General features: G+C 46.7%; 4 protein-coding genes across 4 annotated transcripts in view; all 4 read left to right on the top strand.

The window, feature by feature from the left end:
• The window catches only part of LOC131480042 (pepsin II-4), a 6,764-nt gene extending 2,131 nt beyond the window's left edge, over positions 1 to 4,633 (top strand). Inside the window, exons 4-9 of the mRNA XM_058662411.1 lie at positions 664 to 782; positions 1,417 to 1,616; positions 2,668 to 2,784; positions 3,295 to 3,439; positions 3,540 to 3,638; positions 4,484 to 4,633. Coding sequence (XP_058518394.1) covers positions 664 to 782; positions 1,417 to 1,616; positions 2,668 to 2,784; positions 3,295 to 3,439; positions 3,540 to 3,638; positions 4,484 to 4,633 — 830 coding nt within the window. The remainder of the gene's footprint in view (positions 1 to 663; positions 783 to 1,416; positions 1,617 to 2,667; positions 2,785 to 3,294; positions 3,440 to 3,539; positions 3,639 to 4,483) is intronic.
• A 16,344-nt stretch (positions 4,634 to 20,977) lies between these two features.
• Positions 20,978 to 28,250, top strand: LOC131480164 (pepsin-3-like). Its single transcript, XM_058662973.1, has 9 exons — positions 20,978 to 21,033; positions 21,436 to 21,595; positions 22,952 to 23,069; positions 23,666 to 23,784; positions 24,451 to 24,650; positions 26,252 to 26,368; positions 26,867 to 27,011; positions 27,116 to 27,214; positions 28,101 to 28,250. The coding sequence occupies exons 1-9, from the start codon at positions 20,978 to 20,980 to the stop codon at positions 28,248 to 28,250; spliced, it is 1,164 nt and encodes a 387-aa protein (XP_058518956.1).
• A 10,732-nt stretch (positions 28,251 to 38,982) lies between these two features.
• On the top strand, positions 38,983 to 45,945 carry LOC131480163 (pepsin II-4). The gene is made up of 9 exons (XM_058662972.1): positions 38,983 to 39,038; positions 39,452 to 39,611; positions 40,962 to 41,079; positions 41,821 to 41,939; positions 42,611 to 42,810; positions 43,967 to 44,083; positions 44,595 to 44,739; positions 44,840 to 44,938; positions 45,796 to 45,945. The coding sequence occupies exons 1-9, from the start codon at positions 38,983 to 38,985 to the stop codon at positions 45,943 to 45,945; spliced, it is 1,164 nt and encodes a 387-aa protein (XP_058518955.1).
• A 13,337-nt stretch (positions 45,946 to 59,282) lies between these two features.
• On the top strand, positions 59,283 to 66,139 carry LOC131480165 (pepsin-3-like). Its single transcript, XM_058662974.1, has 9 exons — positions 59,283 to 59,338; positions 59,740 to 59,896; positions 61,044 to 61,161; positions 62,047 to 62,165; positions 62,867 to 63,066; positions 63,957 to 64,073; positions 64,578 to 64,722; positions 64,861 to 64,959; positions 65,872 to 66,139. Exons 1-9 carry the CDS (start codon positions 59,283 to 59,285, stop codon positions 66,019 to 66,021), a joined length of 1,161 nt encoding a protein of 386 aa, XP_058518957.1. The 3' UTR covers positions 66,022 to 66,139.
• The last annotated feature ends 5,220 nt before the right edge of the window (positions 66,140 to 71,359 follow it).

The raw sequence follows: 71,359 nt of genomic DNA, 5'->3' as shown, positions 1-71,359 counted from the left end.
TCAGACACTTCTCAGAGTTCCCCTTCAGCCTGTTCGAGACACTCAGCATTCATACAACAAGGCTGATCAGGGATGTGGAGGAGTCAAACTGGGAAAACTGGCTGTGTGCCATACAAGGGTGAACAGACATGGTAACGTGCACCAGCAGCACAAAATTTGTAGGTGTCCAAAAAGAGAGCTTTTAAAGGCTAAAAATGACAGGGTGCAAGGGCCTGAATGATAATGCAGTGTTCATGAAACACACACAACAGGCACTGAATTGTTCATCAGGTAGATCTAATCATTGACAGTCACCACAATGTTTCCGGTTTCACTCCCTTAGGAGCAATGTGATCTGTGTTCTGTTTCACAGGGAGTGCCCATGTAATGTTTGCTTCCCATAATGGAGCATTACCTGCCAGAGGGGCCTATGACAGTGTTCAGTGTTTGATGGAGGTCATCTGGGGAAGTTAAGGGATATCCTGAGACTTTCCATCAGTGACATGGTGTGGGCTGACTACAAGATCCAGCGAACTAGTGTTCTAATGGTCACCTCAAGTCATGTTAGGGCAAAGGTTGTTCTTCTGGAGTGACTCACCCTGGACAAGAAACAGGACACCAGAAAGCCATTACCAGCTCATTTCTTTCTATTCATGTACTAATGAGTCACTTCTTCACTTGCAGTCCTCCACAAGCGCTTCAACCCTGATGACTCCTCCACCTACCAGGCCACCAGTGAGACTCTCTCCATCACCTATGGCACTGGCAGCATGACCGGCATCCTGGGATATGACACTGTGAAAGTGAGTACCTGGAGACCCTGCTCCATCACAACGCCCATTTTAAGAATACCTAGGGAAATTGTGGGGAGCCCAAAGATTCACAATTAGAAGTTCACATTATCAGTATTGTTCTTAATGATGACACAAGCAACAAACACGGTTGGCCAGAGAGCAATGAGACACAGGTAGCACACACATCAGGGGCTGGGCCAAGTGTGCAAAAGGAGTGGTAGCTGGCTCCCTCACACCAGCTCTGGGATGAATGTCATGGAACAAACAGGGATTGAGACCTGGAAGGCGAAAATGCCTACAGGATTCTCTTCTATTTCCTCTACCTCCCTCCAGTCACAAGACTTCCACAATCCCTACTGCTAGGACAGGGAGCAATGAACAAAACTTGCTGGGGTTGCAGTTTCATCTCTCTTACAGCAGAATCTCATACGGAATCACACACATGGTCATACAAGCAACAGCGGTCATTGACATGTCCTATGGGCAGTCAGAAACACGCCACTTATCAGCCTGATGTCCTGCAAGCTCAGTCCTTCAGCAAATCAAGCATAATGGCTATGGCTCCAGCACAGGGGTCCAACTGTGCTCTCTGGACTGTGCTCATGGATGATACCATCTCTCTCTCTCTCTCTCTCCTACACAGGTTGGAAGCATTGAGGACACCAACCAGATCTTTGGCCTGAGCAAGACAGAGCCTGGCATCACCTTCATGTTTGCTCCCTTTGATGGCATCCTGGGTCTGGGCTACCCCAGCATCGCTGCCTCTGGTGCCACACCCGTCTTTGACAACATGTGGAATGAGGGCCTCGTGTCCCAGGACCTCTTCTCTGTCTACCTGAGCTCGTACGTAGCATACCCAGGGCCCTTATCAAACTGAATACTTTCACCAGACCCACAAATGAAATTCTTCAGGCTCACCAAGACAGGGATGATTTCAAAAGCATACAATGTTAAGTGTCACCATCAAGGTGTGGAGGAGGATGTTTTTGAGCAATCATGCAGCCAAAACTCTGTCTCTTTCTCTCTCTCTCTCTGTCCTCCTCCTTTCCCTTGACAGTGGTCTGCATTTAGTGTTTCTGACCAGCTGAAATATTTGTCCCCAAACTTCCAAAGCTTAGATGTTAGTAGCCAGTGGATTTTTCGAGGACAGACTAAACATTCATGCCAAATGAGATTAAAAACTACAGTGAGGCAGTGGGTGTGAGTTCAGATATTGCTTCAGGTACCCACTTGCCATATCCACCTCCTGATTGGAGTCCCCACTCCACTCTTTGCACTTCAGCCTCCCCATATTTGCCCACTCTGGCAGGAAATTGCTGATGGCTCAAATACTTGGGTTCCCAGAGGAGAACAACTGAGCTCAAGTTCATAGCTTCAACATAGGCCCAGTACAGCTTTGGGGACATTTGGGAAACAGACAAGTGGACTTTGCTAGATTGCCCACACATGTGAAAAAAGGGCTAATGTTTCCAGACATTGGCATCACCAGCCCTGGCTGAGAACCACCAACCATGCCCCTGATTGCTGAGGGGCCAACGTTGGCCCACATTCACATCTCTTGTGCCCTCAGGGCAGCTGTCATGAGGATCTTAACACAGCAAAAGCATATTTGGGAACCATAATATCTTTGCTGTCCTTATGCCTAACACTTCCAGTTGTGCAATCTTGAGCAAGTTGCTTTCTTCTCTGGGCCTCAGATTTCTTTGAAATAGGTAAATATGCAAATAATAATAATGACCACTACCTGAAAATGGTTAAACAAGAAATGTACCATGATGTCACATTAACACAGCTCTTGGCATGCATGGGTGATCTAGCTAGGGAGGTGCCTAGGCTTTACAGAACAGAAATGTAGCAAATGAATGAGTTCATGTCTTCTCTCCCTCTCCCACAGTGATGATGAGAAGGGCAGCTTGGTGATGTTTGGTGGCATCGATTCTTCTTACTACACGGGAAGTCTGAACTGGGTACCTGTCACTTATGAGGGCTACTGGCAGTTCACCTTGGACAGGTGAGACCACACTGATGTCGAATGATCAGGACCTGGACCCTGATCTCATTTCTTGCTGTAGTCACAGGTGACTCACTGTCTTGATAGCCAACAAAGAAGGAACTTGAAACATGGGCACACCAGAGAGAGCCCAGAAAGGAGATTGGGGGACAGAGAGGACACTACACGAGGGAACCCAGGTCCAACACAAGGTCCAAGACAGTCACTTGCTGATGATCAATCATGCAGCTTCTCCTGCCAGCATTTCAGACCAGGTGGCTGAAGCCAACTCTACACAACTCTCAACATTTAGGCAACATGGGAAGTATCACACAGCCTTCCTCTCTACAAAGAATGTCAGCGAAGATATAGGATAAGGAGCAAATGACTAAGAAATCGGCTCAGGTCAATCCTGGACAAGCCATGTTGTACTCTGACTTCCCAAGTGTTGAATGCTCCGTGGTACATCCAAATAGATCACACACATAATTGTGTACACTCATGAAACAATTCCTTGCATCTCACCCTCAGCGTCACCATCAACGGAGAGACCATTGCTTGCGCAGACAGCTGCCAGGCCATCATTGACACGGGCACCTCTCTGCTGGCTGGACCCACCAGTGCCATTTCCAGCATCCAGAGCTACATCGGAGCTTCTGAGAACTTGTTGGGAGAGGCAAGTCCATCCCCAGATGCTCTCTTCTAGACTCAAGTGCTGGGAGTCCCATGCACGAGGAATGAGCCCCTGCTAATACTTCTATCCTCACGCCTGCCAGGGTACCATCAGCTGCTCAGCCATTGACTCCCTGCCCGATGTTGTCTTCACCATCAACGGAATTCAGTACCCTCTGCCCGCCAGTGCCTATATCCTGAAGGTAAGGGCCACAGGACCAGGCTGGAATGAGCCACTTCACCAGGTGATCACGCACTGTGCCCTGTCACGCAGTAATGCATATTTCTCCAGCACAATCACAAGAGGTTGATGCCACCTGCTCTGTGGGACATTTAGTGAGACAGCGTATCTATAAGCAACACACAAATGAGAATCTGGAAGAAAACCCTGAAGGAAAAGTGAGGCAGACGATGACAACCTGAGAAAATGACTGTGTCCAGGCAGATCTGTGCCTCAGTCCTGAGTCTCAATGACCTGCCCTTTAATACTCAGCAAAGTACAACCATTCTCAGGTTTCAATTCTTTATCTCAAAACCACACATGTGGGATCAACCCACTCGCAGATTGTACTTAGTGTCATTCCCTGAAAGTGACCACATCTGAGTCTAGTGAGCCACAAGAATATGCCCTAGAGTGTCAAGTGAAAATTCCATTTATCCTAGTGACTGTTGCTGCTAGTGAGAAGCATTCACACCTGAGCCTCTCCTCAGCGAGTCTTACCTACAGGCACAGCTACATCTAGGAACTCAAGGAGGGGAAAAGGCTGACTCATCCGGATGTCAGACATCCTTTATGGAAGCTGGCGTTACACAGGTCAGGATTGTAGCTCTGCCAAAGACACCGCACAATGTCCAGCAATGTATGAACACCAAGAATGCACTGAGAAACTAGTACCAGTACTTTCAGGTCAGCAGCAACCAAAGCCCTGGACACTGAGCTAGGAATCCCTTCTGGGCATAGAACTTGCAGACACACCAAGGAACCCAGGGTGATTATGACTAGCTCTCACTGTCCACTCTCCCATGCTCTTCCTTCTCTGCTCTGCAGGAAGATGACGACTGCATCAGTGGCTTCGAGGGCATGAACCTTGACACCTCCACCGGCGAACTCTGGATCCTGGGTGATGTCTTCATCCGCCAGTACTTCACTGTCTTTGACCGGGCCAACAATCAGCTTGGTCTGGCCGCCGCAGTTTAACTCTGCAGCTTTGAGTCCTCTTCCAGACACATCTGCTCTCCATACTGCACTCCCTTAGCTTGAATTCTCCCCATAGTTCTTCCTGAAACACAGTCTCTTGCCAAATGTAGTAGCTGCTTGACTGTGTTCCAAAAGACACCCATCATGCAGAATAAAAACAGCTAATCAAAATGTGTGTGTTTTGTTTTTCTCCTCACTGCTTTGTCTCTTCCACATTACAAGGATGGGAATTCCAGTTAGGCAAGGAGGGGTTTCTGCTATCTGTTCAATCTGAAGTGGAAAGAGACAGAAGCAGATACTCAAGACTCTGTGGGTCTAGATTGTGATGATATCTCAACCAAGAATTTCTGACTCTTATCTAAGAATACAAGCGATTCTTCTCCTCTCTTTAATGGAACCAGAATAGGTTTTGGGTGTCCATTTCACGCAGTGTTCAAGAGAGCTGTTGGGACATGTGTATCCCATTTCAGAATGTGCAACCATAAATGAAAATTCCTCTTGCGGGCTTTAGGGGCAAGTGCTGCTCCTCACAGTTTGGCAGCTGTGGGGGGTGCCCCTGCCGAGTTGGACCCAATGCTGGGGGCTCCTGCCAAAGACACTGCTGCAAGGCAGTGAATGAGTCCTCGGCCTCCCCCAGGGAGGCCAGTGCACCATGTGTTGCCAGGCTCTGCCTGCTGGCCGCCTGATAGGGAGCTCTGGGGTATTGGTTGTCTGAATCGCTGCTTAGGTAGCTACTTGAGTCAAAGACAGTAAGTAATACTATCTAAGGCAGAGGCCAGGACAAGTGAGGGACTGAGACAAGCTGAGTCAGAGCAACCACTGGCAGGTGCATGATCTACGGCTAGGAACAGGCCCAGTTGGGGAAGTAAGGGGACACCTTAACTGCGTTGAGGTTCCCACCAAGGGGCGTGTGTGCTGGAATGGGGGCTGCATTCTATCTAGGAAACAATTGCAATCTCCCAAGGCACTAGTGTGGGCTGGGATTGGATGCACCAGGCCAGGCCAGACCCCAACATCATCTGGTGTCCTGGAGAACCAGGGTGGATGTGGGACTGACTAGGCTGGGTCTCAACCCCATACTGAGCCATGTGTGAGCTGTACGTGGGTATGGACGAGCCATGGCTGGGCTGAAACATCCAACAACAAGAACCAGAATGGGGTGAAAGCAAGCCAGGAAAAGCCACTGTTCCTGCTAGGGCATGAGGTGAACTGAATAGGGTTGGCTCAAGGACCCCATGGTATGCGTAAAATCTGGCATTGGGAGAGGTTCTGATGGAGGAGCCTGGGCAACTCCTCTGGCAGGACACAGTCCCTGCAGGTAAGTGCAAGAAGCATGATAAGAAACAGCCCAGAATAGGCCATAGAAAGTTTCCCACTGGCATACATTTGGCATGGATCAGGGGCAGACCAGGCTGAATCAGTTCATGTCATACACTGGTAAATCTGAACACCAGAACAGAGTGTGGATCAGGCCGGGACTGGTCACGACAAAACCAGTGCACACTATGGAACGCTAGGGTGAGGTTGCCTGTACTGGATTTGACTGCAGCACCCAAACAGCACACGTGAGATCCAGGAAGGGAGGGGCAGAGCCAGCAGGGGGATTAAGGGGCTGGTCCCCTCGCCAGACAGCTACTCCCACTGGATAGCGTGGGCTGGGATGGGGACAGACCAGACTAAGCAAGGCTGCAACACCTGTGCGCTGCACGTGGACTAGATCAGGGAAAAGTCAGGCTAGGCGGATGATTCCTGCTGGTGCAAGCATAAATTAGAGTGGGTGAGGGATGTTTGGGCTTAACCGCAGCATCAGCTGGCAGAGGCTGGCACTGTCAAGTCAAATCACAGAACCACCCGAAGAGTGCATAAACCGGGACTGAGAGAGACCTGGGAGGGAAATAGTGGGTTCCCCCCTCTTGGGTCACTACTCCCGAGGGAGGGCATGAAAACTAGGACGGGGGACTGGGGTGGCTAGACAGAGAGGCACTCAACAACATCTGTGACGGCTGGAGAGTTGAGTTGGTTGGATGGAACTAAGCTTTAATACCCACTGACAAGTACAAGAGCCAAATAGGATGTGGGACAGACTGGACTAGTCTGCTATGCATACTGGCAAATCAGGGTAGGGGGCGGGCCTGGTGGGGGTTATTGTGGGTCACCCCGACTAGGCTGCAGCTCTCACTGGTTGATGCAAGGGCCGAGTATGTGCTGGGCAGAACCAGGCTGGACTGCAACACCCATTGGTTCCAGTGGAAATCAGGACTGAAAACAGAACCAACCCAGCAATTGAAACCACCAGCTGATCGTGGTGACGGACTGTGCCGGGCCCTGTGCTTGCTAGAGCATACAAGAATCTGGTCTGGGAGTACCTCAGAGTTTCTTTGGAGATCTCCCCAATCGAACTGCTGGACTCAGAACCCTAGCCAAGAAAAGACAGAGGACAGAGCAAGTCAATCAACCACCTCAGCTATATGTTGGCAGTGAAATACTGGGCAAATGAAGACTCTATCATGGACTGTGTCAATCAGTGGACGAACTCATCGAGTGAAACTGGCAGCGATTCATAACTGGAGAACTATTAAAACCATTTGAGCAAGGATCTCAGAGCATGCCTCACATCCAGAACTTGGGGTGGGTGGGAAACCAGGTGGGGCTTCTCCGTCAATATTCCCCTATACTTCAGATACATGATGGAAACAATATGGACATAATACTATTACCCACTTACCTATACCCCCTGAACCTTTTGTTTTTTTTACCGTAATTAACTATGTAAAGATTGTCAAAAAAATACAATAAAAAAATAACAAAAAAAAAAAAAGAGATTCCTGTTGCGGTTCCAGTTTCTATAATGCCCAACTGGGGAATCATCAAATGATTGGTCTAGTGCTATGTCCCTGCCAACTAGAGGAGACCCAGGTTGAAGTCCAGCCTCTAGGCTTCTGCCTGGTACACTCTAGCTATCTTTTGCATGGGGGGAGAGAAGTAGTCGTTCTAAAGTCTCAGTGTCTCTCTCTGTGTCCCTGCCTCTTTCTCCTTTCATTACCAAGCCTTTCAACAAAGCAGAGACGAAGCTAGAAGAAAAGGCACAAGCAAAGCATATGGTTTTCCACTGCAATGAGCAGGTCATTTCCCCCTTGTTGCACATTCAATGTATCTTTAAATCCAGCTGCTCATTCTGCTCCTTCTGCAACTCCCACAGGCCTTATATTTGCCATTTCCATAATGTCCTTTACTTTTGAACACTATACTTAGCTTGACTGAGTTCCTCTTCCACCCTCTTGATTGCTTCCCTTTCTTGCAAGAAATACCACCAAGTCTGACAGTCTTTCTTCTGCTTCATCCATTCTACTCTTGAGGCTCTCCAGTGATTTTTCATTTGCTCCATTTTTGCTCATAATTTCTAATATGTCAGCATTCTTCTCATTTCTTGTAGCTCTTTCCTGTGTGACTCACTCCTAGAACTCCTGTATGTACTCCTCATTCTTGGCTAAGAAGCTCTAAAATAAGAATTAAAACTTGTTTCTGCCCCATTTCCTTCATGTCTTCCTCAGTTCCTCCTGACATTGACAAAGGCTTGTGTTCCTTTGTTGGGAGGCATCAGTCATATTCACTGTGCCTCTGTCTCTTCTTTTGCTCTTGGTCATTGCAATTCTGACTAGCAGAATCCTCTCTTTAGGACTTACTTCTAAGCTGCAGTGACCACAGGGCTACAGGTCAATTTTACTTTTCCATAAGGCACCTGGTTCTTTGTTGGGAGTCACTTGTATCACTCCCTACAGCAAGTTTCTGTCTCAGGCTCTTGTGCTAGCATCCACCACAAACTCCAAGCCCCAGCTTCAGCCTCACTGCTGTGCACCTACAAGGATCCTCACTACACTTCACCAGCCCCTGTGTCTCTGTGCTAGAGCCAGAGCTTAAAGACACAGTCTTTCTCCCACTCACAATGCGAACAGTGCCTGGGTATCGGAAAGGCATCAATTGTCCTAAATCAGAGTTCTCGGTGATGTTGGTCTTGTAGGTTGTTTGGGCTGAGATCCATCTGAAACTCTTTCAGTAGGACAGAACCAGTAGGATATAATGTTGAGTAAGTAGTATTTTTCCTGTGGAATTATTTCAATGTGTTGAGCCATAAGTGAGTTCAATCCAGGTTTAGTACCATTGCAGCTCACCTCACAGTCTGTCCCTCAGTACACAAAATGGCATTTAATGTGCTGCTGATATGGGTCTGGACCTGCTTGTCATAAGATCTGGGGATCAACTGATCCTACCTTTGGTGGCAGCAACAAAATGCAATACTGGTACTGTTTTCCCTGTGGGACAAGGGCACTGCATTCAAGCAGAAGAAAGCTTGCTCGCAGCTCAGCGCATGGGCAGCTCACTTTGAGTTTCCAGCCCGCAACAGCCTTTTCCATTTGACCACAAAATGGCACCTGTAGCAGTGCTGAAGGGTCTGAGTCAAGAAATCCCTGTATTCCTGCGCCTGCTTGATAATGCTCTGCCATTCCGCCACTCTGCTTATGCCCGTGGGCAGATTTAGCACATCTGAATGGCTGTTCTGTGCCTGTTTGCACCTCCTGAGCTGACACTGAATTCCCCATCCCACCTGGCCCCTGCTGAGGCTCTCATCAATGAGCTCCAATTGTAGCAGGGTTGACTGGTTGGTATGACACTGCTCTGCTGTCTCTATTCTTCCCAATGTTTTGTGTCTCAAGATGTTCATCTGCCATTGGCTTGTCCTCTCCTCTGTCTCAAAATTGCATTCTCTTCATGTCACCTGACTCATAATTCTCCATCTGTTTAATCCTGCCCTCAGAATATTCTACCCCTATTCACAACCAACAGACAAAACCCACTTTAAAAAATATTTCTAAAATGAATCAGAAGGAAACAGTTCAAATTCCAATTTTTTTAAAGCTGATTTTCCTTAAAGGTAGCTCAGTGGAAAGCAGCATGTGTCTGCATGCCAGCAAATGTGGATCAACTCTGTAAATCCCAGTTTAGCCTCCGTTTGACCACTTGGAGACACATGAGCAGAGCACCAACCAGCACAGGGTCACAAACAGAAAACAGACTTGGGCTTCAGCACAATACTCTGCACTGCAAAGTTATCTTATCAGAGCTCTGTTTGCGCACCTGCAAAACATATAGATCAGCTATAGTACACACAGCCTGCTGCCAGCTGGGGAATGACATGACACAGGTGAAATGGTCAGGACACCAGCACATTGGCAATCAGATTGCCAGGAGGGTTCTAGAACAATCACAGTGACCTGCTTGCATAGGACTGCATAGATTTTCAGAGCAAGTAAATCTAGACAGTACCCAAGCTCCAGACCTTATGCATGTAATATTAAGAAACTAAGGGCACACACTAATAGGAAATTTCAGCCATGATTTGAGTTACTTCATCATTTTCCTCAAAGTTTACAATGGGCAAAAGCAGCCACATTAAAGGATTTATATCCACAGAGAATTGGAGCAGTGAAAACCAACCCAGCAGTTCTCTCTTTCTTTGAAATCCAGTAGAACCTGTGTTGTGAGCTCAAGGAGTTGCTCCACGTGACCATGACACTCACTGCCCTTTAACCACATGGTCCAGGGGAGTTCCTGACTCTTCGCCACCTCTCCTCCCTCATTGTGCCAATCTGCAGAGGCCCTAGACACAGCACATATGAGACCCAAGTCCTAAGGAGAGCCATGCCAGGGGACTGCTAGTCTCCCTCACACTAGAACACTGGGCAGCACTCCCTGTTGCAGTGCAAAGGGTAGGGACAAATAGTTGGCCATGCTCAAGTGAAAAAGCCACCCACACCCAGCTATCAGACACACAAAATGCACAAGGCCCTTCATCATGGCAGCCAAAAGACCCTTGCGAAGGGACAGTATATCTTGGTGTCCAGTACAGCAGTCAATTTCAAGAAAATTGGCCTGCATTCTGGAAGACGCTTACTCGGTAGAGGCCATCATCCCACAGACACATGTACCCTAAAGGGCCCAGCATTCTGGCTTCTCTGAGGCCTCCTGCCAGCAGCTCTCTGTGCAACAAATACACGAATGCACCAGGAAAAGTGAGCACCAAACACCCAGGAGAAAGCAGGGCACAGAAGAAAAGCTCCCCAAAACATTCAAATGTGAACAATCAGGGCCAACATGCAGCACTTCAATCACTGCCCCCAGGTAAGCAGGTTTTGATATTCCACATCTCTCTGTGGACCTAGTCTCTTTCCATGTACTTTACACAGCTGAAGTCTAGACAACAGCAATATAAGAGGTCTGTATTGTCAGTTTCATTACAGCATGAGACAAAGATATGTGTTCATTCTTCCAATGCTATTTTACATGCTGCTTAACAAGCTGTTTCACTCTGAGAGGCAATCCGGTTTAGGGATCTAAACTGGATGACAGGCCACCCCTAAGTTCATGGAAAGGAGCACCAGTTGAAGTCTCAGTGCTCTAACGCTAACACAGCTGTATGTTCGTACACAAGGGAAAGAAGAAAATAATGGCCCAAGGCCTTGGGCACCGAGCCCTGGTGTAGCTGAGCTTGATAACACTCAAAGTCCATTCGGCCTTCCAATTTCCTAGCAAGAGGATGGCATCACTCTATAGGTTGTGGAAGCTGCAGATGGATGAAGATAGTCTGGCTCCCAAATAAACTAATGATACAAGTTAGAAATTCTCTCTTTACACTGGTAGGAATGATTAAAAGGAAAATGACTGCCACAACAAGCATGGTATATAACTGAATCTCCCTTACAAGACACATGGCAAAATTAAACACCACAATCATTTTGCAACAAGAGGTAGGGGTAGGTATACTCTGGCCGTTATGTGAATGTCAGGCCATGATGGGCTCTAAGGGAACAAAAATTTGAATGGAAAGAGATGGGGGAGGCCTGTGTATGCTTAATTGACACAGCCCATACTGTGAGTGTCATGAAATGCATGTTAGAGGCAGGACACACAGCTGGCCACTGAGGGCTTCACTGATATGTGTAGAAATGTCACAAAGGCATTCCGGAGGCCATGACACTGCACCAGCTCATGAGCACCAAGACCATGGAAGGGGCAGATCAAGAAGCAGCTGTTGGGGTCCGTGCAGTGGATGTGGGAGACAGGAAGGTGTGAAGAGTATTGTTCCATTGCAGGCAGGGCCGCAAGGAACTTCCCGCTGTATGGCAGGGCCCAGTGGATGTCTCTACAACCACCTGAATGCAGCTCCACTTCCCTTTGCATTGACACCTGACCACCCTGTGGAGGAATTCTAATCCATCCAGGCATTGTTTGCTACTGTGGAGTTGGCCTTTTACTCAATGTGAGCTTGGAGGTTAATGTCAATAATAATAACGTCTTGCAAAAGGACCTTCTATTATCCCTACTGTCTTGGCTGTCCCCACTGACCTTATGCTAATCAAGGGACCTATATTTAGGGTTTCCTTTTTTCCTTGATCTTTAGGTTCCCCTTTTCTTTGTGATACAAGATTAACTTGTAGATTAAGAATTGTAGCAGGAACTTCTATTCTTTTTAGGTGAAACAAATGGCAGAATTATCCTTAGAAACACCCACTTGACCAGGATGTAACAAGTCTGAGCCAGAGTTTGATTTTTTCTGTATAAAGAAAGCGGACAGCTTTCCCGCATTGTCCATTATGATCATGAAATCCTAGTAGTCTGTCTTTCTTTCCTCTTTACGCCTCATCCACGCACCCTTCTCGAGTTCTGAACTCAACTGGAGCTGGATCCCGGCAAGCAGCCTGGAAGATGTCATGGGGCTGGCTTCTTGCTCCCACCATTAGAGCCCCTTCTGCTCCCAAATTGTTTCTTGACTCAAAAGAATCTTTATAGTATGATGCTGAATACTTAAACACATTTATACAAAATGTGTACTATGAAAAACTACACACAGACTTCAGAAACTTTTCAACTAGAAGAAATCTGCTTTCAACTCCATTTCTCCAGGAAACAACTGATCTCTTCTCAGGTTATGAGTTTACTGGAATTAAAACAAACCATCTGTAAATGGAATGTTAACCACCTGCCTGCTTCTCTATGGGGCTGGGAAGTGAAGAACATGGTGCTCTTATGTGGAGAAGGCCTTATCCTTGGTGAGACCCAGATGGAAAACTAAGTGCACCAGGTGTCTCACTGCTAAGCAACCCAGCTCCATAGTACCTGTCATGCATAATGGCTCCATCACGACCTAGTACCCAGTGGTTTGTTCAACCTCACTCCATTGTTGAATCTGATACATTCATGGAACATTGCTGAACACCTGGGCTCCTGGCAGCATGACGACTACATTAGAGACTCTATCTTCCTCGTCCCTCAAGGAAAGGCACAGCCACACTGAGTGCCAAGCAGGGCTAATGGCTGGGTAAATACTGTTGCCCAATCTTCTCATGGGCCAGCCTGGCACAGTTAGATTAAGAGGGTTTCTGGCCCGAAGTGCTGTTTATTCTTTGCTGCTGATCAAACAATTTCCCAGTTGTCTCCAAAGAAATTGTGATTAACAAATAAATCTGGCACTTGGCTTCTCTGGGAACCCCTGCATGAGCCATCACAGAATGTCCACTGACACTCACCTGTGACAGAAACCTAATGGGACATGAACATCCCAAGGACAGAGCTCTTCTGAGAACCAGGACCAATCCTGCCAGTGCCACTATCACATTATGAGAATCTGAGGTGGACACTGAGCCACTTCTCTGTTTCAAGTGTGATAAAAAAGAAAGTGATTTAAAAGAAAAGAACATATCAAACTCTTCATAAAAGTAGCAAAAAAGAAATTCAAGTATTGTCTAACGAAGATATGTGTAGAAACCAACCAAGAGGTCACCATAATGTGTTCTAACAATGGTCTAGAGTAGAGAAAAGGTGAGTGAGGCACATGGCTGGGTCTTGGCAAACTTCTCAAGAGGGTTGCAGCGCTGGCTGCTGCTGCTCATGATAAACTCACACACATTTAACTCATAGTGCTACACACCCAGGACCTCACAGCCTCTGTGCTGATGTGGGTTCTCCAGGTTAGCACCTCCTGGGCTGTTGGTGTGGCTCAGGGAGGTCTTATGTCTCATGGAACCTCTCTAATGGACAAGGTTCTGCTGTCACACTCACAACATGTTGTCAGGATGGAGTTTCTTGATGGACTTTCGAAAACAGGCTCTCTCATTTCCTCTACTTGTTGCCTGAAATCATCCTCAAGCCTTGCCATGGGGGCTGCCTCACAGTGCAACTTGCTTCATGAGACTCGGCAGGGACACAATGCACAGAGACATGACCAGCAGGACACAAGTTCATATTCTATATGCTGCAACACCAACAGTGTTGGCTTATCTGATTTGTGAATCTTCTTGGCTAAAAGTAAATTCCAGGGAATTCAACCTTGGCGGCTCAGGTGACAGCAGCCCTCCACAGTGGTGGGGACCCACTTGTGCAGAGTACTCGGGCCAGGTCGGACCCAATCCCCAGGACTCAGCCCATCAGCACCATTGTCACACAAGTCCTAGGCTTTGGGACATCCAGGGATAAGGCTAGTGTGAGTGTAGGTGATGGACGATTTCTTTGTGATTCCTAGCAGTGGGGCCACGGAACTTGCTTACAAGCATGGGGCCTGAAATCTGAGTGTTTGCAGGGGAGAGTCCTTAAGTTCTATTTGGGCCAGACTGATTCATCAAGCCACATGGAAATCCTGAGATAGGCTGCTAGTGTAGAGCATGACTGACTGCCACACACCAATCCACATGAAAGCTATGGCTGGGGGTGTGTCTGGCAGGGCTAGGTACCAGTACCTGACTGAGAGGTGAAACAGGGGACAGGTCACACTTGGCAGGGTTAAGACACTAACCAACACACAAGAGAACCAGATTCAGGGGTAGATTCTCTGAGGGAAGTTTGAGCCCAACCCTGTGGAGATACATGTCCTGCTGGTTACATTGAGAGTTGGAATGGTGATGGGCAAAGCTAGGTGTGACCATGCAACCTGCCATCACTTACGGGTAAAGGAACCAACAACAGTCTGGGCAGGTCAAGGCAGCACCACCTGAATGTGCATCCTAAAACAGGATGTGGGGTGGGCCAAACTGCAACTGCAAGGGAGTGGACCAGGAGAGTTAAGCAAACCTTAACTCACAAGCAACAGAAATCAGGATGGAACACAGGTCATGCCAAGCTAGGCTCCTTCACTGGCTGGTCTGCTTGAGCCAGGGAGGACAAGACACAGCATCAAAGGCAAAGGATATGACAGGTGAGGAACTATCCCAAGCTGGGTCAGAACAACTACTAACATACACATGATTTAAGGCTGGGAACAGGCTCGGCTGGGGAGGTAAGAGAACACCCTGGCTGGGTTGGGGTTCCCACTGGTGAGTATGGGGGCTGGAGTCGGGAGTGCATTCCAGTCTGAATATGCCTGCCATATCCTTTGGCACAAGTGTAGATTTGGACTGTTTACACCTAAACGGACTAGACTCCAGCACCATCTGGTGCTCTGGAGGACCAGGGTAGATGTAGGAGGGACCAGGCTAGGTCTCTGCCCCTACTGAGCCAAGAGTGAGCAGTGTCCGGGTATGCACGAACCTTGGCTGGGCTGAAGCATCCAACAGTAAGAACTGGAATGGGTAGGTGAAAAGCCAGGCCATTGTCCCTGCTAGTAGCACAGGAGGTGGACTAACTAGGGCTGGCTCATGGACCCACTGGTATGCACGAGATCTGGCATTGGGAGAGGTTCTGATGGAGAAGCCTGGGCAACTCCTCTAACAAGACACAGACCCTGCTTGTGAGTGCAAGAACCACAATAGGGAGCACCCCAGACCAGGGCACTGAAAGGGACCCACCGCCATGCATTTGCCTGAAATCATCCTCAAAATATCAAAACAATCAAAACTGCTTGAGCAGAACCCTTGGAGCATGCTCCATGCCGTGAACCGGGGATGGGTGGGAGGCTAGGTGGGGTTTTTCCCTTTATCTCTTCCCTTATAATGGATACAGAAATAAAAAATATATTAATGTGGAAACAATGGTCTTACCCACTTTCCTGAAGCCCTTGACCTTTTGTGCCCTAATCAACTATGTAAAGATTACCAAAATAAAAGAATTTTAAAAAAAGTAAATTCCAGGCCCTATCCATATCAAACGAAGTGAATTAAACAGATGCATGAATATCCATGCTCAACTACAACAAGGAGCTCTATAAGAAAGCAGTTGGCTCTTAAAGAACATTCCAATCCACTTTTGAGGAAAAGATATTTACTTAGCTCACATGTGGTTCATTAAAATCTAAATGCCGTTATACAGGATTGTTTTCTGCTGAGATCAATGGAGCATAAGAGAGATAAACTGAGAATATTGACATAACCAAAAGACTCGGAGAATCAGACTCCAGACTCAAGCCTTCAGCAACAAGGACATGAGAACATCCTCCCTGAGTGTGAACCCAGCACTACAAGGACATCCCAAGAAGCTTCACCACTCTCAACTGCAGCACCCTGGGGAATGACCCTTTAACCCATGTGCCTACGGTAGGACTTCTCACATGCAAACTAATATCCTAATCACATCAGCACCATGCTAGAGATAGTCTGCCCTGCTCCCTCAAGTCTGTCCCTAAGCACATCCAACTTCCTCTAGGTCTCAAATCTCTCACGTGGGAAGAATTAGCTATCCTTCACATTCCAACAGCTGCCTTCAGTATTATCCAAAGGACCACCAAGGGGTCAAGCAAGAGACTTCCCTGCTCCTCCCATTGCATCTTCTGGAGGCAAAAGAGTGTCCAGTGAATTCTAAACAGTTCCACATTCAGCTGTAGGGAAACAAACTCCCTGCTTCTATCGCATTTTTGAACTCCTGGGAGAGACTGACCCTGGACAAAACCATTTGCAATAACTGGGACCTTCGTCTCCATTACTTTTACTGACATCTTCTCAGACACAAGAGGAATTTCAGGGTCAAAATCATTTCAAATCCCTCACACACAGGCACAGTCAATCACAATGGCAGATTCCATCAAGGACCCACCACCGGCTACAGGGAGGGGTCTTCAACATGGTGTCCTAAGCCATAGTCTAGACTGAACAAGAGATTACCATCATAACATGGTGTCCCACCAGGGGCTGTGGCATGCATTGCACCCTCTGAGGACTCCAGGAAAGTCCCAGGCTCACAGGGGACATATCCAGGTGAATTCACCTGAAGGGAAGGTTGTACTAAAGTCTGTTCTACAACATGATGTAGAGGAACATTCCAAAGTCAGATTCAATGTCTTCCCCTAACACAACTTGAGGAGAGACACAAAACTCATCCCCAGGCAGCATGACCCATTATTCAAATAAATTTTTATCTTATGCCAGCCACCATCACTTTCCAAACAGCAGCCTCCAGTAGGACGCTACCACCACGTTCTGCTCTACAACAATAAATAAAGGATGGTTTGGTTGTCCAGCCAGACGTCATGCCTGCTCCCTCAGCCTGTGGGTAAATGAAACACAGCGTCTTCACCTAAAGCCTGTCTGAACGATGCATGTTCAGTGGTATACGCACATTCATGCTCCATTTTCCACTTTCATGCACGTCTCCACCTTCATGGAGAGCCATCACAAACCTGATATTTTGGCACACCTTGGTCCTAATACATATGCCAGACACCTGTGCAATACAATGCCAGGCCATACAATTCATTGTAGTCTATCTCGTCAGATGCCCTCAAGCTACACCAACTGGGTTCATGCTGCAAACTTCCTTTAGTGGTCTATGTCAGGTCAGTTCCCCTGGATCCCTGGTTCAGTGTTGTTAAAACCACGGCCTTATGGCTGGGCTGAAACATCCAACAACAAGAACCAGACTGGGGTAAAAGCCAGCCATGAAAAGCCACTATTCCTGCTAGGACAGAAGGTGAACTGAGAAGGGCTGGCTCATGGACTCCCTGATATGCGCAAAATAAGCACAAGAAGCATGATAGGAAACAGCCCAGAATAGGCCATGGAAAGTTTCCCACTGGCATACATTTGGCATGGATCAGGGGCAGACCAGGCTGAATCAGTTCATGTCATCCAGTGACAAACCCCAACACCACAGGAGAGTGTGGGTCGGGCCAGGTTTGGTCGCGACAAAAACTAGTGCACAATATGGAATGCCAGGGTGAGATTACCTGTACTGGATTTGAATGCAGCACCCAACCAACACGCGTGAGAACCAGGAAGGGAGAGGGCAGAGCCAGCGGGGGGATTGAGAGGCTGGTCCCCTCGCCGGACAGCTACTCTCACTGGATAGCATGGGCTGGGATGGGAACAGACCAGACTAAGCAAGGCTGCAACACCTGTGCACTACACGTGGACTAGATCAGGGAGAAGCCAGGTTGGGCTGATTATTCCTGCCGGTTCTAGCATAAATTGGAGTGGGTGAAGGTTGTTTGATCTTAGCCGCAGACAGCTGGCAGAAGCTGGCACTGGGGGCTAATTCTGTCAAGTCCAATCACAGAACCACCCAAAGAGTGCATAAACCGGGACTGAGAGAGACCTGGGAGGGAAGTGGTGGGGTTCCCCCCCTCTTGGGTCACTACTCCCGCGGGAGGGCATGAAAACTAGGACGGGGGCTGGGGTGGCTAGAAGGAGAGGAACTCAGCAACATCCCTGAGGGCTGGAGAGTTGAGTTGGCTGGAGGGAACTAAGCTTCAATGCCCATTGACAGGTACAGGAGCCAAATGGGAAGCGGGACAGACTGGACTACTCTGTTATGCATACTGTCAGGCCAGGGTGGGGGGCGGGCCTAGTGGGGGTTATTGTGGGTCGCCCCAACAGGGCTGCAGCCCCCACTGGTTGATGAAAGAGTCGAGTGCATGCTGGGCAGAACCAGGCTGGACTACAACACCCTTGGTTTCAGTGCAAGTCGGGACTGAGACCAGAGCCAGCTCAGCGATTGCAACCCCCAGCTGATCATGGCGATGGACTGTGCTGGGCCCGGTGCTTGCTGGAACATGCGGGAATCTGATCTGGGAATACCTCAAAGTTTCTTTGGTGATCTCCCCAATCGAACTGCTGGACTCAGAGCCCTGGCCAGGAGGGGATGGAGGACGGAACAGGTCAATCAACCACCTCAGCTAAATGTTGGGCAATGAAATACTGGGCAAATGAAGACTCTATGATGGACTGTGACAATTAGTGGATTCTTCAATGACCTAACCGAGCTGGGAGTGGTGAGATTGGCAGCGATCCATAACTGGAGGACTATTAAGACCACTTGAGCAAGTATCTCAGAGCATGCTCCACATCCGGGACTTTGGGCGGGTGGGAGACTGGGTGGGGATTCTCCCTCAATATCACCCTTCACCTCAGATACATAAATAGTATAATAAAAATATATATTAAATAAATAAATAAATAAAAACAAAAAAACCATGGCCTTGTGGAAAGAGCATGCATTTCAATGAGCCATCTGGGTTTACTGTGGATGTTAATTGTATTGTGATATGAAAATATCCTAATTGGGAGCCAGTGGCATCTGAAGCACATTTCCTCCATTGCCTCAGGGGGATGACCTTGCCATATCAGTGTCACAGCCTGCATGATCTTAGATTTGGTGACCTTGACATCCACAGTGAAAACAAGAGCATGGTTCTTTATCTGCTTCACACTTGACTCAAGCTCAGGAGAGAAATTGCTGAGGCCATTATGCTCCTGCCTGTTTTCTGATGAGACCTTCTTCCAAGGCAAGTTCCAGGGGAGCAGTTTCTAAAGAGTTTCTAGTGTGACAGGTGGAGCCAAAAACCCAGTTCTGCTTTCTTGGAGCCAATAAGGAAGAAATATCAACGGGATGCTGAATTTGGGTTTGTTTTCTTGTCAGTTTGCACTTCCTGCTGCAAATACTCAACTAGTTCCCTAGAGTGCTGGATCCACCCCAGGATTCCAATGAGATTTGGACAGCCATGAATGGATTGAGGAAAAACTGCTGACACACCAGAGATAACCATGAGGCCAATCACAATATCAAGCTCCTTAAACCTATGTTCTGACACTTTCTCTCCCCAAGCCCATTGTCCCTTGAGTCAGGGCCATTTCCTAACCTGTGGAGACCACATCAACACAGAGCATGTGAGATCTCAGTCTTGGTTTCTTCCACAGATCCCTCCCAACACAGCTCACAACTGGTGCATGAGGTGTAGGGAAAATTCTGCACACTCCCAACTACCAATTCTGCAGAATCAACAACAACCAAGCAACAGCCCAGTTAACAAAATTCAGGTCAAAACATATCTACCCAAGGAGACCACCGATCCCGGAAGTAGGGCTCATCTCCAGCCTTGGCTCACTATAGAGCCAGATGCAAGACTAATAGGCTACACATTTGCATTCTCACAGCCCCATCCTTTAGTTCACTAAATTTACTGAGTGGATCATGAGACTCAGGGAAATACACTTTACAGCACTTTTTAAAGGACGGAAATAGATGGCAAGATGAGGAGATGCAATGGCAAGGGCTGGAAGGGTTTCAGGCCATCTTCTCCATCGTGCCCATCAGGGTGCTCTCTCCAAGCATATAAATCACTTCCAGAAGATCTGCTCTCAAGAAGCCCAGCAGACTGCACCTGTAGGGAGGTTCTCGGAACTTCATGGGTATGATTGCTGATATATGGGTGAGGTTCCAGCTTTGATTTTTCCAAGGGTCTTCTTCCTGTGGTTGCTACAGAAGCCCTCTGAGGTAAGGAGGATCTTACAATCCACTATGGGAAAATCCCAGGGCTCACAAAAGGCATGCGAATGAGTTCTATGAAACTCCAGAGAAGAAAAATTCTAAAGCTGTGCCTCATAAAAGGAATGATGAGCCAGGAACCAAGCATAGAAAATAAAAGTCTCCACATGAAGTAACTGATCCGCATAGGAAAGTATGTTTTCATCCTAAATCACACACTGCCCACATGAACTTTGGTTGAATATTCAGCAATGCTGTCTCTTTAAGTAGCACATCTGCTCTCCTAGAATGCCATTAATCCTCCAGCATCAGGTCAGTGTTGCACTCTGTGCTCCGATCACCAATTTTGGCATTTTAGCAAATTGGAAAGTTGCAACCAGCCCCATCTCATTCCATAAGACATACCCACCACTCAACGGCATCTTGTTCTTGCAACAGAATTCCAACTGTGGGATTCTGAATAGGCAATATCTCAGAACATGACTCGGGGCAGGGGTCACCTTATCAGAACATTTTCTGGTAAATGTGATAGCAGGTGGCCTTTACACACTGATAAGGGTTATTAGAGTCAGCAAGGGGCCGCTATTTAAGCAGCGGCTCTTGCCTGTTGCTATACACCTTCCACTTGTCCTGCTTTCCCCACTGACCTGGGAGTCAGCAAGAACCATGAAGTGGCTGCTGCTGCTCGGTCTCCTGGCACTCTCTGAGTGCGTCGTGCACAAGTGAGTCTGGCTTTTGCCAAAGGGAACAGTGGCTCCAAGGGGGATTTTCCAGCATCTACTGCCTTGCCCACCCCCATGTAACACCCATTTCCCTCCTTCCATTCGTTCCAGCTTTTCCCCATATGGAGTCTTCCTTCATAGTCCCTTTCTCCAATTCAATTCTGTCACCACATTATAGACACGGTTTACAGACCAAGCCATGACATCTACCAGGGTTTGGGGTCAGCCCCATCGCTAGATGACTGCACCTGTCCCTCTGTGCGCTTTGACTTACTGATGGGAACATCTCTGCAACACCTTTTTTCACTCATGAACAAGTTTTCTTGTCTTTCATCTCAGCTTGGAGTCTTCACCAACTACTCCTTCTCTCCTAATCATGCATGTGCCAACATTCTCTCCCAGGGTACCCCTGGTCAGAAAGAAGTCCTTGAGGAAGAACCTGATTGAGAAGGGATTGCTGAAGGACTACCTGAAGACTCACACTCTCAACCGGGCCTCCAAGTACTTCCCTAAAGATGTCTTTGCCTCTGGTTCCACTGAGAGCCTGGAGAACTACCTGGATGTGAGTGCCTGAGCAGCTTGAAGGGGGAATCACAAGGACTGAGCTAGCAGGAGACATGTGTTGGGGGGATGTGGCTGACAGCCAGAGATTGCAGCTTGGCTCTCAGAAGCCCATAGTTGAGGCAACCACAATCACCCTTTCCCTTCTCATGTATTGTGTTTTATCTGTTTATTATTTCAATGCTTTTTTATTCTGAGTACTCCCTTATGTATTCGGTCAGGCATTGGGTTGGATAGACTCAATAAAACCACAGTTCCCAAGAGGAAGAAAGATGATCTTGACTTAGCCTCACCAGAAAGTGAGAACAATGACAGGCTTGGGGCCATTAACTGAGAGGCCACTGTCTCAGTGAGTGGCTCCTGGAAGAGATGCAGGACGACCTGTAGCAGTGTAGGAGCAACTGGGATTCCAAAGAGAATGAAGGGAATTCCAGAGAGTATGAGGGCTCATGCTCAACCTGTGGCCAGTCCTTCTGATTGAGCATATTTGAGAAAAGAATAGAGCAGTGTGAGACAAAAACGGAGGGAAGGGAGGTTGCACTAGTGAGCCCCAGGGGCCATGGATAATATTATCCGCTGGGAGGGCAGATAATAGAAAGGCTATGAACTGAAGAGGACTAGATCCTAACTGCAATAGATGTCTCTGAGTCACTGGGCTGACATGATCAGACTTAAGTCTCAAAAGCTTATTGCCTCTTATTTGGGGGAACCAATGGCATGTTCAGCCCAACAACACACCCCTTGTATTATCTTTGTGAATAGGACAAGGCTGAGGGCACAAAGCACCTTTACCTGTGCTCAAGGGCTAGGCCTCTGAGATCCACCAGACCCACTGCACAAAATGTTCAGGGTCCAGGCCTGCTGAACCTCAAAAGCGCATTCACATTCTGTGAGCCTTACTGTTCTGTATACACAACAGATCCACTCAGAGTCACAATCCATAGGTGACTTCAAGTCAGGAACTGCATGGATCTTCAACATTGTTCAGTACAGGCAGAGCTGGCACCTGGGAGAGCCCAGAAACATAAGCCTATTTAATCAATGAGCATATATTTTTAAAGATCTATTAAGTGACAGTACATTGAGCCAACCAAAGATCAGGGGCTTATGTTCCAGAGAGAAAAACAAATTTAGAAAGCATGTGAGATGAATGCAGCTTATAACAGAAGACAAAACAAACTAAGACTTCAAGGAGCAGAGGAGACCAGGGCTGGGCTTTGAAGCAGTGTGCTAAGATGGGGAGAAGAGATGGAGGGTCTTCTACATAAGAAACAGACTAGGCTGAGAAGTGGTCACTATGTGAGTTTTGACATGGAACACTCCCAGTCTTTGAGCTGTGTTGTCCTGGTTCCTGCAGACTGAATACTTTGGCACCATCAGCATTGGAACCCCCGCTCAGGACTTCACCGTCATCTTTGACACTGGCTCTTCCAACCTCTGGGTGCCCTCTGTCTACTGCTCCAGTGCTGCCTGCAGTGAGTGTCTGCCATTTCCCCAACACATTCACTTCGGGTTACTCAGCACCAGATGGTGCTGGGATTCCTCACCACACAGACAGCTTTTACAAGTCTCATGAACACATTGGCAGTCATTAAGGGACTCAAGCAATAAGACTTGTACAGGCTGCTACCAGTAGGAAAGCATGCAAAATAGGTGCTCCTGTGGATAGTGGTGATTGAAAGTTGTCATAGGGACTCATGGATGAGAAGTCCTATGGGGGTCTAATACAAAGTTTTGCTGAGGGCTCAGAGGGGTCAGCCACACTGGAGCCTAACCTCTGAAGAAAGCCCAAGCAATGTGGATAGCAAGGCTCATGCACTCAGTGCTTGCTTGGGGCCCTTGCAAGGACTGGAGTTCAGCAATGAACCACAAACTGTGGAACAATACTGACTGTCAAGGAGAAGGGATTAGAACCTGGGGTCTCCTGGCATTCAAAGGTCATCTTACAGGTCATCCTAGGCAAAGGTCAACTTTCTCTTCCATAGTCTCAACCAACACAAGAAATCCATTCCAGAAACTCACGAGTCTTGTTGCCATTTGAGGTTACTGATGACACTCTTTGCCTTTGCAGGCGTCCATAACCAGTTCAATCCTGATGACTCCTCCACCTTCGAGGCCACTAGCGAGACAATCTCCATCACCTATGGCACTGGCAGCATGAGTGGCATCCTGGGATACGACACTGTGAATGTGAGCACCTGGGGGCTCTGCCTCCTCACACTGCCAGCCGTGGAGCCTCCAGGGACTTGGTGACCACACTCAATGGCCCCCCAAAAGAGCAGTATTGTCTTGGAGACCATGCAGGCAACAAGATGGGTGGCACAGGGAGTGATGTGGCACAGTTGTCACTTATGCTCATGAACTGAGTCTAATATGCATAGGGATGGTTCCTGGAGTGCTCAGTCAAATGCAGTGCTAAATTTCAAAGAAAAAGTAGAGAAAAGGGACACAACTGCTTAATTGTCTTGTAGCATCTCCTCCTCCTTTTCCTCCTATTCCAATCACATGAGCCATACACACTCCTTAGCCTATGGCAGCTCTCCTTGGCTCTAATGTGCAGCAGCTGGGTGACCAACCAAAATCCAAGTGCACCTTGACTAGGCATTCTATGTCAGCCTCTCACAACAAGTTGCATCCTGTGGCCTCTGAGTCATCAGTCACCAAGATCCTATCCAGTAGATGCCACAAGCATTCCAGGAGACCCTCTCCAGGTCTCACATTCTGTTACCCTGGAATGGGAGTCCTCTAAGAAATGTAGCAGCATGGCTCTCAGTCCAGGCCTGGAGTCCACTAGTATTCCAAGGAACATGTGCTCATGGGGGACATCATCTCTGTCACCCTTTCCTCCTTACACAGGTTGGAGGCATTGAAGACACCAACCAGATCTTTGGCCTGAGCGAGTCTGAGCCCGGCTCCTTCCTCTACTATGCTCCCTTTGATGGCATCCTGGGTCTGGCCTACCCCAGCATTTCTGCCTCTGATGCCACACCTGTCTTTGACAACATGTGGAATGAGGGCCTGGTGTCCCAGGACCTCTTCTCCGTCTACCTGAGCTCGTAAGTTGGCTAGACCTGGGTCTTCTTCTCCCACATGGACCATTTCCACCTAGCCAACCAAGGATTATCCAGGGCCAGAAGGGCAGCAGATGAGTTGAAAAGGTTGAAAATTTCAAAGTCAACCTTCAAGTCCAGAACAGCACAAAACGGGGAGTAATGCTGCCACATCCGCCTCATGCCTGCTCTTTCTCTCTGCCTTCTGACAAACAATCTTCATGTACTGCTATATAACATCATTAGCCATTTGCTCCCTGGGCCCAGTTACTTCATCTTTGTATCAGAAAAGGGACTACTTAAGTGAACCCACCTAAGGCAGGCTCAACATTGACAGCAGAAACAATGAAATAACAAGATTGGAACACAGGATGGGCCTTAAAAATGCGTCTGGAATGTGAAAGGAGAAACACATTTAGAGAGTAGGTGTTCAGTTCATGGGTTAGGTCATGGTGTGGGAGGTCTGCTTCCCATACCTAGTCCCTGAATGTTTCCTACTCCTCTCTACTGGATTCATCTCCATCATACTACAACACTAAGAAGGGGCAAGGAAGTGGTGAAGTTACCTTCCCCACTTGGAACATCCAGACTAAGTGCTGTGATCCTTGCCGCAGCATGAGTCACCCAGTGGATGGAAGACTCATGAATGCCTTAATCTGTCATTCATATTACGCAAAAATAAAATGTGAGCTTACATTAGTGCAGATATTTTAAATGGACAGGTAATTTGTCTAATAGTATGCATGTTCCATGAACATTCTGGAAATTGATTGCATGCACAGACTCCAAAATAGGCACCAATAGGATTTCCTTCAATTGTATTATTTCTAGGGCATTTTTGGAAGCACTCCCATACATCTTGAACTACAAAATTGCAAAAGCCAGTAACAAAGAACCCCTACATGGGGGCTTCTATCCTTGTGGCACTTGGCTAGTCAATCTTCAGGAGACTCTGAAACATAACATGCTTTCATGAGAATGAAGTATCGCCTGTGGGCCACTATATTGACACTCCTAGAGCAAAGTACTAGATATTGGCACAACACACAGTCTGGGGCAGATATTTGCATGCTGTTCAATCTATCCCAAATACCAAACCTGTATGGTAGATCCTTGACCCTGTCCCATTGGATCACAATAGTGCCATCTGACCCCCATCTGATCACGATAATCAAAATGATCCCCAGACGCAGGCAACAGTAGCTCTGGCTGACGAAGAGCATCTCCACCATCCACTACTTAGGGACATACCATCCCAAATCCACATTTCTTCTGGTCCCAAAGACTACTACAACCACAATTAGGATGCAAAGGATACACTTGGGTACACATATTTGTAGGTAATACTCCCTGCTACAACTACACAACTGTGTGAACCGAGCTGGTGGCGTTACTGCTCCGAGACAGCAGTGTAAAGTCAAAGCCTATGCACCAATGTATGTGGATGTGCTGTCACAGAAGAAGCACCCATGTGAGTCACACATTCAGTAGAGTCCTAGCTCTCAAACGCAGCTCATCGATGGGACCTCTTGGGCTGTACATAGCAGTTATGCAACGCATGAATGAAAGAATGCCTGTCTCTCTCCCTGCCCCTACACTTTCCACAGCGATGATGAGAGTGGCAGCGTGGTCATGTTTGGTGGCATCGATTCTTCTTACTACACTGGGAGCCTGAACTGGGTGCCTGTTTCCTATGAGGGCTACTGGCAGATCACCGTGGACAGGTGAGACCATGCTGCTGCAGGACACCCTGCTCTGAACCCTTATTACTTTGCTTGATGCACTTGTACTTAGTCAGCTACCATGATCTGCCTGGAGCAGCCTGCACACGATGAATCTGCAAACCAGACGAGCCAGCGAAATCCCAGGAAACTTAGTCCATGGGAAGAAAAGCAAAGAGAAGGATTTCTGGGAGCCCAGATCCTTACCAAGGACAGGACAGCCAGTTCCAAATGGTTCAGGAAGCATGGTCAGATTACAGCATACTAGGGGTGGCATAGCAATCCCACCTGTCTATACCTCTCAGGACAGGGGCAGCCTGGAAAGGATCAGAAAGCCTGCCTCAGTGGGAAGATGGCTACTGGCAGTCTAGGATTAGAAATTACTCAGAACAAGAGTTCTTTGCCAATGTTGAAGCCTGACATCCCAGATGTTCTGCCCCATAAGCGGCTTAGGGGTAAACCTGGGGCCTCATGGGAGCCAACCTTGCATCTCACCCTCAGCATCACCATGGATGGAGAGACCATCGCTTGTGCTGATGGCTGCCAAGCCATCGTGGACACCGGCACCTCTCTGTTGGCCGGCCCCACCAGTGCCATTTCCAACATCCAGAGCTACATTGGAGCTTCTGAGAACTCGGATGGAGAGGCAAGTCCAACCACGACTGCTCTGTTCTAGCCACAGGTATGGGGAGGAACATGCACAAGGAATGAACCACTCACACTCTAACCTCTCATATTCATGCCCTCCAGATGGTTGTCAGTTGCTCATACATGTACTCCCTGCCCAACATTGTCTTCACCATCAATGGAGTCCAGTACCCTGTACCTGCCAGTGCCTACATTCTGGAGGTAAGGGAAAACTCTGACAATCGTATGACATGCCGATATACACCGAGGTCACACATCAACCCTGTAATAGGAAGCACTCTTCTCTTTACTTAAGCCAAGTATTCAACTCACATCTCTCCTGTACAGCTTACAGAGGAAAACAGTTTCTTCAGAAGCAATGCATGAATGAGAACTGCCCTTAACGGAAAAATGAGGCATCACATGCTGGCACAAAAAGAGGTCATGGTCCATTTAGGCTCAGTCACCTGAACCCTGAGTCTCAGTGTCACACACATCACTTCTCACTACGGTGCACCCTGTCTCAGCTTCTAGTCCTTGGTGAACACTAGAGGCTCAGTTCATCCCACCTTTTCCATTGTTAAGGGGTCATGGTGAGTCTGACCATACCTTTATTCCAATGACCCACGGCAAACACCTTGCTTCTTACTGAAAAACCATGCACAGAATCGGTTTCTCACAGTGCACTGTCCTTGCTCAGCACAGGCCTAGTCATCTTTTCAAAGACGTTTAGCCTGCAGCCAAGGCCAAGCCCCATTGTCCAGAGAAGGAAAGCACCCCATGGCCGCCTACTGAGCCAATGGTCATGGTGAGATTAATGAGAAGGGCTGGATTTTGGAGGATTCCAAATCTCTCTTCCAAAACCTGACATGTCCTGAGACATGTTGCTCAGAGTACAGTTCCATTATCTTCCAATAATAGCATATACTGCCCACAAACTGTAAGCAGCTGAGTTGCAGGCTGACCCAGACCAGCATGTGCCACAGCCCCAAACACTGAGAAAGGAAGATCTTTGCATGCTACTTGCGGTCAGAATAAGGAACCCGTAATGGTTATCATCGAGTGCCACTAACCCTCACTCTGGTCCCCATGCCCTTCTCTTCTCCAGGAGGATGGCGCCTGCATGAGTGGCTTTGAGGGCATGAACCTCGACACCTCCACTGGCGAGCTCTGGATCCTGGGTGATGTCTTCATCCGCCAGTACTTCACCGTCTTTGACCGTGCCAACAACCAGCTTGGCTTCGCTGCCGTGGCTTAAGCCTGAAGCTTTGAAAACGATTCCTGAGATATTTGCATCCCCTTAGATGGATTGACCTTTCCTGGTTGTTGTTCCTGAAACACAGTCTCCTTGCAATAGAACTAGATACCTTGCTCTATTCGCAATCATGCCCATAACATAGAATAAAAACAGCTGATGAAAATGTGTGTGTCTGCATTTCCTCAATGGTACATCTCCTGCTACTGCTGCTGTCTGAACACCAGGGAGATAGGAAGAAACGCACACACCTGCTCACACTGCATCAAAAATACTGACATTTCCTAAAGGGGCAGAAATGATTGCAGAAGCAGTCAGAGCATTCAGTGCAAGACAGAGCACTGAAGGCTGAGTGGGAAACAGACATCATCAGGTACATTCAAGCACTGAACTGATTCTATGTGGAAAGCAATTGGAGATACATTGCAAATTCTGTCAGCAGGCTAAACACCACACAATCATATTCCAAATGAAACTGTATGACATAGGAATAATATCTCAGGAAAACTCTTCTCTTTTTTTTAAGATTTATTTACTTTATTACAAAGTCAGATATACAGAGAGGAGGAGAGACAGAGAGGAAGATATCCCGCAATGGCAGGTGTGCGCCGATCCAAAGCTGGGAACCAGGAACTTCCTCGGGGTCTCCCACGCGGGTGCAGGGTCCCAAGGCATTGGGCCGTCCTCGATTGCTTTCCCAGGCCACAAGCAGGGAGCTGGATGGGAAGTGGAGCTGCCGGGATTAGAACCGGCGCCCATATGGGATCCCGGGGCATTGAAGGTGAGGACTTTAGCCGCTAGGGCACGCCACCGGGCCCGAAAACTCTTCTCTTCACACACACAGATACCGCAGACATGTGAACAACTGAGATTCTATTTCAATTAATATGTTTTGCCTAAACGAAGCTCTTATTAGGAAGCCACATGTTTCAAACAGTCTAAGAAATGCATGCCAGCAATAATTAACTAAGTCCTCTATATTGTGTCTTAGGTGTCCTACATGAAGGCAGGAGAGAAGAAAAAAATAAAATTTTGAGTGAATGGTCAGGAATTAGAAGGAGAGAGATGGGGGTTTATTCCACAATTTCCCACACAAAACTGAACTTATAAAGCTTCTATTTTCATCCCTGCACAATTGGTTTTCACAAGGTGGCCTAATAGGCAAAAGGCTATTGCTTTTTTAATCTTTTATTTGTTATTATTATCATTATCATTTTAGGATATAGTTCCATAGAACTCTGGAATTTCCCTTTTCCCCTCTCCAATTCCCCCCATCACCAAGTTCCCCTATATCATGACTATTGTATAGTTACTAATACACAGTCATATTTCCATTACTGTGGGCATGTGCACCGGCAGGGTATCCATCATCCTATTGTCATGTAGTAAACAGTATCATTGGGAGTCCATCTTTAGTTTGGAAGTAGAGATGCATACTACATTGTATCCTCACATCTGGATATGCCAGTCTCCATTTCACAGCTACTGTACATCCCCTCAAATGAAAGGTCATAATACAAAATCAACAACAGCAAGAAAAATAGAAATTTACAATGCCATGAAGTTAAATTACATGTTACTAGCTATGACAGCCTCCATTACACAGCTATTATACATCCCCTTAAATGAAAAGCCACAAAACAAAATCGGTAACAGGAAGAAAAAAGAAATTAATAACAACACCATGAAGTTAAATAACATGCTATTGAATGACTAATGTATCGCTGAAGAAGTGTAAAGGAAAATAAAGACCACCTTGAGGAAAATGATGCTACTATATGATTTATGAGTCAGTGAAAAATTCAATCAGAACAAAGTGTTTTGAAGAGCACTGAAAGCTAGTGGAAAAGCACAGCGAGTACATTTTTATTTTTATTTCTTTTTTATTATTTTATTTTGGTAATATTTATGCAGTCGATTAGTGAACAAAGGGACAAGGGCTGCAGAAAAGTGTGTAAGACCATTGTTTCCACATTATTTTTTTTTCTAGATCTGGGGTTAGGGGAGAATAAAGGGAGAAGCCCCACTCAACCTCCCACCCATCACAGGTCCCCAACATGGGACCTGCTCTGAGGGTCCTGCTCGAGTGGTTTTGGTGGTCCAACAGTTCTGAATTGCTGCCAATATCACCATTGCAAGAACAATGAAATCTCGCCAGAATCCACTGGCTGACACAGTCTACCTTAGAGTCTCCATTAGCGCAGATCTTCAGTGCCAACTCATGGCTGGGACAGATGATCTATTTGTTCTGCCCTCTGCCTGTCGTGGTACCATGTGTCCTCTACAGGTTCCAATAGACTGCCATATCCTCCATGTGCACTTGGATTTCCTGTCTACTGTTCCATCTGAGCCTTGGAGGAGGCTCAGTTTTGTCACTTGCACTCCATGGTCAGATCATGGAACCTGCACTTCTCTTCATGGTTGGCTTCTGAGATCAGCAGTGCAGTTGGGGGGATCCCCAAAGAAACTTCATCTGAGGTGATCCTTGTGTGTGCTGGCCAATACAAGGTCCGGCACAGCGCATTGCCCCAATCAGCTTACGCATATGTTGTAGTTGCAATTGCGGCATCAGTTCAGTTTCCAGTCCTGTCTTCGACAAGAACCAATGGGTGTTGCAGTCCAGCCTGTTTCTGCCCAGCACACACTCAGCCCTCACACAAACCAGTGGGAGTTGCAGCCTAGTCGAGGAGATTCCCAATAACTCCAACAGGCCGAACCCTGCCCGGGTTCCCATGCTTGCCAGTATGTACAGCAGGCTTGTTCAGTCTGTCCCACATCCCATTTAGCTCTCGTACAAGTCAATGAGCATTGAAGCCTAGTTCAACCCAAGCAGCTCCACTATCCAGCCCACACATATGCTGCTGGTTGTCGTTCTGTCTAGCCACATCTGCCCCAGTCCTGCTTTTCATGCTCTCCTGTGGGAGTGGTCAACCAAGAGGGAGGCCCCCACTGTTTCCCTAATGGGCCCACTCCCAATCCCTGGATCACTCTCCAGGTGGTTCTGGAGTTTAAATGGACAGAATTTGCCCCCTGTGCCAGCATCTGCCAGCTGATGCTGCAGTAAAACCCAACTAACCCTTACCCACTCTGATTTATGCTTCTACCTGTAGAAACAGTCAACCCAGCCTGGCTTCACTGATCTAGCTCACATGAGGTCCACAGGTGTTATAGCTCTTCTGGTCTGGTCTCCCCCATCCCAACTCACACTCTCCAATGGGAGTGGTGTTCTAGCAGGGGAGCCCTCCACATTTCCCCTACCAGCATTTCCCTCCTCCCGCACTGGTTCTCATATGTGCTGATTGGGCACCATAGCCTGGTCTGGCATGGCCTGCCCTACCTCAGCATTTCCCAGTGGGTGCAATAGACTGGCCCACCAGGCCCAACGCCAATTCCAGCTCAGGGTGGTAGGGGCTAAAGCCTAGCTCAGCTCAGTACAAGTACATTTTTATAGTACAGTTGAGGAAATGTAGGCAGGGCCATAATGTGCATCTACCCCTTTTTCCTGCTGCTTTCCTGTCATGCATATGGACGCTGGCTCTTGTCCCAGCGGCCCTGCTTCCCATCCACCTCTCTGTTTGTGGCCTGGGAAAGCAGTCAGGATGGCCCAAAGTCTTGGGATACTGTACCTGTGTGGGAGAGCCAGAAGAGTCTCCAGGCTCCTGGCCTCAGATAGGCAAGGCTCTGGCCATTGTGGTCACTTAGGGAGTGAATCAGCAGGCAGAAGATCTTCCTCTCTGTCTCTCCTCCTCTCTGTATATCTGACTTTCCCGTAAAAATAGAATAAATATTTTTTTTACTACACTGGAAAATCTCAATGATAGGATGAATAAAGCAGAAGAAAGAATCTCAGATTTGGAAGATACTTCCTGGAAAACAGAACTGGGTCAAGCTAAAAAAACGTATCCCAGAATTAACAGACACTATTAAAGGGACCAAAATACAAGTTATGGGAGTTTCAGAAGGCACAGAAAGAGAAGCTGGGGTTAAAGGTTTATTCAACAAAATATCAAATGAACGCTCCCCTAATCTGGACAAAGAATTGGAATGCAATATTCAGGAGAGGCACAGAACTCCCAACAGGGTTGAACAAAAGTAGTCTTCACCACGACACATGACAATCAAGGTCTTTTCAATCAAACATAAGGAAAGCATCCTAAAATGTGCACATGAAACAAATCAATTAACACATAAGAAATGGCAATCCGACTCACAGCTGACCACTCACAGGAAACTCTACAGGTAGGAAGAGAATGGACTGACTTATTCCAGAGTCTAAAAGCAGAAAACTGTCGGTCCAGAATAATGTATCCAGCAAAGCTTTCCTTTGTCTTTGAAAATGAAAGATAATAGTAAAGAAAAGCTCAAAGAATCTGCCTCTCCCAGCCCTGTCTGAAAAATGATACTTAAAGATGTTTTCTTCACAGAGCAAAGTATTAGCATTCACTCAAACAAAGGCAAATATGAAGAACAGCCCAGTAAAACAACAGAAGACTAAATCAAACAATGAACAACTCTTTGCTAAAATCACTGAACAAATTACCACCCATTCATTTTAACCCTGACTGTAAAAGGCTGAAACACATGAATCAAGTGTCCTAAATTAGTAAACTGGATTTAAAAAACAGAACCCGGGCTCAGCCTGGTAGCCTACCAGCGAAAGTCCTCACCTTGCATGTGCCAGGATCCCATATGAGCACCAGTTTTAATCCCGGTGACTCTGCTTCCCATCCAACTCCCTGCTTGTGGCCTGGGAAAGCAGCTGAGGATGGCCCAAAGCCTTGACTTCCTGCACCCACATGGGAGAACCAGAAGAGGTTCAGGGCTGCTGACTTCGGACTGGCACAGCTCCAGCTGTTGTGGCTGCCTGGGGAGTGAATCAGTGGGCAGACGATCTTCCTCTCTGTCTATTCTCCTCTATGAATATCTGACTTTCCAATAGAAAAATAAATCTCCTAAAAAACATCTATCTGGTGCCTATAGAAGATATATCTCACTAATAAAGAGCAGTGAAGACTGTATCTCATGGGTTTTGATGTTTTTGTTTTCATTAATTCAAAACATTTTTTTCTCATTAAATTCTTCATTAACTCATAGGTCATACAGTAACATTTTCTTCAACAAGGTTCTTGATTTTCTTTGTCATTTCTGCAGCTATACATTAGTCATTCAGTAGCATGTTATTTCACCTCATGGCATTGTAAATTTCCATTGTTTTAAGATTTATTTATTTTGTATTGGAAAGGTGGATATACAGAGAAGAGAGACAGAGAGGAAGATCTTCCATCCGATGGTTCACTCCCCAAGTGGCCACAATGGCCGGAGCTGAGCCAATCCTGAGCCAGGAGCCTCTTACAGGTCTCCCATGCGGGTGCAGGGTCCCAAAGTCTTGGGCCGTCCTCAGATGCTTTCCCAGACCACAGGCAGGGAGCTGGATGGTAAGCAGGGCCGCCAGGATTAGAACTGGTGCCCATATGGGATCCCGGTGCATTCAAGACGAAGACCTTAACCACTACACTATCATGCCGGGCCCAGTAAATTTCCATTTTTTCCTGTTCATTATTTTTGTGGCTTTTCATTGAAGGAGATGTATATTAACTGTGCAAGGGAGACTATCATGCCTAGATGTGAGGAATCAGTGCAGTATGCATCTCTACTTCCAGGTCAGAGATGGACTCCCAATGAAATTGTTGAACATATCTTGACAGTAGGATGCTGGAATCCCTGCCATAGTCCTTGCCTACAATGATGCACATAGGAATGTTTATGAGGAACTACACTATTGCAATAATATAGGGGGATTCAGTGAGGAGGGAGATTGGAGAAGGGACTTTAGTGGCAAGGAAAATCACAGGGCCTATGGAACTGTAAAATAAAATCATAGTAAAAGCAATAAATAAAAACAGAAAAGAAGCACAACTCACTGTTCTATTCAGTAGGTCAATGTCTTAACTGAATAAATATGTGGGAACATATGTAAGCCCAGGTATGGAACTCAGTGTGAGTCTCCCATTTGGGTAGAACGACTCAAAGTTATGAAGAACTACATAACAAGGTCTTAGAAAAGGGAGCCTGATTTAGTTATCAATCAACTTAATTGATCTTTGTTGTGAATCCCTAGAGCCAAAATACATCTCTTCCTTTAGAGCATCAGGTAGCTACAGCTATTTTGTGATAGTCATGGAAATCTCGTACCCATGGAAATGCTCTGTTTCCAAAACATCGTCAACCACACACATGTGACTTCCTGACTGCATGTTCTGCTTCCAGAAGAGCTTATGGGCTTGCATTGTGCCACAGCACCTAAACCCACAGCCTGGCAAACTGGTGTCTCATATCAGAGCTCAGACTCAAGTCCCCAATTCTGCACTTGTGATTTGCTGTCTGCTACTATGTGAGCCAAATCAATGAAAGATAACACAAGCATCCAGGCTCCTGTCACCAACTAGGGAAGTGCAGATGGCCTTCTTTGCTCCCGGCTTGATCTAGACCAACTCAGGTCATGGTGGTCATGTGGTCAGTGACCCAGTAGCTTGATGCTCTCACTTTCTACCTCTCTCTCATCCTATGTTCTAAAAAAATGAATTAATGAATGAATGTTAAGACTCAACAAAACCTTCAAGGGTCATGTCAACTTACAGGAAATTACATGAAAAATACACAATTACTACAGTAAAGGTAAATTACAAACAAAAAGATAAGCAGATGGCAAGACAGTATATTCTGCACTATATATGCGTATATGTAAAGATAAACACATTCATTTGAAACATGATTGTGATTAGCATTGGATAATGGGGTTATGAATCATTTTGAAAACACTTTAACATGATTTATGCTATTGAAAAGCACACACAGAGAGAGAGAGAGAGAGAGAGAGAGATCTTTCTTTCATTGGTTCCCTACCTAAATGTCCACAAAGATTAACAGGGTAGGTTGAATACAGTGATCCAAAAATCAATCTGTGTCTCTCGTACCTGCAGCAAGACCCAAGTGATCAATGTGTCATTGGCCACAAGTGTAAATTTGAGGGATAGTAGACACGGGAGAAGCAGGACTGAAATTCAATCACCGCTGTAGGAGATGTGGGCAATGCTAGATGTGGGCATCTACAGCAGAATCATCCACTGCAACAACTAACCCCCCCCATTACTTACGTACCTATAAGCAAGTCTATACTAATCATGTATGGGAGTACTTCGACACTCCCACAGAAGATGTGCGATATGAAAAACTATGCTCAGATTTCACAACCTCTTATACACAACAAATGATTTTTCTTAAGCTATTTTCCCATGAACTTCTGAAGCTCCTACATGTTATGTATATATGTGAACCAAAATTAATGAGCCTGTCAATGGAATGTTAACAAAAGCCTTCATCTAGGGAAGGGCAGTGAGCCTGAGGCAGAGAAGGACAGAGTACAATGTTGCTGTGACTGAGGTCCATGCCCTGGGCCGAGACCCTGATGGAAAGCTCTGCAACCAGCTGTCTCATGGAAAATCAGTCCAACTCCACACCACCTGTCAAGCATTACGTGCTTCATCTCCATCTCAACATGTTTGCTTTATTCAACCTATTCCATTCCTTACACTGATACATTCCTGGAACACTTCTGAACACCTGGAACCTTGGCAAGGAGTAGCCAACACTACTCTAAGAATCTATTCTCCTTACCCCTCAAGGCCAGGCACTGCCACACTGAGTGCCAGGCAGGACTAATGGCTGGGTAAACACTGTTGCCCACATATCCTGCATGCCCACCTGGCACCGTGAGATTAGACAGATTCTTTGGCGTTTGCCCTGCATCACATTGGCTGATGATCAGAAGGCTCCAGCATCAAGATTACCCTCTGTCACCCAAGAATTCTAGTACATGAGGTCATGGAGTTCACTCCTCAGAGTGACCCTGGGACAGCCATCACAGAATCCCAACTTACACTCAAAAACACTCAAAAAAGGGCCCGTGTGGTAGACTAATGGCTAAAGTCCTCAACTTGCACACATCAGGATCCCATATGGGCGTCAGTTCATGTCCCGGAGGTCCTGCTTCCCATCTAGATAGTTGCTTGTGGCCAGGGAAAGCAGTCGAGGGTGGCTCAAAGCCTTGGGACCTTGGACCCGCATGGGAGAACTGGAGGAAGCTCCGGGCCCCTGGCTTCAGATCGGCACAGCTCCAGCCATTATGGCTGCTTGGGCAGTGAATCAATGGATGAAAGATCTTCCACTCTGTCTCTCCTCCTCTCTCTATAGCTGACTTTCCAATAAAAATAAATACATCTTTTTTAAAAAACACACACATGGAAATAAACCAGGTAGGCCAAGAGCCTCCCAAGAACAGCACTCTCCTGAGACCCAGGGACCAGTCTGGAGAGTACCACATGTTGCTCATGGCAACAGCATGCATGGTGATTTAAAGGGAAAAAGAGCACAGATCTCAAAGTGCTCAAGAAAGCAAAAGAACCCATGAGAGTCAAGTATTTGGCTCAAAATTGATTATACATGACACAACCAATGGACTTTGACCTCTGCTTCCTCAGATCACTCACATGCCATGAATGATACCGAGTGTGAGACATCCAAGTGGCTCTTGTTGGACTTAGGCCTGCCAAGGGTATGGTTCCACCTGTGACTAAGTGGAGAAAGATTATGCCCACACTCATTGTGAGTGGGAAGGATGCATCTCATGGTGAATTGTCAGCTAGTGGCCTTCAGTTTCTTTGGCTGATGGCTGAGATTACACTCAATGTCTTGTTATGTTGCTCCTGTCAGTTGAACTTGTTACTTTCTCAGAGTCAGTAGAGAGAGTCTACACCTACAGTCAACCAGAAAGACAGTTGTTCCAATCAGCACAACACAACTCAAACACAGATGTCTCTTCTTGCTGCATTCTAGAGGATCAGAATCAAGTCATGGGTCATGCCCATGTTCAAAGGGAGTAGGCTATACCATTGCATCAATACCCCTGAAACATGAAGAGGGCCTGTGTTAGTCTGATTCTCACTAGTACAAAGAAATACCTTACACAATTGATTGCTGTGTTTTCAATATTTCAAGACCAATAGCATTAGGTAGAATATTTTCCCGGTGAAGAACCCACAATGGATGTCGGTGTGTGTGCAGAAGCACAAGAAGATGAGCCAGATTCCACAGACAGTGGCTCGGTGGACATGCACGCTAACAGCAGCCGTCTCCTGAGGAATGATCTCCATGGACAAGAGTCTGCTGACACAAGGACTTCCCACTAGGCTCCAACAGCACCACTGGCAGGCAACATAGGACAAATGAGATTTAGGAGAGTATTTAACATCCAAAACAATCTTCCAGTCACATCAGGGACATCCTAGAGAAAATCTGCCCTACTCCTTAATTGTTTCCCTAACCATGTCAGTCTCCCTCTGAAATTCAAAATCTTACTCTTGTGAAAATATTAAGTGTCTTTCTCAGTTCAAAAGCTTCCTCCAATATAATCCAGAATCCCTCCAGGAGGGAAGACAAGAGGCCTCCAACTCTCCCTGCACTTCACTCTTCAGTTGAGTACTTGTGCATGCAGTTTAGAATTCAGCACCTCCTACACAGTCTCATGATCAGGCTTGGCAACAGACTCCTTGTTGCTACTTCATCCTTACATTCCTGCAATTAACTGTCCCTGTAAATCAATTCTCACATCACAGTGAACACTTCATGACTGGTCCCCATGTTTGAGTCTCCAGCAATCATCTAAGACACTTGGGGATTTCAGATCAAGATCATTTCGGTCACCCAGTCACAGCCATAGTTTCAGTCAAGAATTCATAAGATGGTAAATGCAATGCAGAGCTAGTAGTGGTGGACGGGGCAGGAGGACTCTCTCTCCAAACTCCAAGCAGACATGGTGGGAGGGACTCACACTCTGCTGTTTCCGGCTTCAGTCATAGCTGAACATGGGACCACCACACAAACATGTCCCCTCTTCTCAGGTTATACCTTCTATTTCACACTCTTTCTAGGTCCAGCTCACCTCCAGAGATGAATGTTCCAAAGATATATGGGGTGTCTTCACAGGCACAGTGCCTTTGGCCCACAAATGTGGGTAGTCTGTACCAGACAGTTTCATTATATACGGCCTGAGGCAGGGAATTTGGAGTTTCTATGACCTCCTTATCAGTTTCCAAGCCATGAAGATGAATTAATGACTCAGGGTCTGTCAACAGAAGGCAAATCTACACTCATTTGCACAGATTCCAAAAGACATACCCAATGAAACAATCTGCACAGGAGTGTGGGTCTTGCCCAACGAGCCTCTGACTGCCCCCATGCTGTATGGAAACAGCACACATCGCTATTTTGAGCAGCTGCTCTCTAAAAACCCCAAGCATTTGTTGGTTGACCTGGGACAAATCTGGGTATGCTGAGCTTCTCCAACATTGGATTGATGCTGTGTTCTATGCATCTCTGACCACTTCTGCCAAAACACTGAGCTTGGAAAGCTCCCCCGCCCTGCCCAGATGTACTCCAACTGTGTGATATCATTTTGGTGGAAAGCCACTCAGCAGGTAAGTTCTCTGAACGTGACTCCAGGCGGGACTGTCTTATCATAATTTTCTTTATGGCGTGTAACAGCTGGTGGCATTGATATGCTGATAAGGGTTATTAGTGAGGATTTGGCCTGAATGTATATAAGCAGTGGCCCTAGTCTGGTGCTCTACACCTTCCACTCATCCTGCCTTGCTCATTGACTTGGGAGCCAGGAAAAACCATGAAGTGGCTGCTGCTGCTCGGCCTGCTGGCACTCTCTGAGTGCATCATCCACAAGTGAGTCTGGGCTTGGGCAGCAGGATGTAAAACTCCAAGGACAACTCTCCAGCCCTCTAGTACTTCCGAATATCCATCTGTCCTACAGAACACATTCCTTCCTTCCTGTGTTCCAGCATCTTGAGTCTTCCTGGGCTCCTTTTCCTCCCTTCTGAGACCACATGGTAGGCATGGTTAACAGCACATACTATCAGAGCTGCTGTGGTGTGGTTTCAGCACCATTGCAGTCACCTCCCCTCTGTGCATTTTGGGTAAAAGATGGGAGCTTCTCTTCTCTCCTTTCTTTGCTTCTCTTAAGCCACTTTCATTGTGTAATAGGGCATTTGTAGCATCCTCTGCAGCATCCTCTGGGCAGGATCCTTAGCCAGTAACCAATCATCCCTTAACTGGGACTGTCTCAATGCTCTGCCCAGGGTTCCTCTGGTCAAAAAGAAGTCCTTGAGGAAGAACCTGATTGAGAAGGGCTTGCTGCAGGACTACCTCAAGACTCACAGCCCCAACCCGGCCTCCAAGTACTTCCCCAAGGATGCCTTTGCCTCCACGTCCACTGAGACAATGGAGAACTACATGGATGTGAGTGCATAGGCACATAGAAACGGCAGCAGCACCACAGACTGGGCTGGAGAATGAATGGGGAATTGGGATGGCAGTCAAGACAGCGGACTGATGTCAGGAGCCCAAGGATACTCAGGGAAACTCGCAATCTGAACTATCACTCTCATTTATGATCATTCATTTCTTCAATATGTATACTCTGTCGCAGCTTTTATGTTTGGTATTTTTTTGAAGGGGAAAATATTGAGGAAGCACAATGTTAGGGGCGGGGAGAAGATGACATGAGAGAATCTCTGAACTCAGGAAGAAGCCAGACTAGGAAAAAGGCTACGAACAGGAGTTGTCATTCAGTGGCCCAGCTGCTCTAGGAGGGCACAGACATATCCTGGGAGCTGTGACAGAAGAATGCATGGTTCCATGAGGTGGAAAAGATTTCCTGAGAGCAGGAGAGTTTGTGTCCAGCCCATGGCAATAGGAAGCCAAGAGCATATGTAGAAGAAACAAGAGAGTGCAGGAGAAGCATGGAAAGGAAAACAAGTTTTTCCAATGAGGCAAAGCTGCCATAAGTGGGGAACATAACATGGGTGCAAGGGCCCAAACACTTGGCCTGTTATCCACTGTCTTCCCAGGCCATAACAGAGACCTGGACATGAAGTGGAGCAACTGGAAATTTAATGCATACCTGTACAGAGTGGCAGTCATGAGGCAGGCAGAGGCTTAATCATCTTTGCCTTTTCATGGGCCTGCACAGGTGACATTTGACTAGAGTTCTGAAAGACAAACTGAAGGGACAACCAATGCAAGTTCCTTGCCCTGCAATCCATCTTGAATTCTCTATCAACATGACAGGGAAAGTGGAGTAGAAAGGGCAAGAAGTATAGTGCTGCCACTGAGAATGGAAATACTGAGGGTGACATATCTTATAATCTACAAGTAACACCAAAGTTGAGTAATAACATATTTCCACAAGCCCTAAGGTTAAGTGACCTCTGTCACCTGATATGAAAAATGAACAAAGTGCACTTGAGGCTTCACTTGCTGCTACCACAGGTTGCACTATGTTCTCTGAGAAGCTCACAACACAAGAGGCTGAGACTAACACAGGGAGGCAACCAGCTAACAGTGGACAGCACATGAGCCTTGGGTGCAAATGACTTAACAGGGAAGAGTCAAGGGAAACCAGCGAGCCATCAGAGAAGACTACAAGGAGGAATGGGGACAAGAGCTGAGCTTTGAATGAGGGAGCACTGAAAGGAGAAATGAGAAGACAGGAGAGGATGATGGAGCAGTGAACTGAGAAGATTGTCTTCAGGAAGACCTGGATGTAAACGTCTGTGTCCTTGAGCTATGCTGTCCTGACCCTTGCAGGCTGAGTACTTTGGCACCATCAGCATTGGAACACCCCCTCAGGAATTCACCGTCATCTTTGATACCGGCTCCTCCAACCTCTGGGTGCCCTCCACCTACTGCTCCAGCCTTGCCTGTTGTGAGTACCTGGACCTGCACGGTCCCTCCCACTCTTTCTATCCTGGCATCAGCTGACAACCTGGGAATCCTGACCACTCAGACACTTCTCAGAGTTCCCCTTCAGCCTGTTTGAGACACTTAGCATTCATACAACAAGGCTGATCAGGGATATGGAGGAGTCAAACTGGGAAAACTGGCTGTGTGCCATACAAGGATGAACAGACATGGTAATGTGCACCAGCAGCACAAAATTTGTAGGTGTCCAAAAAGAGAGATTTTAAAGGCTGAAAATGACAGGGTGCAAGGGCCTGAATGATAATGCAGTGTTCACAAAACACACACAACAGGCACTGAATTGTTCAACAGGTAGATCTAATCATTGACAGTCACCACAATGTTTCCAGTTTCACTCCCTTAGGAGCAATGTGATCTGTGTTCTGTTTCACAGGGAGTGCCCATGTAATGTTTGCTTCCCATAATGGAGCATTACCTGCCAGAGGGGCCTATGACAGTGTTCAGTGTTTGATGGAGGTCATCTGGGGAAGTTAAGGGATATCCTGAGACTGTCCATCAGTGACATGGTGTGGGCTGACTACAAGATCCAGCGAACTAGTGTTCTAATGGTCACCTCAAGTCATGTTAGGGCAAAGGTTGTTCTTCTGGAGTGACTCACCCTGGGACAAGAAACAGGACACCAGAAAGCCATTACCAGCTCATTTCTTTCTATTCATGTACTAATGAGTCACTTCTTCACTTGCAGTCCTCCACAAGCGCTTCAACCCTGATGACTCCTCCACCTACCAGGCCACCAGTGAGACTCTCTCCATCACCTATGGCACTGGCAGCATGACCGGCATCCTGGGATATGACACTGTGAAAGTGAGTACCTGGAGACCCTGCTCCATCACAACGCCCATTTTAAGAATACCTAGGGAAATTGTGGGGAGCCCAAAGATTCACAATTAGAAGTTCACATTACCGGTATTGTTCTTAACAATGACACAAGCAACAAACACAGTTAGCCAGACAGCAATGAGACACAGGTGGCACACATGTCAGAGGCTGGGCCAAGTGTGCGAAAGGAGTGGTAGCTGGCTCCCTCACACCAGCTCTGGGATGAATGTCATAGAGCAAACAGGGATTGAGACCTGGAAGGCGAAAATGCCTACAGGATTCTCTTCTATTTCCTCTACCTCCCTCCAGTCACAAGACTTCCACAATCCCTACTGCTAGGACAGGGAGCAATGAACAAAATTTCCGGGGTTGTAGTTTCATCTCTCTTACAGCAGAATCTCATACGGAATCACACACATGGTCATACAAGCAACAGTGGTCATTGACATGTCCTGTGGGCAGTCAGAAACACCCCACTTATCAGCCTGATGTCCTGCAAGCTCAGTCCTTCAGCAAATCAAGCATGATGGCTATGGCTCCAGCACAGGGGTCCAACTGTGCTCTCTGGACTGTGCTCATGGATGATACCATCTCTCTCTCTCTCTCTCTCTCTCTCTCTCTCTCTCTCTCTCTCTCTCTCTCTCTCTCCTACACAGGTTGGAAGCATCGAGGACACCAACCAGATCTTTGGCCTGAGCAAGACAGAGCCTGGCATCACCTTCATGTTTGCTCCCTTTGATGGCATCCTGGGTCTGGGCTACCCCAGCATCGCTGCCTCTGGTGCCACACCCGTCTTTGACAACATGTGGAATGAGGGCCTCGTGTCCCAGGACCTCTTCTCTGTCTACCTGAGCTCGTACGTTGCCTACCCAGGGCCCTTATCAAACTGAACACTTTCACCAGACCCACAAATGAACTTCTTCAGGCTCACCAAGACAGGGATGATTTCAAAAGCATACAATGTTAAGTGTCACCATCAAGGTGTGGAGAAGGGTGTCTTTAAGCAATCATGCTGCCAAATCTCTGTCTCTTTCTCTCTCTCTCTGTCCTCCTCCTTACCCTTGACAGTGTTCTCCATTCAGTATTTTTGACCAGCTGAAATATTTCTTGCTGAACTTCCAAAGCTTAGATGTTAGTAGCCAGTGGATGTTTTGAAGATACCTTCCATCAACCTTGGCCCGTAAAACATGCCTTTCTGAGGGAAATCACATAACACACACACCTCAGCATTCATAGCAAAACTACAAAGACCTGACTGGGATTTGGGGACAGAATAAACATTCATGCAAAATGAGATTAAAAACTACAGTGAGGCAGTGGGTGTGAGTTCAGATATTGCTTCTGGTACCCACTTGCCATATCCACCTCCTGATTGGAGTCCCCACTCCACTCTGCACTTCAGCCTCCCCATATTGCCCACTCTGGTAGGAAATTGCTGATGGCTCAAATACTTGGGTTCCCAGAGGAGCACTACTAAGCTCAAGTTCATAGCTTCAACATAGGCCAAGGAGTGTTTGGGGACATTTGGGAAACAGACAAGTGGACTTTGCTAGATTGCCCACACATGTGAAAAAACTGCTAATGTTTCCAGACATTGGCATCACCAGCCCTGGCTGAGAACCACCGACCGTGCCCCTGATTGCTGAGGAGCAAACAATGGCCCACATTCACATCTCTTGTGCCCTCAGGGCAGCTGTCATGAGGATCTTAACACAACAAAAGCATATTTGGGAACCATAATATCTTTGCTCTCCTTATGCCTAACACTTCCAGTTGCGCAATCTTGAGCAAGTTGCTTTCTTCTCTGGGCCTCAGATTTCTTTGAAATAGGTAAATATGCAAATAATAATAATGACCACTACCTGAAAATGGTTAAACAAGAAATGTACCATGATGTCACGTTAACACAGCTCTTGGCATGCACGGGTGATCTAGCTAGGAAGGTGCCTAGGCTTTACAGAACAGAAATGTAGCACATGAATGAGTTCATGTCTTCTCTCCCTCTCCCACAGTGATGATGAGAAGGGCAGCTTGGTGATGTTTGGTGGCATCGATTCTTCTTACTACACGGGAAGTCTGAACTGGGTACCTGTCACTTATGAGGGCTACTGGCAGTTCACCTTGGACAGGTGAGACCACACTGATGCCGAATGATCAGGACCTGGACCCTGATCTCATTTCTTGCTGTAGTCACAGGTGACTCACTGTCTTGATAGCCAACAAAGAAGGAACCTGAAACATGGGCACACTAGAGAGAGCCCAGAAAGGAGATTGGGGGACAGAGAGGACTGCACAGGAGGGAACCCAGGTCCAATACAAGGTCCAAGACAGTCACTTGCTAATGATCAATCATGCAGCTTCTCCTGCCAGCATTTCAGACCAGATGGCTGAAGCCAACTCTACACAACTCTCAACATTTAGGCAACATGGGAAGTATCACACAGCCTTCCTCTCTACAAAGAATGTCACCGAAGGTGTAGGATAAGGAGCAAATGAGTAAGAAATCAGCTCAGGTCAATACTGGACAAGCCTAGTTGTACTCTGACTTCCCAAGTGTTGAATGCCCCGTGGTACATCCAAGTAGATCACACACATAACTTGTGTACACTCATGAAACAATTCCTTGCATCTCACCCTCAGCGTCACCATCAACGGAGAGACCATTGCTTGCGCAGACAGCTGCCAGGCCATCATTGACACGGGCACCTCTCTGCTGGCTGGACCCACCAGTGCCATTTCCAGCATCCAGAGCTACATCGGAGCTTCTGAGAACTTGTTGGGAGAGGCAAGTCCATCCCCAGATGCTCTCTTCTAGACTCAAGTGCTGGGAGTCCCATGCACGAGGAATGAGACCCTGCTAATACTCCTATCCTCACGCCTGCCAGGGTACCATCAGCTGCTCAGCCATCGACTCCCTGCCCGATGTTGTCTTCACCATCAACGGAATTCAGTACCCTCTGCCCGCCAGTGCCTATATCCTGAAGGTAAGGGCCACAGGACCAGGCTGGAATGAGCCACTACACCAGGTGATCACCCACTGTGCCCTGTCACGCAGTAATGCACATTTCTGCAGCACAATCACAAGAGGTTGATGCCACCTGCTCTGTAGGACATTTAGTGAGACAGCGTATCTATAAGCAACACACAAATGAGAATCTGGAAGAAAACCCTGAAGGAAAAGTGAGGCAGACGATGACAACCTGAAAAAATGACTGTGTCCAGGCAGATCTGTGCCTCAGTCCTGAGTCTCAATGACCTGCCCTTTAATACTCAGCAAACTGCAACCATTCTCAGCTTTCAACTCTTCATCTCAAAACCACACATGTGGGATCAACCCACTCGCAGATTGTGCTTAGTGTCATTCCCTGAAAGTGACCACATCTGAGTCTAGTGAGCCACAAGAATATGCCCTAGAGTGTCAAGTGAAAATTCCATTTATCCTAGTGACTGTTGCTGCTAGTGAGAAGCATTCACACCTGAGCCTCTCCTCAGCGAGTCTTACCTACAGGCACAGCTACATCTAGGAACTCAAGGAGGGGAAAAGGCTGACTCATCCGGATGTCAGACATCCTTTATGGAAGCTGGCGTTACACAGGTCAGGATTGTAGCTCTGCCAAAGACACCGCACAATGTCCAGCAATGTATGAACACCAAGAATGCACTGAGAAACTAGTACCAGTACTTTCAGGTCAGCAGCAACCAAAGCCCTGGACACTGAGCTAGGAATCCCTTCTGGGCATAGAACTTGCAGACACACCAAGGAACCCAGGGTGATTATGAGTAGCTCTTGTCACTGGATCCACTGTCCACTCTCCCATGCTCTTCCTTCTCTGCTCTGCAGGAAGATGACGACTGCATCAGTGGCTTCGAGGGCATGAACCTTGACACCTCCACCGGCGAACTCTGGATCCTGGGTGATGTCTTCATCCGCCAGTACTTCACTGTCTTTGACCGGGCCAACAATCAGCTTGGTCTGGCTGCCGCAGTTTAACTCTGCAGCTTTGAGCCCTCTTCCAGACACATCTGCTCTCCATACTGCACTCCCTTAGCTTGAATTCTCCCCATAGTTCTTCCTGAAACACGGTCTCTTGCCAAATGTAGTAGCTGCTCGACTGTGTTCCAAAAGACACCCATCATGCAGAATAAAAACAGCTAATCAAAATGTGTGTGTGTTGTTTTTCTCCTCACTGCTTTGTCTCTTCTACATTACCAGGATGGGAATTCCAGTTAGGCAAGGAGGGGTTTCTGCTATCTGTTCGATCTGAAGTACAAAGAGACAGAAGCAGACACTCAAGACTCTGTGGGTCTAGATTGTGATGAGATCTCAACCAAGAATCTCTGACTCTTATGTAACAACACAAGCGATCCTTCTCTCTTTTCAATATAAACAAGATATGTTTGGGGTGTCCATTTCACGCAGTGTTCAAGAGAGCTGTTGGGACATGTGTATCCCATTTCAGAATGTGCAAGCTCAAATCGAAATTCCTCTTGTGGTCCCAGAATTCTATAATGCCCAACTGGGGAGTCATCAAATGATTGGTCTAGTGCTGTGTCCCTGCCAAGTCGAGGAGACCCGGGTTGGCCAGCCTCTAGGCTTCTGCCTGGCACACTCTAGCTATCTTTTGCATTGGGGGAGAGAAGTAGTCGTTCTAAAGTCTCAGTGTCTTTCTCTGTGTCCCTGCCTCTTTCTCCTTTTATTTATTTTTTTTCTATTCATTTATTCATTAATTACAGTGTATTACATGACACACTTTCATAGGTACTGGGATTCTCCCCCCTTCACCCCAAACCCCTCCCCCATGGTGAGTCCTCCCCACCTTGATGCATAACCACAGCCCAAGTTTCACCGAGACTCCCTAATTAAAAGCTCACACCATACGCAGTCCAGCATCCCACTTGTCCAGTCAAGTTCAACGGCCTCTTAGGGAGGCCCTCTCAGGTTTGACGGCAGAGCCAGCAGAGCGTCACCTCAATCAATTAGATCAGCAACAATCCAGGTATGATGGGACTAGTGCAGAGTCCACTGATTGACATAGTCCATCTTAGAGTTTCCTCTTGTCCAGTTTTTCGCTGCAAACATATATCTGAGGTGGTTGATTGATCTACTCCATCTTCTATCTTTTCTTGGTTAATGTTTTGATTCCTCCATTTTGCTCAGGGGAATCCCCAAAGAAACTCTGAGGTGTTCCCAGTCCAGGCTCCTAAATACACTACTAGTAAGCACAGTGCCCGCCACAGTCCATCACTCCGATCAGCTGGTGGTTGTAATCCCTGGGTTGGTTCTATTCTGAGCCCCGACCTCCATTGGATCCGATGAGTATTGCAGCTCTTCCCAGCTCTGCCCATCACACACTCGTCCCTCACCTAAATCAGTGGGAGGTGTGCTGGTTGGGTGCTGCATTCCCTATTGGCACAGGCCATTTCACCATGGCATTTGGTGTTTTGTACTGTTGTTATCGCAACCAAACCTGGCCAGGCCCCCTCACAGTTTCAGCACTTGGATTTGCCAGTGGATGACGTGAACCGACTCAGCCTGGTCTGCCCCCAACCTGAGCCAAATGTATGCCAGTGGGTCACTTTCCAAAGCCTCTTCTGGGTTGTTTACCTCCATACTTCCTACGTTTATTTCTAGGATCAGTGTCCTGTCAGAGGAACTGTTCAGATTCCTCCATCAGACCCTTCCTGGTGTCAGGTTTCACGCATACCAGCAGGTCCTTTGGCCAGCACCGCTCTTCAACAAATTCTGGTTCCTGCTGTAGAGAGTTTCAGCCCAGCCACGGCTCGTCCATACCCACATATAGCTCATCTATGGCTCAGTTGGGGTTGAAACCTAGCCGAGTCCGTCCCACATCTACCCTGGTCCTCCAGAGCACCAAACTGTGTTGCGGTCTAACCCAGCATGGTGCGTCGAGTCCGAATACATGTTTGTGCCAAGGGAGTACAACTGTGACCCGACCAGAACTCAGCCCCCTTCCAGTTCCTGCGCCCCTTACTGGTAACCTCCACCCAGCCAAGGCCTCCCCCAAGTTCCCCAACCAGGCCTGTTCCCAGCCAGTGTTAAGTATGCCAGAGGTTGCTCTGCAGGGATTGGTCCACCCATACCTGACACATTCTAGCCCCGAGTATGGTTCTCAAATGCCAGACAATGTCATAGTCTTGCCTTCTGTGACCACTCTGCTGATCCCTCCTCCTATCAGGTGATGGGGTATCCTGCTGGACAGGCCCAGAATTTTGCTTTTGAAGGGACTGGTGTTGGTAGTCTGCACTATAAAGTGACTATAGGTTCTTCAGAGGAAGATTTACTGCCATTGAGACTCTTAAGGACTAATACACATTCTCAGAGAACTGTGGGTTCAGCATGGAGTGACTCCTGTAGCATATCAAAGGAATCAAATTTCAGAATTTCCTGGCCGGGTGGCCAGCAGGCGCAGCCAGGCGCCAAATGGCACACTGGCCGCCTGCGAGCGGCTCACCCCACGTACTTACGTACGTGGTGGTAAGCCTGGCTGTGCTAGGCTGGACTCGTGGTAGGGCACCCGAGCACCCCGGGCAACATGGCTGCCCGAAGTTTGAGACGCTCAGGCCTCCGCCCGGCTCCTCCTAGCTCCTCCTCCACTCCAGCCGCATGGCGCGCTGAGGAGGTCCAGATCCGCTTCTCAGAGCCCTGGGACAATCCTCCCACTCCTAAAAGAGGGCCATCAAACCAGGATTCTGGCAATCTGGAAACCGCGCGGGAGCTCCTCCCCCACTCCAGCCGCATGGTGCGCTGAGGAGGTCCGGATCCGCTTCTCAGAGCCCTGGGACCACCCCCTCCCAATCCCAAAAGAGGGCCATCGAACCAGGATTCCAGCAGATCAGGAAGCCGCCCGCGAGCGGCTCACCCCACGTACTTACGTACGTGGTGGTAAGCCTGGCTGTGCTAGGCTGGACTCGTGGCAGGGCACCCGAGCACCCCGGGCAGCATGGCTGCCCGAGGTTTGAGATGCTCAGGCCTCCGCCCGGCTCCTCCTAGCTCCTCCCCTACTCCAGCCTCATGAAGCGCTGAGGTCTTTCTCCTTTTATTACCAAGCCTTTCAACAAAGCAGAGACAAACCTAGAAGAAAAGGAACAGGCAAAGCATATGGTTTTCCACTGCATTGAGCAGGCCATTTTCCTCTAGTTGTACATTCAATGTATCTTTAAATCCAGCTTCTCATTCTGTACCTTCTGGAACTCCCATAGCTCTTATATTTGCCATTTCCATAATGTCCTTTATTTTTTCTTTTTTTTTTTTGTTACATTGGATTATGTGACACTGTTTCATTGGCTCTGGGATTTCCCCAACCTCTCGCTGTAACCTTTCCCCATGGTTTATTCCTCTACCTTGGTGCAGCATTACACTTCAAATTCAGTCAAGATTCTTTCATTGCAAGCATAGAGTCCAGCTCTTGATTCCCCCTGTATGTCTTTGTAGTTTTACTATTGTCTAATCCTGATTTGAGTCTGTGGTCTATAAGTTATCTGTTATGTTCCTCATAGGTTATACTTCATGTCTTCCTCACACATTCTAAGGAGATGGAAGATTTCTCTGCTCCCGCCCCATTTCTGAGTATCATACGGTCTTAAAAGCATATTAGGTATTACTATTCTTTGATGTAGATCATAAGCAGTCTGACTCACATTGATTCTTGCTTCATTGGTTACTTCACAATATCTAATTGCATGAGGTACAGGCTGTTTTGGGGTTGAAATAATATTACAGCTTACAATACATTTTTCGGATTGACATCATTTCATCCTAAATTAAGGCAAACATGTGGTATCTAACCTTTTGGGATAAACTCATTTCCCTTAACATAATGGTTCCCAGTTGAGCCCATTGGGCCACAAAGAACTGCATTGCATTTTTTTAAATAGCCGAGTAGCATTCCATGGAGTAAATGAACCATAGCAAAAACTTGGAAGCCACCGAAATGCCCATCAACAGAAGACGGGATAAGAAAGTTATGTCCTTTACTTTTGAACACTATACTTAGCTTGACTGAGTTCCTCTTCCACCCTCTTGATTGCTTCTCTTTCTTGCAAGAAATACCACCAAGTCTGACAGTCTTTCTTCTGCTTCATCCATTCTACTCTTGAGGCTCTCCAGTGATTTTTCATTTGCTCCATTTTTGCTCATAATTTCTAATATGTCAGCATTCTTCTCATTTCTTGTAGCTCTTTCCTGTGTGACTCACTCCTAGAACTCCTGTATGTACTCCTCATTCTTGGCTAAGAAGCTCTAAAATAAGATTTAAAACTTGTTTCTGCCCCATTTCCTCCATGTCTTCCTCAGTTCCTCCTGACATTTACAAAGGCTTGTGTTCCTTTGTTGGGAGGCATCAGTCATATTCACTGTGCCTCTGTCTCTTCTTTTGCTCTTGGTCATTGCAATTCTGACTAGCAGAATCCTCTCTTTAGGACTTGCTTCTAAGCTGCAGTGACCACAGGGCTACAGGTCAGTTTTACTTTTCCATAAGGCACCTGGTTCTTTGTTGGGAGTCACTTGTATCACTCCCTACAGCAAGTTTCTGTCTCAGGCTCTTGTGCTAGCATCCACCACAAACTCCAAGCCCCAGCTTCAGCCTCACTGCTGTGCACCTACAAGGATCCTCACTACACTCCACCAGCTCCTATGTCTCTGTGCTAGGGCCAAAGCTTAAAGACACAGTCTTTCTCCCACTCACAATGCGAACAGTGCCTGGGTATAGTAAACGCATCAGTTGTCATAAATCACAGAGTTCTCGGCGTTGTTAGTCTTGTTGGTTTTAGGTATGAGGTTCATCTGAAACTCTTTCAGTAGGACAGAACCAGTAGGATATAATGTTGAGTAAGTAGTATTTTTCCTGTGGAATTATTTCAATGTGTTGAGCCATAAGTGAGTTCTCTCCAGGTTTAGTACCATTGCAGCTCACTGTTGTTCCTCCAACCTCACAGTTTTTCCTTCAGTACACAAAATGGCATTTAATGTGCTGCAGGAATGGGTATGGGCCTGCTCATAATAGGATCTAGGGATCAACTGATCCTACCTTTGGTGGCAGCAACAAAATGCAATACTGGTACTGTTTTCCCTGTGGGACAAGGGCATTGCATTCAAGCAGAAGAAAGCTTGCTCACAGCTCAGTGCATGGGCAGCTTACTTTGAGTTTCCAGCCCGCAACAGCCTTTTCCATTTGACCACAAAATGGCACCTGTAGCACTGCTGACATGTCTGAACGATGAAATCCCTGTATTCCTGTGCCTGCCTGATAATGCTCTGCCACTCTGCTTATGCCCATGGGCAGATTTAGCACATCTGAATGGCTGTTCTGTGCCTGTTTGCACCTCCTGAGCTGACACTGAATTCCCCATCCCACCTGGCCCCTGCTGAGACGCTGATCACCAATTACTGCTGAGGTATCTGACTACTATGACTGCTGCTTCTGAGTTTCCCAATGTTCTGGGTCTCAAGATGTCCATCTGCCATTGGCTTGTCCTCTCCTCTGTCTCAAAATTGCATTCTCTTCATGTAACCTGACTCATAATTCTCCATCTGTTTAATCCTGCCCTCAGAATATTCTACCCCTATTCACAACCAACAGACAAAACCCATTTTAAAAAATATTTCTAAAATGAATCAGAAGGAAGCAGTTCAGATTCCAATTTTTTTAAAGCTGATTTTCCTTAGAGGTAGCTCAGTGGAAAGCAGCTTGTGTTTGCATGCCAGCAAATGTGGATCAACTCTGTAAATCCCAGTTTAGCCTCCGTTTGACCACTTGGAGACACATGAGCAGAGCACCATCCAGCACAGGGTCACAAACAGAAAACAGAGAGACTTGGGCTTCAGCACAATACTCTGCACCACAAAGTTATCTTATCAGAGCTCTGTTTGCGCACCTGCAAAATGTATAGACCAGCTACGGTGCACAAAGCCTGCTGCCAGCTGGGGAATGACATGACACAGGTAAAATGGTCAGGACACCAGCACATTGGCAATCAGATTGCCAGGAGGATTCTAGTACAATCACAGTGACCTGCTTGCACAGAACTGCATAGATTTTCAGAGCAAGTAAATGTAGACAGTACCAAAGCTCCAGACCTTATAGACTTAATATCGAAGCAGCTCCACTATCCAGCCCACACACATGCTGTCGGTGTTGGGTGCCTTTCTGTCTAGCCACATCTGCCGCTGCCCTGGTTTTCCTGTCCTCCAGTGGCAGTGTTAACCCAAGAGGGAGGCCCACACTGTTTCTCTTCTAGGCCACTCCCACTCCCTGATTAAGCACTCTCTAGGTGGTTCTGGAATTTAACTTGACACATTTAGTCTCCAGTGCCAGCCTATGCCTGCTGATGCTGCAGCAAAGCCCAACCAATCCTCACCCACTTGAATTTTTGCTTGCACCACTCTGAAAAAAGAAAAAGTTACAAAACTAAAACCAGCAGCATTGAAGGTATTCTACACACACAGGGAATGGGTCCGGTGAAAACCCTAAGTACACAGCATGGCAGGCACACGGGGAAGGAGCCTCAACCCCGGAGTGCACACGTGGCTTGGGATCTCAGCAGGGACTGAGTTGTGAGTTCAAGGAATGCCTCCTGACACCCTCCACACAGCCACCGCCATTTTCTCACATGGCTCAGGGGAGTACCTGACCATTCACTACCTTCCTGTCCTAGTAGTGACCGTCTGAATGAAGCACAGGACACTGGACCCGTGAGAATTAAATCCTAGCTGGGAGCCTTGACTGGGGTGGCTGGTCTCACTCATCCTAGACACAGGGAGGAAGCACGCCCTATTAGTGTGGAAAGGGTAGGGACAAGCAACTGAGAAGCAGTGGAAATAAGCCCCTGAGCTCAACTACGGGACATAGAGAATGTGCAAAGTCCTTGCTCATGGCAGCTGACAGACTCTTGGCAAAACACAGTCACCACTGGCTACCAATCACAACCGTCAACCTCACAGGAGATGCCCCTGTGGGGCATCATCCCACAGGCACACAAGCCATAAAAGGGCAAAGTCTTGGCCTTGTCTGTGAGGGCCCTGTCAGCAGGTGTCGATGTAACAGATACATGCACTGCCCAGGAAAGAGCAATACCTAAAAGCAGGAGCAAGGAAGGCCTGGAGGCAAAGCATCCAGCTATGGATACTGGAACAACCAGGCAGCAGCTCCCTCGGAGGCCACCTGCACCTGTGCCCCCAAATTCTCAGTCCGTCTGTGGACCTGGCCCCTTTACATGCACGCATGTAGACAAAGCTCCGGATCCCCGGGAAGGTGAGGCAAGTGTATTGCCAGTTTCACTACAGCATAGAACAGAGATATGTTTTCATCTTTCCAATTCTAAATGACACTATGGCTTAATATGCCTTCTCACTCTGAGAGGCAGTCTGGCTTGGGGGTCAGAAAGGCATCGTGGGAATTCCATAACCCCATGGATTGAAGCAACAGTTGAAATTGGAGAGCTACACTATGATTTAGCTTTATCTTTGTGCACCCAGGAAAGCAATAAGTAATGGCCCAAGGGCTTGAGCAGCTGTCACCCATGTTGGTTACCTGGATACCACTTGGTGCATATCTTGGCCTGGTCCCAAACCACAACAGGATGGGATCCCTCGATGTGTGTGTGTGCGTGTGTGTGTGTGTGTGTGTGTGTGTGTTTGAATGGTGAGCCTCAGAAACAAATAATACAAATGGCAATATTTCTCCTTACACATACTGGAATGGTTAAAGTGGCTGACACATACAACTGCACCTACCATAAGGAGCAGGTGGCGTAAGTTAACAACATGATCACTTTGGGAAGCTGTGCAGCAGTTACTACACAATCCACAAATGCCTCCTCCACAATTCAGCAATGCCCTCTTTGCAAAGTATGCACATGTGCTCCAAAACACATCTACTAGAACAATCAAAGGCCACTGCTCACATGAACCCCACATGGAACTTCCCCAACTAAACCACAGATGATGAGGAAGATCATTCTCAGCCATCAAAGAAAGAAAAAGGAAGGAAAGAAAGAAATGAAAGGAGGAAGGAAGGAAGGAAAGAAGGAAGGAAGGAAGGAAGGAAGGAAGGAAGGAAGGAGGGAGAGAGGGAGGGAGGGAGGGAGGAAGGAAGGAAGGAAAAGAAAAGAAAGAAGGAAGGAAGGAAGACAGGAAGGAAGGAAGGAAGGAAGGAAGGAAGGAAGGAAGGAAGGAAGGAAGGAAGAAAGAAAGAAAGAAAGAAAGAAAGAAAGAAAGAAAGAAAGAAAGAAAGAAAGAAAGAAAGAAAGAAAGAAAGAAAGAAAGAGAAAAAAGATCAGTGAGACACACGAGCATGATTTACACAGTGCCATTTATCAAGAGGACAAATAGGCACACAATGGGACCCTTGTTGCTTGCAGTGACAACACTTATAATCTTGGGCTAGAAGGCTGTTGTCAGCTGGCAGAAGTGTGAGGGAGTTTTGGGACACTTGTGCTGCTGTGTCTCTACCTAGATCATGATGTTGGTGCCATGGTTTGAACAGGGTTGTCTCTCTGAACACCAATGTTCTACCCTTATGGCTTCAACAGGGACCACTTAACACCTTTGTGACCATTTGTGCAGTGAACCAGCTGTTTGATTCCCTCTCTCATGCAATCACACATACTCTCTGTCACACATTTTCTCTCCCCTTCTCCCTCTCCCTTCCCTCTCTCTGACACTTGATAAAAAACAAGCATTAAAAATAAATGTCAATAATGATGTAGAGTTAGAAGTAGTCACCTGGAAAATACATGAGCAGTTATTTCTTTGTTTTACAAAAAAGTGGAAAAAGCAACAACTTGAGCAGAATATACCCACATGATAAGACAATGTAGTCTCTCTTATGTGGTCTCTCTTGTATGGTGCCTTATTTATAAGTAAACATATACATTCGTTCACAATAAACTAGGTAGGTACTGGATAGTGCGGTTAGGAGTCATTTTTAAAAGATCTAAACATATTTTGAGTTAAGACAGACGAGAGAGAGAGAAAGAATCATTTGGCTGCTCCCCAAATGCCTGCCACACCAGTAAATGGACCTGGATAAAACCAGGAGCTCAGAAATTAATTTCAGTTGCAACAGCCCAAGTACTCAATACATCTATCACTTCCTGCCATCTGGGGTGCACATTTGAAAGAAGCCAGAATTGGGAAGAGAACATGGACAGGGACCCAGGCACTATAATATGCAATGTGGGCATTCCAAGAAGCATCTTAACCATTCCTTTAAGCATCTGCTTGTCAATTTGTTCTTCCCTACAATCTATACACAATAACCATGCACGGGAGAAGGTAAACACATTTGTGGTATACGTGTACTAAGAAAAACCTAAGCACAGACTTCAAACCTTTGGCACTGAAGAACTCTCCATTCAACTGCACTTTACATGAATTCATGCAAGCCCCTCATGTTATAAAGCATACTTGAAATCAAACGCATCAGGTTATAGAGCTAAAGTGAACTTTTCTCCCACAGCTCTGGAAGTGAAGCCACTTGTGGGGATGAGCAGTGCAGCACAGCCCTCCTGCATGGTGGAAGACCAAGCTTCAGGCTGAGACCTTGACGCAAAGATCAAGGGGCCCATCTCTTTCAGGATGATCAGCAAGCTCCATAGCACCTGTTATACCTAAGCACTTCATCTCTGCCTATCAGGAGTGGTTATTTTTTTTTCAGTTTCTTTCCATTGCCTCATATGATATGTCCATATATCAGAACTGAACACTATGGACCTTGGCAGGTGGAGGTCGGCATTAGAGATCTTATGCCCTGGACCCCTTCAGGCCAGGCACTGCCAACCTGGGTGTTGGGCAAGACTAATGGCTTAGTAAACATTCTTGTCCAATCTTTCCATGGTCCAGCCTGGCACAGCGAGATTGCATGGACTCTTTGCTGCAAGTCATGGGTATTCCTGATTGTTGATCAGAGAGGCCTGAATTAGGATTCCTATCTCTCTTCCAAGAGCTCTGACACATAATGAAGGTCAGGTAGAGTGCTGCTTGAAGAGCCCCTGGGGTGGCCATTATGGAATGCTCACTGACATGCTGACCTATGACAGGAACCAGGTGGGACAAGAGCATTCCAGGACCACAGCTCTTCTGAGAGACAGGGACCAGTCCCACCAGCACCAGTGCCTGCTGAGAAGAACTTGTGATGAACACCAAATCTTACCACCCCAACACACACTGCGTCAATGTTGACACAATAAAAATAATGATCTTAAGAGGAAACAAAGGAGCACAGATCTGACAGTATTCAGAAAAGTAGAAACACTCAACGAAATTGCACTGTTGTATCATGAAGGTTTACACAGGAACCAAACAGTTGCATCAACCTTCCCCTTCTCAGATCCCTGACATGCTCTGGAAATGGCCCTATGTTAGGAAAACAGCAAGGATGCACACATGTCTTGAGAAGTAGACTTCTCAAGAGGGTTGCAGACCCATTTGCTGTTGCTAATGATAAAATCACACACACACACAGGGGTCTTCTTCCTCTGGCTGGCTTCTGGGGCTATCCTCAAGCATTGCTGGGGGGACTTTCCCACAGGGCAATGTGTTTCATCAGAACCAACTATGGAGAGAGTGAGTATACAGAGACATGGCCAGCTGGATATAAGCTCCAATTTTATACACCAATACATCGAGGCTAGAGTTGATCTGCCTGCTGTGAACACGCTTGGATATGCTGAGATGGGAGCTGTGTTTGGCAGCTCCTTGATCCTAAAACAAAATATCTGGGCCATGTTCTTAGAAAGGATAGATATTTATTTACTTCATGTGTTATACATACCTGTTGAAAGGGCATGGTAAAATGTTTCTTTCTGGTTAGGTCTATGGAGGATGGTAGGACATGCAGAGAAAGCAGGCATGCCAGACCAGATTCTGAGAGTCAGACTCCAAGATCAAGCCCACAGCAACAAGGACATGAGAATGTCCTCCCCTGAGTGTGAACCCAGCACTACAAGGATGTCCCGGTAGGCTTCACCATTCCAACAGCACCATCCTGCACACTAAGCCTTTAATTCATAGACTGTTGGGAGCACTGCACATGTGCCCTGCCCTAAGATGATGCCTGGACCCTACTTCCTCTTGGAGACAGGTTTCAGGAAGTGCCCTGTGATTGGCCCTTTACTGCTTGCCTCAGGCGTGTAAGCTGATTGGAGGATTGAGAGATAGCCAGGGGCCTTGGGGGAGGGGTGAGGAGGTTCTCTGTGTAACGGAAATAACGGACTTAACTGACTTAACTGAAGGCTTCTGGGTAACGGATTTAACGGATAGGAGGGATATATAAGCCAGGGGCTTCTGCCCCAAAGAAGGAACTGAAGGTTGAAATAAATGTGCCTCTGAAACACTCTCCAGTATCGGGTGATTTCTTCCGCGGGACGGGAGACACAGATAATAGACCTATGGTAGAACTTTTCAAATGCAAACTAACATCCTAATCATACAGGCACCAGGCTACAGAGAGTCTTGCCCTGCTCCCTCAATCTGTGCTATAACATCAGCCACTGCTCTCCAGACTGCAGCCTCCAGTGGGTCTCTATCACCCGGGTCGGGTTTACAACACTGGATAAGAGAAGGATGCAACATCAGCCACACATACCTCTTCTGTCCGGCCTGTAAGTAGAGGAAGCACAATACCTTCACCTCAAAACCTGTGAGGATGCTTCACCTGCATGGTCCTATGCATTCTCTGCATTGATTGTTCTAGATTCCTCGGCTTCTCCACCCAAACTGAGAGCCAAGGCTCCTTGACATCCAAATGGGACTTCAAACTCCACAACCTGACTATGGCAGAACTATTACCCAAACCATAAATGACCACAAGGCTACCCAGAGTCATACGTTCCTCATTCCATACTCCTGCTCTTTCCTCTTCTTATGCCAGCCCTTGTTGAGTCAGAGGCATCTCAATCTTCTTGTCATAAATCCCACACAGAGCTTCATGAGGACTTGGATTTGGGTTTCCCACAGCTCTTCCCACAGAGCTCATGGCTGATGCCAGATGTGCAAGGATGTATTGTGTACTCTCAATAAGCAATTCTGTGGGCTCCAACACCTGCTGAGGAACCTTCACCTAAGTGGATTCAGTTCAATTCTCTCTGTTGGAAGAGAACACAGCATCCCATTAGCAGCTCCCTAACCTCAGTCATGCCCTAGTTCAGATCCAGGTACAAGTTTGACAGGAACAAAGCTGGGTTTTCACAGCCCTTTGCTCAGGATCAGTGAATTTTCTGACTGATGAACGGCAGACATGGAAGCATACTTTACTGTACAATTTTGACGACAGAATTAGGCAGCCAGATGATGGAACTCAGAGAGAGAGCTGGGAGATCTTGGAGATACAGCCTCCATCCCACGAGGTTGAGCTGTGGTCTCACAGCATGTTGGTGGCTTAGTTTTGCCTTCAGAAGACCTCTTTGAAAAGCTTCTGTATTTGGGAAAAGACTATGGGACACCATTTTGGGACATGATTGCTGACAGATTGGTTGGGAGTCCCAGTAGGGACATGGGCCTGCTGTTGTCCCATAGATGTTACCACGGGACTCCTCAGCTGAGCAGAGTCTGAGGACCAAGTATGAAACCAATCATAGCAAAGAATTTCTTTATGATTCAGTGAAGCATGAGAGATTAGGGATGCTATGTCCCACCTTAGGAAAGAGAATTCGGGTGTGCATGTCTTGGGTGAGGGAATGCTGAGCCAGCTACCAGGGTGAGAAAACAAATCCTTTTCCACACACATACATCCTATAGTAACAGCAAGCATGAATCTATTTATACTGAAAAACGAGACCTGCTAGGATACACAGAACACTGCCGGTATTCTCCATGTTGGCTCACACAGCAGCACGGACCTCAATCACCTCAGGCAGCTCTAAGCATTCCAACCATCTGTGTCATTAGGACAAACTGGGGGACAATGAGCTTCTGCAACACTGCTGCAATGTTGTGCTCAGTGCACTGCTGAATAATTTATTCAAAATAGTAATTGTGGAAGTCATAACATGGGCTATTCTCATTTCTGAAGTAATAGTCATGACTCTATGGCTGGGAACTCTTGCCACGTGCACTCCAAACCATGGGATGCAGGGTTTAGTGGAAAACTACTATTCAATAAGCAACTACTAAGAACGTGACACTGAGCAGCAAATCTTATCAGTGACTATTCTGTTTGCTGCTAAGTGTGATAGCAGGTGGCATTGACATGCCTGATAAGGGTTATTACAGTCAGCAAGTGGCCCCTATATAAGCCGTGGCTCTTGCCTGCTGCTGCACACCTGCCACTCGACCTGCTTTCTGCACGGACTCAGGAGACAGGAAGAACCATGAAGTGGTTACTGCTGCTTGGCCTGCTGGCACTCTCTGAGTGCATTGTGCACAAGTGAGTCTGGGCTTGAGCACCAGGAAGACAGGTTCCAGGGGTTTCTCAGCCTGTTGAGGCTTCCCAGCCCGCTGAGGCTTCCTGTGCTCCTTGTGTTTCCTCTGCAACTTTCCTCCTTCCTTCCTCTCAGTCTTCCACCATCTGTTCTTTCCCTTCCTTGCCTCTATTTCTGCCACCATGGGAAGCTACACTGTGATGTATTTTACAACCCAGACCTGGAGGACAGATGAGGTTAGATGTCAGCCCCATCACGAATTATCTTGTGACCTCACCTCTGTGCAGTGCTCTGTAACAGATGTCTCTTAGACTAGTTTCTCGGGCTTCTGCAGCATCTCCTAATTAAAACCCGGGACCAGTTATCCATAATCTCCTAATCATGCATGATCCAATGTTCTGTTTAGGGTCCCCCTGGTCAGAAAGAAGTCCTTGAGGAAGAACCTGATTGAGAAGGGCCTGCTGAAGGACTACCTGAAGACTCACACCCTCAACCGGGCCTCCAAGTACTTCCCCAAAGATGTCTTGGCCTCTGGTTCTGAGAGCCTGGAGAACTACCTGGATGTGAGTGAATGGGCAGGTGGAAGGGGCAGCAACAAGGACTGAGGTAGCAGCACAGGGGCATGCAACACACGTGCATAATGGTCAGGGATTGTCCCTGGACCTCAGAAGCTCAAAGTTGTAGGGAATCACAATCACTGTTGGTCCTTTCCCATGTCCTTCATTCAGTTGTTCATTGTTTCAGTGGTTATGTAATCTGAGAGCTGCATTCTAGACCCAGGCTTGTGATGGAAACAGCGGGCAGCATTGAGCTTTAAAGTCACAGTTCCCAAGGAGGAAAGGATGACTTCATTGAACCTCATCAACCCAGTGAGAGCAACACTGGGTTCGGGGCCATTCACTGAGAGTTCTCTTTCTGAGACTATGGCTCCTTGAGGACAGGCAATGCTCATAGGGGCAGTGAAGGAACAACTGGAGTTCCCAGGAAAGGAAGGGACTTCCAGGGAGCATGAAGCCTCCTTTTGGCCACAGGTCAAGGAGAAGCCTAGTGCATTTGTGGGTTGCAGAAGAGTGTGAGACAAAGATGAGGAAGGAAGGAAGCATGGTGGTGCTGGTGAGGTGAAGGGTACATGGATTTGGCAAAACACACAGAATAAAGACGCTGGAGTGACCTGAAGCTTTTCGCTTCCAGGAACAGTACAAAGGCTGGGATACTGGAGCAGAGTGAGCAATGGGGAAATGTTGACTCTGAGAATAAAAACGTTGTTCCTTTCCTAAAACCTGCTGTTCACAGAAAGTTTTAGGGACAAAATGATTTCCTTGAATTACAGTGTTAGTGACTTGTATGTCTCCTCATCAGCCAGTTAATGAATGAACAGCTGAGCCTTGCCTAGTCTGTGCTCCAGGTTATGTCACATCCCCTGAGAAGTGTGACACTGACACAGGAAGGGCACCAGCTGAGAGAGGACAGCACATCTGCCTTGGGTGTAAATGTGCTCAGCAGAGAATACTTAGAGGCAATCAGGAAGCAGTCAGAAAAGACTTCAAGGAGGTGTGGAGACCAGAGCTGGGACATGGAGCAGGTAGCACTGGATGGGAATGGAAGATGAAGGGAGCAGAAGATAAAGAATTGGGAAGAGAGTTGATCATTATGGGAGGTTGCGTGTGGTAAACCCCTGGTATTCAAGCTGTGCTGTCCTGATCCCTACAGACTGAGTACTTTGGCACCATCAGCATTGGAACCCCCGGTCAGGACTTCACCGTCATCTTTGACACTGGCTCCTCCAACCTCTGGGTGCCCTCTGTCTACTGCTCCAGTGCTGCCTGCAGTGAGTGTCTGCCATCCACACCTCCTCTACATTCACTCCTGCCTACTCAGCATCAGGTGATGCTGAGAACCCTAACCACTCAGTGACATCATACAGCTTTCACTCTAGCCTGTTGCAGTCACTCAGGGACACAAGCACTAGGACATACTCAAGCGGCTTCTGTGAGCCATGCACTGGGCACAGGTGTACTAGAGACAACGGGGAAAAGGTGGTCAGATGGACTCATGTACAGTGTGACATCTAAAAGATGCAGTGATGAAGTGTTTCAGGCTGGCTGCCTCACTGGGTCCTACATAAGACAGTGGATGAATGTTGGGCTGGGACATCATGGAGAATAGAGAGGAACACACAAGTCAGTGTTTTGCCCAAGAAAGAGACTTTGTCAGTGTAAAGTCTTTTCCAGCTCTACCCTTTATCAGCTTTTCCAGCTCTACCCTCTTCCAGATTTTGTCTTGAAGTTTTAATTTATGTTCTATTGGTATTGTTATTTTCCATGGTGCAGTTTTGTAAGTATAGGGATTTTCCTCGTTTGAGGAAGTAATTGGGGAATCAGTGGCACCAAAACACAAGCCAGTATTGGTGTGGCAGCGCTCAGCACCATGGACAGCGACCTCCAAACTCTCTGCTTATGCTGGGAAATGTGGGAAGACTTAAAGTCAGTTGTGAGGTTAAATAGAGACATGCTGCTGAGCACCAAAAACATGAGATTGGAACCTGGTGACTCTCGATCTCTAAATGTCATCTTAAACATCATCCTGGGTCAGATGTCATGTTCCTTCTGTATAGCCCCACACAAAAAAAGAAATCCAATTCCAAGAACACATGCTTATACACTGCCATAGCTTTCCAACTGGAGGTTAATGATGACACTCCTTGCCTTTGCAGGTGTCCATAACCAGTTCAACCCTGATGACTCCTCCACCTTTGAGGCCACTAGCGAGACAATCTCCATCACCTATGGCACTGGCAGCATGAGCGGCATCCTGGGATACGACACTGTGAATGTGAGCACCTGAGATCTCCATTTCCTCATACTCTCTGTCCCTGGGGCCACCTTCCAGACACTAGGTGACTTTAGTGAATGACCCAAGACATGATGTTTCTAATAGTATTGTCTTGGAGATCACACAAGCAGCATAATGTGTGGTTCTAGGATTGATGTGGCAGAGCTGTCACATACACATTCTAGGGCTCAGCTTTGTATGAATAGACACATCGTTCCTAGAGTCCTCAGCTAAACACGGTGCTAAATGTTATGAAGAAAGCAATGAGAAGGGACACAATTGCTCGATTATCTATTAGCATCTCCCCTCTTCCTCCTGTTCACTGTTGTTTTATGTGCTTCACTGACTTATAAAGGACATGTCAGTTTTATGAGGCCTTAATTTATAGGATACTCCTTTGCATTTGACTGACCAAAATCCACCCACCCAGTGACCATCCATTTCATCTTAGCCTCACACAGCAAGTCACATCTGTGCCTATGAACACATCAGTGCCCAATGGTTTGTACAGTGGGATGATACAAACATTGCAGAAAGCAGTACTTCTCCATCTCTCACAGCCTGATGCCCTGGACATTGGGTACTCCTATAGTGATAAAAGGAAGAAGACTAGTTCTGGGTCCGGGCCTGGAGTCCATAGTACTCCAAGGAACATGTGCTCATGGGAGAATCATCTCTGTCACCCCTTCCTCCTTACACAGGTTGGAGGCATTGAAGACACCAACCAGATCTTTGGCCTGAGCGAGTCTGAGCCCGGCTCCTTCCTCTACTATGCTCCCTTTGATGGCATCCTGGGTCTGGCCTACCCCAGCATTTCTGCCTCTGATGCCACACCTGTCTTTGACAACATGTGGAATGAGGGCCTCGTGTCCCAGGATCTCTTCTCCGTCTACCTGAGCTCGTAAGTTGGTACCCTGGAGATTCTTCCATACACATCATTTCTACTTCACCCAAAAAGGATTATCCAGGGCTGCATGCCTAGGAATGAGCTTAGAGCAGGGAAAAGTTTGAAGTTATTAAATCTAGAACAGCACAAATGGGGTAGTAATATTGTCATATCCCTGTTGGGTTCACATGTTCTTTCTCTTTTTTCTAACAATCAGTCCTCATTCACAGTTATTGACAACACTAAGTGTTATCACTTGTTTAATTTTGACTTCATGATCCATTTGCTCTCGAGGAGCAGTTCCCTCATCCTTAGTGCTCAAAAGGAAATATGTAATTTGCATATTATTGGGGCTGTCCAACACATGGAAGAGCATGCACTAAATATGGGCCTCTGATCCATGTGCCTCAGTAACCTCTGCTGCCCTATTTAGTCATAATCATGACCATCAAATATGTCTTTAGACACTGACAATAACTAGCCCTAGGCCTGAACTTCCCATACCACCACAAGGCCTTAAGAGACAACTGCACTAAATTCACTTCTCTTGTGGTCCACAAGGTAACAACAGTGAGTATCAGCATGCTAAGGACACAATTGGGAACACAAATTTGTAGGTTCGATCTTGACTACAACTCCACAACTATGTGAACCTGACCAGGTGACCTTACTTCTCTGAGACACAGGGTCTTGAAAAGTCAAAATGGTATGGACCACTGTGTAGAACTGGCATTACAAGAGAAGTACTCATGCCAGCTACATATTGAGCAGAGCTCCTGGCTCTCACAAGTACCCCATCAATGGGAACTCCAGGTCTGTACACAGCAAATATGCAATGTGTGCCTGAATGAATAAATGAATCAATGAATACCTGTCTTCTCTCCCTGCCACTGAACTTCCCACAGTGATGATGACAGTGGCAGCGTGGTCATGTTTGGTGGCATCGATTCTTCTTACTACACTGGAAGTCTGAACTGGGTGCCTGTCTCTTATGAGGGCTACTGGCAGATCACCGTGGACAGGTGAGACCACACTGCTGCCTGCTGTCCTGGTATGATCTTTGAGCTCATTTCTTTGTGGACTCTGAATGATGTGCTGTCCTGATCTGCTTGGATCAGCCAGCACATTTGGGAGTAAGTTGGGTTCTTCCCCACACACACAGAGTCCAGGAAAGTTAACTCACAGAAAGGGAAGAAAGCAGAGGTCTACCCTGGCACCTAGATCTACAACAGGAACAGGACATCCACTTCTTTGCTGTCTGGGTCACCTCACCACATCTCAGCACACTTGGCGAGGCATGGCAAACCAAGTATCCAATAGCATAGAGGCAACCTGGGAATAATCTGAAATTCTTTCTCTGTAGGAAGACTGTGGTATGCATTTTAGGACCAAGCCCAATAACTGAGAAACTGTCTCAGTCCAACCATTCCTGGTCTAATTGAAGTCTGACTTCCCAGCTGTTCTGCTACCTAGGGTCACAAGTGTAAGGTGGGGACTCATTGAACCATTTGGTCTCTCTCCGTCAGCATCACCATGGATGGGGAGACCATCGCTTGTGCTGATGGCTGCCAGGCCATCGTGGACACTGGCACCTCTCTGCTGACCGGCCCCACCAGTGCCATTTCCAACATCCAGAGCTACATTGGCGCTTCTGAGAACTCTGATGGCGAGGCAAGTCACACAGGGATCTGACCTAGCACACAACCTGTGCGAGTATCATGCTCAAGAAATCAAACCCGCTAATTCTTTTTGCTTTTTTTTCCTGTTCTTTTCTTAAACCCTCTAATTCTTTACACTCATACCTTCCAGATGGTTGTCAGCTGCTCCTCCATGTACTCCCTGCCCAACATTGTCTACACCATCAATGGAGTCCAGTACCCTGTGCCCGCCAGTGCCTACATTCTGGAGGTAAGGAAGCACTTGGCAGTTGCTTGGAAGCCCCCACAAAAGTGGCCACACATTCTCCTCTGCATGAGGGAATGGACACTTCTCCTAGCTGAAGCCAAGGCTCAGGGGGACTCCTGCTTTGCACAGCTGTAGATAGTGTGAACTCCCAAAGAGTGCATGAATGAGTATTGGATTAAGCCCCTAAGCATAACATGAGGTGAAAAAAACATGATTGCATGAAGTGGATTTGGTTTGTATAGACACCTGTAATCAGGTTCCTTAGCCTCAATATCTTGCCTTTCAATGCTGAGCAAAGTGTTACCTCTGTCAGCTTCATTTCTTCTTCTAAAACCAGAGGTGTCAGCTTATCCCACCATGATTGTGGTTGGGGGTCAGAGTGGTGCTGATCACAGCTTTATTCCAATGAGTTTTAGGAAACTTCTTGTCTCCTTCTATACATCCATGTGCAAAACCAGTTTCTCTTAGTGGGCTGACCTTACTCAGTGAGAATTACCTGTGTTTAGGCCTCTCCTCAGGTGAATGTAGTCTGCATTCATGGCTGAGCTCAGTGATGCAGGGAGTGAGATGACCCCACGGCTGACTACTATGCTATTGCCCTTGATCTGAACACTGCACCCTGGGTCATTCCAAATCTCTTTCCCAGAACCTGACATCTCCCTAGACACAGTACTGAGATCATGGCCCTGTGTCTTGCCATGACAGTATACAGTGCCTAGCAATTGTGCACACCAAGAGAGCAGAGATGAGATTCTGCAGGCTAACCCAGAGCAGCTAACCCAGTCTCTGAGCAGAGACAGAAGCTCCTTTAGGCACACTACTTGAAGTCAGAACAAGGAGCTCTTGATGGTTACCATTGAGTCCCTGCAAACCTCACTATGTTCCCCATCTCACATCCTCTTCTCTCTTCTCCAGGAGGATGGTGTCTGTGTTAGTGGCTTTGAGGGCATGGATGTCGACACTTACACTGGCGAGCTCTGGATCCTGGGTGATGTCTTCATCCGCCAGTACTTCACCGTCTTTGACCGTGCCAACAATCAGGTTGGCTTTGCTGCTGTGGCTTAAGTCTACAACTTTGAAACCTCTCTGAGAGGTATCTGGCCTCCTTTCTGCATCCCCTTAGAAGGATTGGATTCTCCTGATTGTTCTTCCAGAAAGACAATCACCTTGCAATGCAAGTAGATTCTTGACCTAGTTCCCAAACATTCCCATAATAAAGAATAAAGCAGCTGATGAAAATTTGAATGGCTGGTTTTTTTTCACTGGTATGTCACCTCCCATTGCTGGGGTGACAGCGTGAAACTGACATGAATAAATAAGTGTACACATACTTGGATATCACCATAGTGAAATTTCCTATCAGGCCAGAAGTGATTATAGGGAACCCTTATGGACAGCAAGAACTCACAAGGGCTGAGTGAGAAGAATTTGTTCTCAGGTGCATTCAAATTCTGGAATTATTTTATGAAAAATACAGCATGAAAAGGTCATTGCAAAGTCTAGAAATACCCTAAACCTCACTCAATCATACATTCTAAAATCTATATGGGAAGGGAAAGGGCAATCATCAGGAAAATTATTATCTTTTTTCCTATTAGTGAGAACTAAATAGTTCAGATTCTACTTCAATAAATTCTTCCCTTAAAGTAACAGGCACAAATCTTCAACAGTGTTTACCATGAAAGAGAACCTAGTGAGTTCTCTGTTGGCCTTTCAGTTTTGCAATTGGAGGCAGGAGAACAGAAGACCATAGAAATTGAGTTAGGCATAATGAGAGACCTGGGCTTCAGTCCAACACTCTCTACAGGAAACCAACCTTCACACACTTCTATTTTTCCCACCTTCAATCTAAGAGCAGTAGAATCCATGGCCTGACCCTGTGTTGAGCTTATGAGTAAGATAACGCAGGCAACATCCTGGGACACCTGGGGCATGAGCTACCATTGTCTGGGAACTCTGAGGCCTTGACAGGTAGCAGCTTGTAGAGGAGTGTGTAAGTATGAAAATGAAGTAAATCTACAAAGTACATATGCTTTCTTTTAGAACCTAGACATCTTACCAATTTAGTAGACTTTTGAACTCAGTTGGTTCTGCAGCCCCAAGAAAACCAGCTGGAACCATCACCCACATACTTCCAGAGCTGCACACAGGGACATCATACTATTCACAGGTCAAAGTAGTATAATGGACAAATATTCCAAGAGGAAACTCCAGACAGCATGCAGCACGTCCCCCAGAAGGAACATATTTGTGTGCCCCAGATTTCTCAGTCTGTCTGTGGACGTGGTTCATTTCCAGAAACACACACACACACAGACACAGGAAGGGAGGGAAGGAGGGAGGGAGGAAGACAGAGAGAGAGGGAGGGAGGGAGGGGGGAGGCGGAAAGAGAGATTGAGAGAGAGAGAGAGAGAGAGAGAGAGAGAGAGAGAGAGAGAGAGAGAGAGAACTCAGATTATCTGATGCCTGTGGAGGTGTGGCATTGCAATACCAGTTCTACTGCAGGAAGGATGAAGAATCTGTTCCCACTTTTTCAAGTCTAAATTACACTGCTGCCTAACATGCTTTTTGTCTCTGAGAGTCAGTCTGGTTTAAGGGTAAAAAACAAATGATGGAATTCCATTAACTTCTTGGAATGAAATGCTTGTTTGTGTTCTGAGTGTTCTGCTACTGATCAGTCTTCATGTTTATGCACCTTGTAAAGCAGCACATGATGCCAGAGTGCTTGAACTCTTTTACCCATGTGGCAAATCTGTATAGGGCTCAGCTCCAACTTTGGCTTAGCCACAAAACAAGAGTGAATTAGATCCCCATCTCTGTATCTTTCTGCCTCTAAAACAAATAATTAAAATGATGTAAGAAGGTGCTTGATTTTCTTTTTCATTTCTTCAGTGATACATTAGTCATTCAGTAGCATGTTATTTAACTACATGAAATTTTTATTTCTTTGTTTCTTTCTGTTGTTGATTTTCTTTTATTGCTTTTCATTTAAGGGGATGTACAGTATCTGTGTAATGGAGTCATACCATACCAGTTGCTTCTCCCATTTCCAGTATCCTTCAAGTTCACACTCTGAGATGTGGCCAGCAACGCTTCTAGCACCTGCATTCCTTCTACCAGTATAGGAGACTCAAACTGTATTCTGGATCACTGTCTTCAGCCTGGCCAAGTCACAGCAATGTGGGCATTTTGGTAGAGCACCAAGGAAAGAAAGATCCCTTTCTCTTTGGCTCTCTCTGTGCTTTCAAATTGCTAAAATCACATTACAGTGTTTTAAAAATGACTAATAAAACCATCATTCAGTAGTAATCACCATTCATGTTGCAAACAGATGTATTTATCCACATTACGTATGTATGTACTGTCTTGACACCTGCTTATTTTTTGTCATTTGCAATTTGGTTTGAACAATTAAGTGCTCATATAATTTCCAACCAATTTCTTTTAAGTTAACATCATCATCAAAGCTTTTATTTTTTCTTATTTTCGTAAGGTTCTTTCAGGAAATGTTTTTGTTGTGATGATTTTAAAAACTGTAGAAGTCTTAGGAAATACTCCAATAGAACCAGATATTTGGTATTCCAAGTCCAGATTATAGAATTGGGGGGGGGTTGAGTTCTTATTATAAAATTGATTTTCTTGTTGTCATTATTTTATGATACCATTTCATAGGCCCTGGGATGTGCCTTTCCTCCTACTCAAGTCCCCTACTCGCTCCCCCACTGAGTTCCCCTATTTTATTACTAAAGTATAGTTCTTCATAATCAGTCATCTGTCCATCATTGTGGCCATGGACAACGAAAAAGAGTCCAGCATCCTATAGTCAAGATATAGTAAACCGTTTCATTGGGAGTCCATCTTTAGTTTGGAAGTAGAGTTGCATACTGCATTGTATCCTCACATCTGGACATGATAGTTTCCATTATACAGTTACTATAGAGCCATAATACAAAATCAACAACAGGAAGAGAAACAGAAATTTACAATGCCATGATGTTAAATAACATGCTGCTAGATATGATAGTCTCCATTACACAGTTACTATACATCCCCATAAATGAAAAGCCACAAAACAAAATCAACAACAGACAGAAAAATAGAAATTAACAACACCATGAAGTTAAATAACATGTTACTGAATGACTAATGTGTCATTGAAGAAATGAAAAAGAAAACCAAAAACCTTCTTGCAGAAAGTGATGCTACTTCATGATCTATGAGTCATTAAAAAATTTAATCAGAAGAAAGTGTTTTGAAGAGATGGAACTAAAAAAAAAAAAAAGCATCAAATCCATGAGATATATTTTCTGCTGATCTTTGTTGGTGAGATGGATCTCCTGTTGGCAACAAACAGATGGATTTTCCGGAAGTTGGAGTGGCTTAGTAGGGAGATAGTGGGAACCTCCCTCGTGGGTTACCACACCCACTGGAGAGCACAAAAACCACCACAGAGGCAGAGGTGGCTAGACAGAAAGGTATCTGCCAGTATGTGTGTAGGCTGGATAGTAGATTGGTTGGGTGGAACTAGGCTTCAATGCCCACTGACAAGTATGAGAGCTAAATGGCATGTGGGACAGGCTGAACAAGCCTGCGGTACATACTGGCAGCATGGGAACCAGGGTAGGGGGCAGGCCTGGTGGGGGTGATGGGGAGTAGCCCCAACTAGGCTGCAGCTCCATTGGTTTGCATGAGGACCGAGTATGAAGTGGGTAGGATCGAGTTGGACTACAACACCCATTGGTTCAAGTGGAAGACAGGGCTGGAAATAGAACTGACCCAGCAATCCCAACGACCAGCATGTGCATAAGCTGATTGGGGAGACAGACGCTGCCAGGCCCTGTACTGGCAAACTCAAACAAGAATCAGGTTTGGGATCATCTCAGATGAAGTTTCTTTGGAGATCCCTCCAATTGCACTGCTGATCTCAGAACCCCAACCATGAAGAGACTATGTCAGCCAGTGGATTCTGAATAGGTTTCATCGCGATTGGAACTGAGAAACTGGCAGCAATTCAGACCTGTTGAACTATCAAAACTGCTTGAGCAGGACCCTCGGAGCATGCCTCACATCAGGGGCCTTGGATGGGTGGGAGGCTGGGTGGGGCTTTACCCTTTGTTTCCCTCCTGACTCCAGATACAGGGAAAAGAAAAACCTGATGATATTAGTGTGCAAACAATGGTCTTACCCACTTTCCTGTAGCCCTTGACCCTTTGTACGCTAATCAACTAAGTAAGATCACAAAAAATTAAAAATAAAAAACACAAATAGATGGGTTTTGTTTTTAATCCAGTCTACTCATCTATGACATTCTATTGATGAGTTTAAACCATTCACATTCAGGGTTAATATGCATGGGTGATAATTTGGTCCTATCATTTTGGCAATGGGTTGTTCACTCATTAAGTCTTCTATTGTTATTTTACTGGGATGTTCTTCACATTTGCCTTTGGTTTGGGGGCGCTATTCCTTTTCTCTGTCTAGAGAACATCTTTTTTTTTTTTTTAATTAATTACATTGCATTATGTGACACAGTTTTATAGGTACTGGGATTCCCCCGACCCTTCATAAACCCTCCCCACATGGTAGATTCCTCCACCTTGCTGCATTGCCACAGTTCAAGTTCAGTTGAGATTCTTTCATTGCAAGCATATACCAAGCATAGAGTCCAGTATCCTACTGTCCAGATAAGTTCAATGGCTTCTTGGGGAGACCATCTCTGGTCTGAAGTTAGAGCCGGCAGAGTATCATCCCAATCAATTGAAACCCCCAAGATAACATCAGCAACACTTTATAACATTATGGAATTAGTGGACATAGTATTGAGTAACTAATATGTTGAAAAAAATGCAAGTTCTTAACCACATCCTGTGACTTCTTCATTGACATTTCAATTTTACTTTATATACAACCGGGTTCTATACACCTTAAAATGGCTATAGATTACTATTCAGCTGTCTTGTGTCTATTTTCATTGTAGTATTTAGCTTTTTATAGCATTGAAGTGTAATTTTGCTGAACCTGGCTGTTTTTTTTTTTTTTCAGGAAGTCTAGACCGGCTTATAACTCTAACAAGACATATGACAACAGTTGACGTGCAGAACACTTTTAAGGAGAGGTGTGCAGAGAAATCTTCAATGCCCTAGTGAGGAGTAACTAATCTTTGTGTCCCACCTAGTAAGATATAACTGAGTCCACGCTGACCGTTTCCTGTCTGATTCTAGGCTTTCCTTGTTCTTCTCTGTCTATCTATTCTAGACTTTTTGTTTGTTTGGTTGGTTGGTTATTTGTTTGTTTTGAGGGGTGTCCGGAGCGATCCTGATGGTCATTGCCAGAGAGGGTGTGGACCCAAAGTTGGAACCAAGCGAGGACCAGAGAGAGCTCCCCTCCCTAGTCCCGAAGGAAA

This window comes from Ochotona princeps, chromosome 4 (genome assembly GCF_030435755.1).
Source record: "Ochotona princeps isolate mOchPri1 chromosome 4, mOchPri1.hap1, whole genome shotgun sequence".
NCBI lineage: Eukaryota > Metazoa > Chordata > Mammalia > Lagomorpha > Ochotonidae > Ochotona > Ochotona princeps.
Note: the sequence above shows the minus strand (reverse complement) of the source record. Positions and strands in the feature narration are given on the sequence as shown.

Bases quoted from the DNA above. Each gene is read 5' to 3' on its own strand.
- LOC131480164 (XM_058662973.1), top strand. From the start codon at position 20,978: ATGAAGTGGCTGCTGCTGCTCGGTCTCCTGGCACTCTCTGAGTGCGTC. The intron at 21,034-21,435 runs GTGAGTCTGGCT...ATTCTCTCCCAG, and splicing joins TCTGAGTGCGTCGTGCACAA to GGTACCCCTGGTCAGAAAGA. The intron at 27,012-27,115 runs GCAAGTCCAACC...CATGCCCTCCAG, and splicing joins CTGAGAACTCGGATGGAGAG to ATGGTTGTCAGTTGCTCATA.
- LOC131480163 (XM_058662972.1), top strand. From the start codon at position 38,983: ATGAAGTGGCTGCTGCTGCTCGGCCTGCTGGCACTCTCTGAGTGCATC. The intron at 42,811-43,966 runs GTACGTTGCCTA...CCTCTCCCACAG, and splicing joins TTCTCTGTCTACCTGAGCTC to TGATGATGAGAAGGGCAGCT. The intron at 44,084-44,594 runs GTGAGACCACAC...TCTCACCCTCAG, and splicing joins TGGCAGTTCACCTTGGACAG to CGTCACCATCAACGGAGAGA.
- LOC131480165 (XM_058662974.1), top strand. From the start codon at position 59,283: ATGAAGTGGTTACTGCTGCTTGGCCTGCTGGCACTCTCTGAGTGCATT. The intron at 61,162-62,046 runs GTGAGTGTCTGC...TTGCCTTTGCAG, and splicing joins CTGCTCCAGTGCTGCCTGCA to GTGTCCATAACCAGTTCAAC. The intron at 64,960-65,871 runs GTAAGGAAGCAC...TCTCTTCTCCAG, and splicing joins CCAGTGCCTACATTCTGGAG to GAGGATGGTGTCTGTGTTAG.